The 72089-nt window shown below is 38.6% G+C and overlaps 3 protein-coding genes across 5 annotated transcripts in view; 1 reads left to right on the top strand and 2 right to left on the bottom strand.

The window, feature by feature from the left end:
- Nucleotides 1-326: 326 nt before the first annotated feature.
- On the bottom strand, nt 327-7792 carry msantd4 (Myb/SANT-like DNA-binding domain containing 4 with coiled-coils; the record flags this gene model as incomplete). Its single annotated transcript, XM_079245937.1, has 5 exons — nt 327-1554; nt 2571-2861; nt 2992-3087; nt 6273-6395; nt 7760-7792. 5 exons carry the CDS (start codon nt 7790-7792, stop codon nt 802-804), a joined length of 1296 nt encoding a protein of 431 aa, XP_079102063.1. The 3' UTR covers nt 327-801.
- A 564-nt stretch (nt 7793-8356) lies between these two features.
- aasdhppt (aminoadipate-semialdehyde dehydrogenase-phosphopantetheinyl transferase) lies at nt 8357-14851 on the top strand. 3 transcript variants are annotated; one of them, XM_079245889.1, is made up of 7 exons: nt 8357-8723; nt 8835-8948; nt 9286-9406; nt 9908-10029; nt 10907-11068; nt 12486-12554; nt 13819-14851. In XM_079245889.1, exons 1-7 carry the CDS (start codon nt 8580-8582, stop codon nt 13978-13980), a joined length of 894 nt encoding a protein of 297 aa, XP_079102015.1. In that variant the 5' UTR covers nt 8357-8579; the 3' UTR covers nt 13981-14851. The 3 variants fall into 3 exon arrangements, with proteins under 3 accessions (XP_079102015.1, XP_079102017.1, XP_079102016.1); XM_079245891.1 differs by having other exon boundaries at nt 12486-12546; nt 13819-13964; XM_079245890.1 differs by lacking the exon at nt 12486-12554.
- Nucleotides 14852-38791: 23940 nt separating this feature from the next.
- The window catches only part of gucy1a2 (guanylate cyclase 1, soluble, alpha 2), a gene marked incomplete at both ends in the record, with an annotated part of 37480 nt that continues 4182 nt past the window's right edge, over nt 38792-72089 (bottom strand). The window contains 8 exons of the mRNA XM_079245882.1: nt 38792-39011; nt 39403-39557; nt 45119-45262; nt 46913-47185; nt 48297-48509; nt 59306-60210; nt 66774-66898; nt 67751-67812. Coding sequence (XP_079102008.1) covers nt 38792-39011; nt 39403-39557; nt 45119-45262; nt 46913-47185; nt 48297-48509; nt 59306-60210; nt 66774-66898; nt 67751-67812 — 2097 coding nt within the window. The remainder of the gene's footprint in view (nt 39012-39402; nt 39558-45118; nt 45263-46912; nt 47186-48296; nt 48510-59305; nt 60211-66773; nt 66899-67750; nt 67813-72089) is intronic.

Raw genomic sequence — 72089 nt, forward strand, 5'->3', positions numbered from 1 at the left:
ATGCAAGCAAAATAAATATAGTCACAAATATGATTAATAAAATTATGTTTGAATACAAGCACCTAATAAAACTGTAAACAGTATGAAATCTGTACAAGAAAAGTTGTGTGTGTGTGTGTGTGTTTTTTTTTCAGTGTTAGAAAGTTAGGCAAATAGGCATGTTCCCATGCCGTAGATCAAGGGTGTTCAAAGTCTTTAAGATTTTTGCATGTATACCTGCTCCAACACAACTGGCTCACATTAACTGGAACCAACAGCCAATCAAGTTCAGCACAATGGCTGACTGATTTGAGTGAGGCATGTTGAAGCAGGGATGCATGGAAAACGTGCAGGATTGTGGCCCTCAAGGACCGGAGCTGGACAGTTCTGCTGTAGCTACATAAAACCGCACTTTATTTGATGCCTGATTGTTTAACGTTTTATACTCCTTACAAAAATGTTCTACGTCAGTATTAATTTGTTGTATTTCCATTGCAGCATTTAACCTTTAACACTGCATGATTAGTGCAGTAGTTTGTTTGAGCAGGGGACTGAATGACTGTTGTTGCTGAACATTAATTATAAACTAGGATTGCAGCCTGGTGTGCAAAACAAATCCTAGATTGTTAACATTGTTTCATCATTTTTGTCTTGTCATTTATTTTATTTTATGTCAAAAGGCACTGCTTTATCATGATGGTCATAAACATGCCTGTCCTCAAGTTGAGCTTCTCTTTGACCTAAGTTCAGTCTTTACGCATGACACACTACATCTTTAGGTAGGCCTATGAGGAAAATTTGCTGCTGAAATAATACTGATATTTATTGTTGGGCTTTTACTGAATGATGGTCTTTGTGTAGCTGCAACCTCTCTTTCTCCACTTGCAGACGCTCTCGTTCAATCTGCAGTCGGCCAGCTTCAAATTTAAAGAACTGCAGTCGTTCCTTCTCCAGCTGTAGTCTCTCCTTCTCTAGATTCATCTTTTCGGTCTCCAGATCCACCACTGGCTTCCAACCTCTGCCTCTCTTCTCGCCCTGTCCATCGTGATTCGAGGATAAAGAAGTGGAGGAGGACGGCGGGCCTTGTTGCTGTGGCAGATTAAAAGAGAAGTCAGCGTGCTCTTGTTGACTGACCAGCAGGAGCCTCAGCCTCTCTCTCTCAACCTGTAAGCGCTCCCTCTCCAGGTGTAGTCGTTCTCTTTCCACTTCCATCTGGCAAAGACGCTCCTTCTCCATTGCCAACCGCTCTTTCTCCACAGCCAGGCGTTCGGTCTCCACGGCGAGCCTCTGCTTTTCCAGTTCCAGTCGCTGTTTCTCAACAGCAACAAGAAATCCTGCTCCTACGCTCTCATGATCATTAAGTCCACCCAGGCTGTGAGCTGGTATTCCCATCAGCCCACCAGCCAACAGCAGATCTCTGTTCGTAGTAGAGGTCAGATCCTTGGAGGAGTTGAGCAAGCCCAGATCATTGTGGGGGTAAATGTCACCAGTGCCCTCACCACGAGACTCAATTTCACTGAGGATAGAGGGGATATCATCCTCATCTACTTCTCCATCTGCAGCTTCACCATCCAACTGGAGGGACAGAGAAAGATCCTTAATGAGGTGCTATAAAAGCTGAATTTTAATGTATTCATTATAAGAAGAACCATAATCCTACTTTCCTCTTCATCCTGTTCAAGCTCGCGCAGCTCCTATGCTAACATCGATAAGTGTGTCTATATTTCATTCAGCTCTGTCATGCATATCAGACTGGCTATTACAGAAGTTTGTTTCCCAAATGATTTGCAGCCCAAAACATTGTGACTCCAGTTGATGGTTTCTTGTAGCAAGCTGATCATGTCATGGTCTGACAAACAAACCTATCATCTCTATTATTTTTACAGATATATTTCAGAAGGCATTCAACTAGACTGGCTCCAGTTTAATAAGAAAAACATTGCTTATTTCTTAGACAGTAATTGGAAAAAAAATATTTGGTCCAAAAGAAGCACAAGAAAGTTAAAAACTTGTGTAGCTCCTGTAATATGTACATTCTCCCTTTAGGGAGATCCCAGAAAAATAAAATAAAATAAAATAAAATAAAATAAAATAAAATAAAATAAAATAAAATAAAATAAAATTCAATTCAATTCAATTGAAATAAAGGTATTAACAAAAAACAAACCCAAATTAGTTATCAGTTAAGCAATAATTTAGAAATAATTTGGTAGTTGGAACCTTGTGAATATACAAGAAATCAATCAACTGGGTAACAGCCACTTAATCTACATTAACATGTTGCATAATCACCCTTCATCAGGCAAAGCAGTTTGGATAATGAATGAATGAAGGAATGAATGAATGAATAATCACTACACCAATTGAAACAGGGACATTAATCAACTAATTACCACATTAGCAAAACGTGTCTGTTTATCTTCACCTAACATAAGAAGTGTGAGCATGAGCTGTGTCTTTAAAAGCCCACCTTTAGACATTATTATGATGCTGCAGACATGCAGGAATCAGTCAAAACAACGTCTCTACGGGGAAACCAATCATTTCAGATATCAGCTTAGGTTTATTTTAAATGTGTTTTTGTTACATACTCTGTATTCACTGATGTCATCCTCCATCTTTACACTCTGATGTGCCTGATTGGCGTTCAGCTCGTTGAGAGCTGACAGCTCCGGCCAGTCACACTGACAGTCCTTTGGGAAGCCGGTGAGGTCAAGCAGCTGGTCACACCCAGACCCAAGAGAGACTGCCTCATGCTCAGAGGAGGACTGGTCATACTCCATCTTCATGGCCATAGAGGAGGATGAAGAAGACAGAGCAAGCTCAGCCTTTAGCTGTTTTTTCTTGGTCAGGGCTCGCCAGTCTAAGTACCGACGCTTCACCTGCAGAGTAGAGCAGGAGGGAAAGGAATGAGGCTTTATAAGATTTCATGGAGAGGGCCAATTGAAAATTGAGACTAAACAGATATTTTTCTTAAAGACTAAAAAAATCATTTTTAACAGACAAACACACCTCAGCAGCAGTGCGCAGCTCCCCCTCCCCCAGCGCATTCACACTTTGTGCCACTTCCTCCCATGCCTGCCTCTTCAGCTCATTAACTGCTGTATTCTGTTCGGACCCACAGAGAAAAGCAAAATAATGAGAACCAACAGTTCGACAGTTCTTCTTCATAAATTTTGTATTGTGATAAATGAAAGAGCTCCTGCTGGGCTGTGGTGCAGCATGAACAGTGCAGATTGTCATCAAAAATGGAGTTGCCTGTTTTGCTGAAATCACACTAAAGCTGCTACATCTCTAAAACAAAACAATCTGTAAGTGTACAGCCTAAGTAATACTAATATCTAGCAAGCATTTACAACTTATTTCTTTGCATTTTTTTAGCTGGAAACAGAATTCTTGGAGGTGTTGAAAAAAATACACCACAAACAAAATACCAAAGGTTACTGAACAAGCACAGCAGAACAAACAACAAACACGTCTCATATACTGAATGAAATATACTGACATTGAATGGATTTACTTTGCAACCCTCTGAAATATTCAAAGAATCCTTTCCAACATATAAACGATACCTTTGACTGCTTTTAAATATTTCTTGTAGCCAAAAAAAGCTTCCTACAGCCGTGTGCTAGTAGTTTCTGTCGCCATACTGCTGCTTTGTGTTCACGTTCTTTTAAGCTTTTTGAAGGTTTCTTTCGGCTTTGTCTGAAGCTTTTTTACTGAGATTTAGGTCAAGAGTCAGTGTAGGTCAGTTTAAAGCAGTTCAACACTGTTTCAAATATGAATATGTGTTGTTGGATGAATAAAACAGACTCTTAGCATGACTGGACCTCTGCCAGGTTTTACTGGGAGGGTGGTCTTTTCTACTTGTTTCGCTAAACCAGTTGTGAATTGTCAAGATTTCCTAGCATCAGTCTTGCATTTTTCAACCTTTATTTGTTAACCTTTTGAGCCCCGTACCTATATGTTAGACCTATGCTCAATAGTTGCATATAGTTCAGCGTATATCTCTCCAACCACAGAAAATCTATTTGAATACTATTTGAGTCACAGTAAAGGGAACAGCTGTGAGATTTTTTAGCTCTGTAAATATTAGTATATGCATTACTGGTGAAGAATGAATGAAAATGACACAGCACATTTGAAAAAGGGTTTCAGACTCTCCTAAAAGGACAACTTTGAAGACTGAATATTATTTTTGAATGATGATGCTGTAGAGCTAAACCTCTATTACAGTATTTCTCAATTATTAAAATACTGAACTCCATTCTCTAAGCTCATTCATTCATTCATTTTCCGAACCGCTTATTCCAATTCAGGGTTGCGGGGAAGCTGGAGCCTATCCCAGCCGGCTTTGGGCGACAGGCAGGGTACACCCTGGACAGCTCGCCAGTCCATTGCAGCATTCTCTAAGCTGAAGTGTCAAAACACTAAACATCAAATCAGAGCCCTGTTTCACCTTGTTAGAGACAAACTATAAACATATTTGCAGTGCAATGCCCCTGTAGTGCAAAACGGCAAGTATGTGCCTTGATCACAGCTAAAGAATAAGTGTCAGTGGCTGAACAAAATGATTCTAAATTGATTTCAATGTTGGCTTTTGATGGGGGAACCACTATTAGCCAGTTCAGGAAACACATGTAGATGAGGATTTTGAATTGGACAGAGGCAATCAGATGAATTTCTGTGGCCTGATCCAGCAAGAAGAGAAGACGAATAATTATTTACACTGTTTGCACATAAATTCTTTACATTTTCATTTGATGTTCTTTTGCAGAATTGAGCAGTTTTTTGTTTCATACTCGATATAAGGCATCAGGCTACTGTAAATCATACATTCATCCATTTTCTGAACCGCTTATCCAATTCAGGGTCACGGGAAGCTTAAGCAATCATTAGGCAGAGGCAGTAGCCAATTAATCTAACATGGATGTCCTTGGACGGTGGGAGGAAGCCAGAGTACCTGGAGAGAGTCCACATATACATGTGGAGTACAAACTTCCCAAAGTTCAAACTTCCCCCCAGCCAAGACTTGAACCAGTGACCTTCTTGCATGGTGCTAACCACTATGCCACCGTACAGCCCCCTACTGGGAACATTAAAGTTTATTCCAACAACTTTATATTCTGAATGTTGTGTTCTGCACTTTTCAGTGTAATGTGTACTGACTGCTCAGTAGCGTTCTATATTTTACCGTAGTTGGGGCATTAATTGACAAGTGTTTGGTTTTGAGAACAAATAAAACTGTTTTGCAGGCATTGTTCACTTTTGCAGCAATGGTCAGACGTTTTGTGAATTATGGGTTTAGTGAGAATGAGAAAGATGTGAGAAAATGAGAAAACAAAATGAGAGAATATTTCAAAGATGGCGCTTTAGATATTGTGAAATACTCTGAGTCATAATGCAACAATGTGACCATCATTTATGCAAAACGCAACTCTTCAGATTTTATTATTTGATGCTGCAGTATTTTCCAGCAGGGACCTTTCTGTAAACCAAGTTTCTCATCAAGGACAATAAATAAATAACTTGATCTTATGACTTGAAAACCTCAGGTTTTAAAAAAACAAGTCATGATGACCGTTTAAATGTTTGCTCATGTACTTAGTTCTGTGTGCAGGATATAATATGGGCCAAAACCACTACTCTGATCATTCTTGATCAGCCTGGCCCTTGACATGTCTTTTATAGTGATTTTTTTCTTTTTTTTTTTTTTTCTTCAAATTTAAAGAATTTTACTCATTGAGTTTTTTTTTCCTTGAAGCAGATACACAATTGTTCAGAGACACTTGTTTTAGAAACAGCTTTGTGAAGAATTTTAAGATATTTAGTCATTTTCCTGCCATTAAACACTGTGTGCATTTTTATAAAAGTGTTTTTTGTTTTCTGAAGCTGACACTGAAGAAGAAACAGGAGATAATTTACCCCTGGACTCATTCATTTGTTAATCTAAATCAGATGAGATATGGGCAGAAAACATTAATAAAGCACAGAGGAATTTTATTCACTTTCACTGGTGCGAAGAGAAAACAAGAAATTCAGGTGGGTTGAAGTAGGAATACAATGCAGCACATTTCCACTGTGTTCCTGCTTCAACACACCTGAATCAGTTTTAATGGATCTAACACCATGTTCAGCACAGTGACCCATTGGTCTGACTCAGGTGTGCTGAAGCAGGGACACATGGAAAGCATGCTGGATTACGGCTCTAGTAGGACTGGAATGAGTAACCCTGATGTAAGGGAAGCAAAGAGGAAGAGAAAAAACAAGAGAAGAGAAGAGAAGATCTGCACCTGCTGTCTGGAAAACAACACGTCTTTCCTCTTGTGGATCTCCCTGATGAGAGTTTGTGTTTCCCTCACACTGTAGTTGCTCTTCCTCTTCCTCTTTAGATGCTTCGCCTGCATGAAATCCAGCTTGGCAGCAAGGATGAGACAAAAAAAAGAAAAGAAAAACAAACAGAAAAACAAGGAGCAAAAAAAGAAGCAATAGAAATCAAGCAAGACAGAAATGTAGGCAGCTATGGAAGAGGATAGGGGAAAAGTAAAGAAGGATGGTAAATACAGATATTGACAGATCACATGTAAAAAAGTAAAGTTGTTTCAGTTCCAAGATGGAGAAAGGTCTGGATGTTTGCCAAAAATGTTAGTGCATATTTAGCACAGAGTTTTCCCTTCAAAAGCACATGCTTCGATTGGTGAGAATTTTATCTGTGACTTCAGTTTTCCTCTTCCTGGGAAACAGATTCTTGTTAGAGGCCGTCGCTGTGTGAAGACAAACGAGCAAAAATCAGCAGGAAAGAGAAGGTAGGCTGGAGGAGTGAACCACCTAATGCTGTCTTTTTCTCCGTATGCATGTATGGTTCACCTGCTCCCCTTTTTAAGACTGACTGGTGGACTACAGCCACAAAGTTATTATGATGAGACTTGCAGACAACTTGTTCCACCTTTAATGTCCTGATCAAGTTGCTCTCGGGTGGCCTGAGAAGCATCACAGGCCGAAAAGATTCTGTGGTCCTCCTATAAGTCAAAAGGCAAGAGGATCATAATACTTTGTCAAGAACATGTGGATTTGCACCACTGGTTTAAGAACACAATTTTATTCAGTCAATCAATTTGGATTTCAGTAGTGATGGACTGGACTCACAGTGTTACACAATAAAGAAAGAGATTAAGCGAAGCATAAAATGCAAATAATATAATTTTCTGAACTTGAAATCCGTTTGTGAGTGTTTGTTTTATGTAGAGTAAATGTGGTCAATTTTACCTGAAGATATTTCATCATGTGAGGCTCATTGTTAAACATGCCGTCATTAGCATCAGTTAAGTCAAATAAATAAAGTTGTAATTGACTATTGAGAATTATGCTGAGAATAGCCCCCACTGAAATATTGTAAATATTCACTGTTAAGCAAAGTCGTCGTGGTCCATTTGTCTAAAATAAAAAGCTAATACATTCGACTCTCATTTATATTGTGAAATAATTATAAAAATGTTTATAATATAAGAAAAGTTAATTGTTAGTCTGTTCAGCATGTACGTTTAGAAGAACACTCCATGTTTAGAAACTCAATTTCATGGTAAATGTAGATTTTGTCCTGCACTATCCCTCAAACATTTCTACTGAGCATAACAAATTATGCAAGGATATTAGGCTTACAGTGTTTTTACCTGACCAAGGAAGCAAAACACAATCTCATAATCACAGTCGGTTGTGTGGTGTTATCTCTCTACCACCCCCAAAAAGGCATTATCTGGAGCATATAGTGAAAATTACTCACCTTACCCACACAGATGAACCGCAATCTCAACATCGTTGAAATACAATTTTAATGTTGCTTTCATGATCCATCAGATACTAAGAATACTGATGCACAAATTGTAAAAAAAAAAAAAAAAAAAAAAAAAAAAAAAAAAAAAACATAAAAACCTAGGATTTAGTCTCGTGTTGTCACGCCAAATATAAAATTCTGCCTCGTCATGAAAGCGTTTTACTTGTGTTTGTTCATATTAACGTTTTCTTTCTTTATTTTTAGGGGGTAGAATTTTCTCCGCGATGGGAACATTTAACTCTGTTTTAGTGATGCAGCTTACTCAAAAGATATTGTTAGTAGGAATATTAACATAAACCATATGTTTGTCTTGCTAGATTAGTCGCATTTTCCAGAAAACTATCAGCCAATTTGATTTTCTAAAAAGAAAATAAACGTCTATAGTTAAAGGCCAGCACTGGTTGTCAATAATTACGGCATTTCTGAAAATACTTGAAGGCATCACTAGTGGCGCACCATTCCAACTGATTCTATTGGTCAATCCTCCACCGCGCCCACTTATGACGACATTGAGTTTCGCCAGACTTTTCCGGGTGTAATGCTGTCATTACCCACATGTAAACAGAAAGTCTGCTTTGTGGCACATTGTACATTTATTAACAATCTACGCAGCACTTGTGTTTGTTTCCTGCGATCTGAAGATATCGAATAAAACATTTTCTAAATCGTCCGCCAAAGTCCGCATGCTAAGTAGCGATGCTAACAGTAGCGCAATAACAACTTGGCAGCTTGAAGTTGTTCAGATGACACGGCCGAAAGAAGTGAGCTGATGGGGTCTGTCCGCTGGGCTTTTCGCTGCGGGTCGTGGACACCGAGCAGGTCTGACTGGCTGTTCGCTGCTCGCTGCGTTCAGCGGGAGGAGAAGGACAGGATCGGACAGTTTGTTTTCGCCAAGGATGCAAAGTCAGCAATGGTTAGTCTGACTCTAAGCTATTTTCTACAACATTGCACAGTGCAGCTCATCACACTCTTGTCAAACTTCTGATATTTTTGTTATCTGTGAATGCGTCTTTGCTCCCATCAGGCTGGCCGTTTGCTGCTCAGGAAGTTTGTGTGTGAGAGGATGGGGATCCCCTGGTCTGAGATCAAGCTGGAGAGGACTCCAAGGGGGAAGCCTTATTTGGCTGCCCCACTAAGGGTTGAGTTGATTATTTTATTTTATTTTATTTTATTGCTTCTTTTCTGTTTCAATGTCAGCACAACGTAAAAAGAAAAATCAATAGAAGAAACCTGTAACAGACTTTAGTTACTTCACAAGTTCAATAAAAGGAAAATGTTCTAGATCTTGTTGGAACAAGGTTTGGCTGCATATCATCAGCTGTGTTGTACAGTCCTATACCTGCCATGACTTGGTGCCCATATTTATCCCAGCATGCAATTCTTAGTTTCCATCTTGATTGAATGCTGAAGTTCCAGCTGTCTGAAGAAACCAGCCCAGTTACCTAAAACCTATTCATATGATTTAATTCATGTAGATCAATTCAGATTCAGTTCGGTTCTGGAGTTTCAACCTCTCCCACCAAGGGGATTTTGCCGTGCTGGCAGCAGAGCTGGGGATGCAGGTTGGTGTGGATGTGATGAAGATCACCATGCCAGGTATAAACAAAAACATTTTTTTCTAGCCATGATTTTGAGTGATCCATTTTTCTATGAAGCTGAAACAAATGTTTTTAACTTCTTGTTCTGTATTTACTTATAATAATGTTTGTTGTTTGCATTAAAGTGTCTACAGAAGTCTGTCTAAATCTAAATCTAAAAGTTGGATTTCAATCCTACTCTAAAAAGTGACAACTAGCAAAATATACTTTTCTTTCATATTTTCAGTAGCCATGATTGTTATGCTCTTGTAGTTCCTAAACTTGTCCACAAGGGGTCGCTGTTGCCTCATCTAAAATAAAAAGTCTTGAATGGAGCGTGTGTGAATTTGGGTGTGTGCATGTGCGCTACTATAATCACAATTGCTTTGCTGCAGTGATAATTGATTGGGGTATGCTAGTCACTTTGCATTTTATTGTAAGTTTTCTCAATGCTTTCCTTCCTTTCTCCATCCTTCTCTCTCTTTCCTTCCTCCCTGCCTCCCTCCATCCTCCCCTCCAGGTAGCAGTTCTGTGCCTGAGTTTTTCCGCATCATGACTCGCCAGTTTACAGAGTATGAGTGGAGCATCATCCAATCACCCAGCTCAGAGGACCAGCAGCTTGCTGCTTTCTACCGCCACTGGGTAACCGTGGCAACCATACTACCCTGTCATCCCTTTGCATAGCTGCTGGACACCACATTGTGTTTATGTGAATGTGTGTGTGTGTGTGTGTGTGTGTGTGTGTGTGTGTGTGTGTGTGTGTGTGTGTGTGTGTGTGTGTGTGTGTGTGCATGTGCATGTGAAGGAGGGACAGAAAAAAGCAAACAGAGAAAATAACATTGCCAGGATTCTCTAAGACAAAAACACATTTGTACACTCTGCTCATAAACGTGTGATTTCTCAGGTCATGCTTTTCCCAATTTCCACCCTTATTTATGTTCAGTCCCCATCATCTCAGGATACCCTTGTCTCAAGCAGGCAACTATCCCCTTTGTTTTTTCACATGTTCTCCCTTTTTTTTTAATCTTGTTCTCTCATAATCTTCTTGCAGACACATACATGTGCGCACACACACACACACACACACACACACACAGATGGCCAGCGAAAGCAACAGAAGAGCTAAGTAAAGATGTTGTGAGATTGAGAGGGTGGCATAGAGACGTCAAGCTCTGATATCACCACCACACTGTTGACTAATGGCAGAGCTCAGCAGTTGCCATAGCAATTAGCCCTGTAATAGTGTTATTGTAGCTTACTGGCTGTCGAGCAGAGCTGGTTTAGGCTGGTCACACACTACACGTAAAGTCTGCATCTTTTGTATACACACTCTTTAACATGTGTGCATAGTTTCCCATCTGTTTAGTTATATTGTGCAACTGAGCCGAAACACTCAATCAACGCATACACCGGTTTTCCTTCTCACTTTGTTAAGCAAATAAACTTCTTTGATTTTGTCTTATGTGCCCGCAATCATTGCTTGCATGTAACTGATCATGTTTCCTCCTTTGCCACCAAGGCCCTGAAGGAGAGTTTCATCAAGGCCATTGGTTCTGGGCTGGGGTTCAATCTACAGAGGGTGGAGTTTCACCTGTCGTCTGAGCCACTCACACAGGGCCAAGTGCTACGCCAGACCAAGATGCATCTTGATGAGGAAGAAGAAGAGGACTGGATGTTTGAAGTGAGTCTGGTTTACAATAAAAGCCAAAGGGCTGATTCCTAAAACTTTAGAAATGCTTTTCCTTGTGCTTTTTATAATTCATGTTGCATCAAGATGAGCAAAACAGATCAAAGAGAGATTTTAGGTCAGGTTACTGCCAACTGCATTCTTAATTATGCTTTGGCATGTAACAAACCGAAAAGCTATGCATAACTTCCCATGCATTCTGAAATGGGGAATGAAGTACATGACATTTTAACATAGTGATATGCAAAACTGTCTAACAAAGGGGGGAAAATATGTGTTTTAATTATCAAATCTGTTGCCAAACGTATCAAGAAATCTGTGATCTTAGCACCGTAGTTCAGAGGATGTGGGTTGCTCCATTACCCACTGGATTATATGGAGGACAGATGGTTTGTCTTATCAAGAAATATTTACATGGAGTTGCTCCTGCAAGGCCCTCAAGAGCTCCTTAGCCCTCCCAGCACCACATCATGAGATTAATGGACTTCTTCTTTCCCTCAGTAGGGAGCAGAAGAATCTGTTATTGCTCTGCAATAATGTTGCAGAACACTTTCAATCTTATTGCCCACTCTTTTCTTTTGCCTCCTTTTCTGCTCTGCATTGCCCCCCCACCCTTCATCCCTCTCCCCTTTCCAATTTTTCTTTTCAGTAAGAGACAGAAAGATGAACAGGTGTCTTTTAAAAAGCTATTATTTTGACAAGCCTGATGTCACATCTCCTGTATCCTCCTCGAGTTGGCAGAGGCCTAATGCTGTTTTAATATCTCTGTTTTTGCACCAGAGAAAAATGGTGCTCATTACCATCACTGCTGCATAGCTTTAAATATGATGTCTTTGTACAATTTTCAATTAATTATTATTATTTAAAAGACTTGTAAGTTATAGCATTTTGCAGCCATACATCCAGTACAAGGATGTTTATACTTTCATGCAAAGGAAAACAAGAATAAAATAAAGTCAAAGTTAATTAGTTCAAGTATTGATGAGACAAAATTTTAACAATTATCCATTTGTTGAAGTAACTCTTCAAGGAGAACAGCTGACACTTGCTGGTTGTACCTCTGTAATGGGAGGTTTTCTGTTTTACATTGACATTTGAGGGATGCGACCTCCGGCTCTGGAAGAGTATGATGAAAATTTTCTCTGACACTTTCTAGACAGAAGCACCCATATATCTCTCAGCTAGTCCTGCTTATCCTTTTGATGGTCAGGGAAGAAAGGCAGAGGACACTGTGTACAGTCAATCACACAGCTAACAGCGAGAGACACTACCTGACACTTACAGGCCATTCAAAATCTGGCTATACTTTTCAGGTGCAGATACATGTGTGTGTGTGTGTGTGTGTGTGTGTGTGTGTGTGTGTGTGTGTGTGTGTGTGTGTGTGTGTGTGTGTGTGTGTGTGACCATATAGGAGAGCCTTCTGGATGCTGACCATCACATTGCAGTAGCACTTGGACCAGCAGACAAACCAGGTTGTACGGTAGGGATACATGACATTTCTATATTTATATTGATTCACAAAAACAGATAAAGTACTTTCTCGTATCTGTCACTAAAAGAAAACAAGATCTAAGTGTGTCTAACAGAGAATAGAACATTAATTTGAGAGTTTATGGCAAACCAGCATCATCCACTCAGCTAAACATGACGACAGCCAGAAAAGTCAACTTCTAGCTGGATTAAGGAACTGCAACTACACTACGTCTAACTTTGTGCCCGTCATTAAAACAACCATAAAATGTCGTCGCCATTGTGAACTTAACCCTCCAATACGAAGAACACACAATGCACTGCTTTCATTAAAACCATTACTGGTCAGCATGAGTCACAGTCTGTAATTTCAGTTAAAGTGCCTTGAAAAAGTATTATGAGTGGTTTTCCTTTTCTTTTTTTTGTCATTATAAACTGAAAGAATAACATTGTTTTTTGCAATGGAAAAAAAATTGGCACCACATCAAACCTGCCAAGAAACATTCAACCAACCAAAACTATCTGGGATTAGTCAGAGAGCGAACAGAGGGGCCAAAGGTTATTGCATGAGTGTCACTCTACAGCAGAGGTGTCCAGCTCCGGTCCTCGAGGGCCAGAATCCTGCAGGTTTTCTATGTATCCCTGCTCAGACACACCTGATTCAAATTAATTAGTAGTAGAGCTTAATCAGTTGTGCACGTCATTGGCTGTTTGATCCATTTAGTGGAAGCTAGATGTGTTGGAACAGGAATACATGGGAAACCTGCAGGACCGCGGCCCTCGAGGACCGACTTTGGACACCCCTGCTCTACAGGATCATGTTAAGCTCAGCCCTACTCGAAGCTGAACTTTATGAAAAGACGGCTGCCATACAACATTGAAAGCATGTTTTCATTTGTTTGAATCTCCAGCAAATACGTATTAGAAGATACTGTGATCAGATGAGACCAGATATATTTGATCACTAGGGGTCACTGCAAGAAGCCAACATTCATTTCTGTAGTCCCTGCTTGCAGCCACACTTCTGACATGATTTGTTGCCATGGCAACTGCCTCCTGGGGGGTAGCATGGCTTTTTTTTTTTTAAAATAGTAGCCTTTTTTTAAGATTTGAAAGACCATATTAAATGAGGATAATCAAAATTTTATTTACATTTAATATTCCTTTTTTGCTGGTTGGATATTACTTATATTGAAAAGGAATTATACGATGTAGCTCTATAAAGGACCGTGCTGTCACTGTGTGACCACCTCTTTCTTCTGTCTTCCTCTCAGCCTCCATCCCTTCCTCCTCCCACAACATTTACACTGCTGTCATTCAGTGAACTCATCGCCTCAGCGTCTCCTCTGACAGAGGAAGATCCTTCCTACTGGGAGAGCTTCCAAATGAAGGCCGAAGCTCCGCAGAGACAGAGAGATACACGCACATCCGTGTAACAAACTGTCTCATCCTGACATTCACCTGCCATACATGCACACACACATGCACACTTACCTTTCAAAAGTGCTGAAGAGAAACAAAAGTTCACTGACATTGAAGCTGCTTTTTTATTCAGAACAAGTCCAGTCAAGTGCTGTCAGGTTTCTTTACAGAGCTAAAAATAACAACGTTGTCCCTGAAGAATCAGGTCCTTCTAACTTTAGCTCCTCTGTTCTGCTACGGGAAGGGTCCAGAAGAACACCTGCTACACACACACACACAAATACTAAATTCATTCAACTTATAATACTGATCATCTGTAAGTATTCTGTATTAATAATAGCCTGTAAGAATACTTTTTGCTTCCTGTCAGCTTATCAACTTTGTCTATAAAACTTATGAAGATGCTTTTTCCAGAGTAAAAACTGTTTAACTGCAGTAAACATTGTGTAGTTTTATTTTGGATCACTGATCTTTATCTTCCCAGACTTACTTTGAACGCAACTCCATTCTTTCTGTCTTCTCTGAGGTTTTGTAACTTGCACAGAGCCCTGCTTTTACCAAATGTTTTAGAATTTTATTTGTTTATTTCACATCCCCCCTCACACCCCCTGCGTGCCCTCAGCCCCACGCCAATTGCACTATACAGCATTTGCATTTATGCATGCAGCATTGATCCATGATCAATGATAATGATTTTGAGCAGATTTCCTGAAGCCTTGCAGCGATTTCCACCACAGAATGGGTTTTTAATGTGTTCGCACAGGAGGGCCAGGAGACTTTAATCATTCAGTCTTGTTTTCTCATACTGTTTGTCTTTTCAGTATATAACAGTTCTAACATCATGTTTACTTATATTAGAGTCTGCTTTTGTAAAGGTTAAAGTTGTTTCTTGTGTCAAATTTAAAATGGACAGATTTTAACAAGTTTGTGTTTCAAATATTTTCTGCTATTTTTTATTAAATACCAGGTTTAACATATGTGTTAACAGTTGTTTGCATCCATTCATCCATGTTCTATATTTAGGAAATGGATTAATTTGTTGCTTTGTTTCTGAAACAAGCTGGGAGAAGAATTGCCTAAATCTGTGTCCTCACACATAACCATGCTACTGCGACTACACCATGGACAGAATGTCAGAGAAAAAAGTGCACTGCTCCAAGTATGTGAAGCACATGCAGGGAAATATGTATGCTGTGACAGAAAGATACAGAGCTCGAAAAACTGTACAAACATGCAGACATTCTTTCCAGCTGCAGAGTTAGTATGCCTCCTCGTCATCTTAAATCTTTCTCCGAAGCAGAAGAGTAGTGGAGGAGGAGAGAGGTGGCAACAAGGTCAGACTTGAGTCAGACTGGCTTTCCTCAGAGAAAGACCATTTTTAGTTGCCTCAGGTTTATCATCAAGCTACATATATATACACACACACACACACACACACTGCTCAAAAGAATAAAGGGAACACTAAAGTAACACGTTGTAGATCTGAATGAATGAAATATTTTTATTAAATACTTTGTTCTTTCCAATCGCTGAATTTGCTGACAACAAAAATCACACAAAAATTATCAATGAAAATCAAATGTATCAACCCATGGAGGTCTGGATTTGAATTCTGCTCAAAATTAAAGTGGAAAAACACACTACAGGCTGATCCAACTTTGATGTAATGTCCTTTAAACAAGTCAAAATGAGGCTCAGTAGTGTATGTGGCCTCCACGTGTCTGTATGACCTCCCTGTTCTCCTGAGGGATCCCCTCACAGACCTGGACTAAAGCATCTGCCAACTCCTGGACAGTCTGTGGTACAACTTGGCGTTGGTGGATGGAACAAGACATGATGTCCCAGATGTGCTGATTTGGATTCAGGTCTGAGGAACGAGCGAGCCAGTCCATAACACAACATGAACCTGCTTTCATCTATGAAGAGCACAGGGCGCCAGTGGTGAATTTGCCAATCTTGGTGTTCTCTGGCAAATGCCAAACGTCCTGCACGGTGTTGGGCTGTAAGCCCAACCCTCACCTGTGGATGTCGGGCCCTCATACCACCCTCATGGAGTCTGTTTCTGACTGTTTGAGCAGACACATGCACATTTTGTGGCCTGCTGGAGCTCATTTTGCAGGGCTCTGGCAGTGCTCCTCCTGTTCCTCCTTGCACAAAGAAGGGGGTAGCGGTCCTGCTGCTGGGTTGCTGCCCTCCTACGGCCTTCTTCACGTCTCCTGATGTACTGGCCTGTCTCCTGGTAGCGCCTCCATGCTCTGGACACTACGCTGACAGACACAGCAAACCTTCTTACCACAGCTCACACTGATGTGCCATCCTGGATGAGTTGCACTACCTGAGCTACTTGTGTGGGTTGTAGACTCCGTCTCATGCTACCACTAGAGTGAAAGCACTGCCAGCATTCAAAAGTGACCAAAATGTCAGCCAGAAAGCATCGGAACTGAGAAGTGGTCTGTGGTCACCACCTGCAGAACCACTCCTTTATTGGGCGTGTCTTGCCAATTGCCTATAATTTCCACCTGTTGTCTGTTCCATTTGCACAACAGCATGTGAAACTGATCATCAATCAGTGTTGCTTCCTAAGTGGACAGTTTGGTTTCACAGAAGTGTGGTGCCCTTGGAGTTACATTGTGTTGTTTCAGTGTTTTATTTTTTTTAGCAGTGTGTGTGTGCATATATATATATATATATATATATATATAATTCATTCATTCATTCATTCTCCAAACCGCTTATTCCAATTCAGGGTCATGGGGAAGCTGGAGCCTATCCCAGCCGGCTTTGGGCAACAGGCAGGGTACACCCTGGACAGCTTGCCAGTCCATCGCAGGGCCACACAGAGAGACAAACAACCACACTCACACTCACTCCTAGGGGCAATTTAGGGTGACCAATTAACCTATCATGCATGTCTTTGGATGGTGGGAGGAAGCCGGAGTACCCGGAGAGAACCCACGCATACACAGGGAGAACATGCAAACTCCACACAGAAAGGCCACTGACCAAACCAGCCAAGGATCGAACCAGCAACCTTCTTGCTGTGAGGCCACAGTGCTAACCACTGCGCCACCGTGCAGCCACATATATATATAATATTTAATATAAATAATAAGAGTGTGCGTGTAAACGATACCATAACATTTTAGCTGTATTTCTGACTTGGTTTGGGAAGTTTACCACATCTGAAGATTGATGTGAAACATATTCATGATACTCTCAAGATGAATTCAGATGCAGACTCCAACATTATCAGTTCAAGCACGTCTACAGAAGGGGGTGTAATCATTTTGTCAAGACCTGGAGAACATGCAGTCGTGCCACTGCAGGTGACACCATGTATGGGTTTTTTCCTAAATTGAATGGTTTTATCTTTCTCTGGGGCTTCTTTCCAGACCTTCAGCTGTTACACTGCCAACCAGAAATCCTACTGTCAGTCAACTGGAAATATTCAGACCGTGCAGGGCAACTGAAGATGTTAGCTTGTCTTTTTTAGCCTTTAAATCCCTGTTTTCTGTTGCTCAACTGGAAGCGAGACCTTAAATGTTTGGTTTCAGTTGGCACTACTCTGAGAAGGATGGGTACTATATTATCCATGTGTCAACAGAAGGCTCATAATAATCTGATTCCCTGTTAAAAGAAGCTCACCCTGTGAAAGGTGAGCTGGCTGAAGATTGTGTTGCTTTGATTGTTCAGTTGCATCAATTTATAATCATCCCTCAACAACATTAGAATGCATTTTTAGCTCAAGACAGAATTTATTTGATGTGATGTCAAAGGCTTTTTTTATATATATATATTTTCTGTATGTGTGTGTGTCTAATTGGCTGAAGAACAAATCTCAAGATATGGGATGCTATTTGCTGAGATGTTGTTAACCGCTTGGAAAGGGAACTTTTCCTGCTTCTGCTTAAACCTCATGCTTGTTTATATTCATATGAAACATGTTCCCTGCAGTGGATGAGAAGACTGGACTCCAAACACAACTGTATTTAGTTATAATTGCCAATTACTCAGGCTTGTTTACATTTCAGTCCTGATTTCAGACTCCGATTATTTCAGGAGTCTGCAATGTGTAATTGTTTACTCCTTGTAAATTAATAAATTAAACACAAGGCTTGTCAGAAAAAAGCACAAGAAATAGAAAGTATAAGATATTCTATCGATAAAAAAGACTGGAAAAAAGAAATTTAATTTTAAATGTGAATGTCATAAATGAGGAACAACAGATGAGGAAACAACAGCAAGAACAAAACACTCCATACCATCATAAATCCTCATCATTACTTTTTCTTCTTCTTCAGACCAGTTACAGCTAAACCAAATACCAGTGGTGTAACATCAGCTTGGAGTGTTTTTTTAATGTTTGCATGTTGTCTTGATGTCTTTTCTCTCCTCTCTTCGTAACATTCTTCACGCAGCTCTACGTGTGAGTAGAAAGTCACGGCGCATTTGATACAATTAAAGTGCATCATAGGTTGTTGCACCACGCACAGTGTCAAACTTGTACAATCCAATCAGAAATATTGAGACATGTTTACACTTGTTGGCTTGTTCTGATTGCAGAGTCATTTAGTGTCTGCTTCAACGTTTGCATCTGTACATGTTGCTCTGCTGGCTAAAAACGTGGAACACTTATGTAACTAAAATGCACTTTACAGAATAAACCTGTTCAATCAGAATGTATAATTTGTGGACAATCTGAATTTTTTTTTTTTTTCCCTTCACGAAGCTAATATCTTCTATTTTTTGGTTTGTTTGTTTTTTTCTTTGGTGCTAATGCCTTGACGCTGTGGAATGGTGAAACAAGAAGCTACAGTGACACTGTCTTTTCCAAGTCGGCACAGTCCTGCAAATATTCAGTGCGTTCATGTTCCAGCACACCTAACAAATGAAATGTATCCAACAGCCTATGAAGTTCAGCATAATGACTCATTTAATTTGAGTCAGTAGTTTTATTGGCACCAATAAAACCTGCAGGACTGCAACCTTTTTGACTGAACTGAGTAGCCCTTGTGCATACTGGTTTTTGTAATGGCAGCCTCAGACTTTCACCCATTCTTCATAAATGATTAAATAGAACAGTCTAGTTTCACATGCACACAATCAGTGAGAATTTAGTAAACTTTCTAAATGCAGGCAATGCAGATTGCATTCCTGGACACGTGCACAAGCAAACATGGCAGCTTCTGGGTAATGACATTTTCTAACACATCTCTTACGGATGCAGAAAAAAGTGGCTCGAAGATATTCACATTTCTACAACTTACCACAGTCACTGCCCTATTTTCTATATATAACTGCAGCACCTACAGTGCATCCAGCCAGCTGTATTAATGCAAACCTGTGTGTGAGTTTGTTTGTGAGTATGTTCCCAGCCATCTGTACAAATGTAATCTGGTGCTGCAGGCAGAATTCTTGCATCAGTCACAAGGTCATGATGGGAGAGGAGGGGGCGGGAGAGGGCAACAGGAGAGTCACTGCAGTTTCCTCAAAGAGAATTATGGTGGGAGAAAGACAAGAGACAGAAGCAGTGGGAGGAGAGAAGGAGGCTGTGAAGCAAAGGATACAAAAAGAGATAAGAAGAAGATAAGAGAGTCTGATGCCTTAAAGGCCAGAAAATGTGAGCATAAAATTAATTCTGAAGAAAACATGATCCAAACCTGAACAAATATAGAGTTTAGGGATGTAACACAAAGCTGACAGAATGGGTGACCCAGAGAGTTTCATCCTCTGCAGCGTTACAGCTACAAAACCCTGCTCTGCAATGGCAGAAGTTGATTTCATAAAAAACCTGGCTAAAGCTGCATGAAATTACTCCCATGCCAGTATTTCAAAGGGATCCTCTGAGACTTAAATATTTTCACTCTACTGTGACGAGAATTTAGACTTTCAGACCAAAGAATTCACTCTTATAGGTAAAGCAAAGAAAATCATTTCTGAAACAACTTCATTGCATCAGAACCTTATCTTTAAGGCGTAAGGCTCTGTACAGGAACATGGAATACATGAGAGACAACAGACAAAGGAGATAGGATGAAGAGAATTTAAAGAGTGTGGGTGAAATTGAGGAATGACTAAATTTTAATTAATAAAAAGGGGGCTGAAAAAGAAAATAAGCACACACTCTCCTAACAGCACTGGCCAATAACAGCAGCAATAATTGATTGTTTCCAGGCTTTAGAATGACTCATTAGCACACAAACAGACACGTAGATCCATGTAACTACTCTCTGATCAGGGTCATGAGTGCACAAAATCAATTCACCTTTAGGCACTGACACACATTCATTCAGCGTTCACGTCAGAGCAAAGTCAAAGCTGATTATTTGGATTTGGACCACAGTCTTGGTCTAAATTCTGTTCTGCTAAGAATTCGCTGCTGTTTTGTCTCGCTGAACCACCTCCAAACTACAGGGGCATGATTGAGATGTCAGAACATGGTTTCAAGGACAATTGAAGTTCATAAAATGTCCCTGCTTGTTGCAGCTGCCTGCCACTTTACCTAGTTGCTCTCTTATCTTGCACGCAAATCTCTGTGTGGCAACACCTCCCGAGGATTGGCTCTGCTCACCACACCCTTGTTTCCTGCTAGTTGAGTGGATAATGGCCTGGCCTATTGACAACGTTGCAGCCACAGTGGGGGGAATTTAAACCAGCAACTGTTTGGCTCAAACAGTATGCCCTTGACTTGTCATCACTGGAGCGTGTGCGTGTGTGTGTGAGCGTATGCGTTTGGCAGTGGTCATATGTGTAGACCTTGTTAAGTTAGCAGTGTTTTGTTTCTGACAGTGTTAAAATAGTTTGGTTTTGTGTTCTCTGTTTCTTTTCGGTAAATAGTCTTGTTATTTTCATGATGAAATTAAAGTCCTTTTGGCTTCTCTTTCTGTTGCATTTATAGTGTTTTAGTTAAAGTTAGAATGCGTTTGGCTAGTTAGGGATTTCTGCTGTATGTGTAAATAGTACTTTGTTTGTAAGTATTGCTTTTACCTGACTTTATGGTGGAAATAGTTTTTTAAGCCTGATACTCATCCTTTTGTTCTCCACTTGTCCAGTTTCCAGTCACAGCAAAAGTATTATCTCATGTCTGGTAAACTGTTATCTTTGAATTTCAGAAACAGTGAGGAATAAAGGAACAAACGATGCTTCTTTAGGACAGGCTACTAATGAGAAGGACAAAAAGACACAAGTCATAGTTTTCTTCTTCTTCTTTTGGTTCATCTTTTTCTTAAATTCCTTTGGAAATAGCACAGTATGATTCTATTTATACTGAGGGACCATTAAAAATGTTTGAACAATGCAACGTGCCTGCAAACTAAAAAGCAGCTGGAGTTGGAATCTGCAGTAGAGCTGCAGAGTAAGGTGATGTCTTTCTAAGAGCTCAACTCTTCTGGGAGTTTGATCTATTTCAGCCTTGGTGGAAAACATACTACACATCTGGAGACTGCTAATTTGGATGTGGTTGTGACCAAATCATCATTGATTGGACACCCCTGCAAGGACACTAAAGTCGGTCCTCGAGGGCCGATGTCCTGCAGGTTTTCCATGTATCCCTGTTCCAACATAATTGACTCAAATTAAGCAGTCACTGTGCAGAACTGCATTGGCTCCGATTAATGTGAGCCAGGTGTGTTAGGACAGGAATACATCAAAATCCTGCAGGACATCAGCCCTTGACTGACTTTGGACACCCCTGGTCCTTTGTCTATGCACCAGTTTGTTTATCAAAAATATTATTATTATTTCCATGACACACAAAACTGATGAAAACTTGTTTCAGACCTTTGTTGCACTTGAAGTATTAGTATCTACAGTAGAAATGTATGACAATATGGATTTCTTCTTTCCTGTACTGCATGTTTTTGCTGTTCAGTCTACTGTAAACAAGGTTACAGCTGGAGTTTTAAACCTTTAAAATATTTCAGCATTGTTTCCATACAAAGTCAGTAAGAAGAATATTGGACAGCTTTGCTTTGCCACACACTTTAAACACTGCTGACACAAGCACTTCATCTGCTTTAACTGTTAACATAAACATCTGCATAGAAATACAGATGAAGCAGCCCAACATACCCCCCCCCCCCCCCCCCCCCCCCCCCCCCCACACACACACACACACACACACACACACACACACAGTGAATTGCTTTGACAGTGTGAGTGTCCTGTGGGAAAGAACCGTCATGCATCACCCCAAAAATAAACGCTACTCCAGGGTAGGAGACAGAGGGCACACCAACTCAGAGTGGTTCACAAACCAACACACTCAAAAGGCCAAAGAATTTAAAACATGCACCTGTCTGTGTGTGTGTGTGTGTCCATGCACTGTAATATTGTTGTTTATATTGTATATATTCTTGTTGTTGTTTCAGTGCCACACTGAGTGTGAGCTTCTTTGTGTGCCTTTAACATCAGTTACAGAAAACAGTATTTGTGGATGTAACTGTGATGTGTGTGACATGTTGGCACTGAAAGATTTTACTCTTACACTTCTACTGGAACTCTTGAAACCTAGAGAAGAAGGAAGGTTTCTGATGAGGCCGTGCATTCAACCCTTCAACTGATTCAAATGGACAGAGTGGAAACAGATAAGTGGCCCTGTGGCTTTACAGGTAATTAATGGTTATTTCATTTACATTTGCTGCCAGCGAGATAAAATTGCAGTCTTTTATGTACACAAATACTTTCAGGGGCAGTAGGGATCAATATGTTGTGTTTATGTGGCAGACTCATGTTTCAGTCACAATTTTTGTGGTTCTGTTGATTTGGATTGTGTTTGTCATTCTGCAGGGAGTCACACCAGGCTTTAGCAAGCGAATGCAGACATATACATTTACAAGCACGGTAGCTTGCAGATATAAAATATACTGTCTGTTTCTGTTTCTGTTTCTGTTTCTGCGTGTGTTTATTTTCATTTTAAAAAGGACAAAAAACTCAGCCATGAATATAATGTGAAAATGTGCAACAGAGTTAGCCAAGCAGCTAATTTACCTTTGATTGTTTCTTAGTTGGTCACAGTATAACAAGGCTGTTGTGATCTGAGGGTTTTTGCTCTTGTTGTCCTGTTGCTGTCTATTTAGTTTATCCGCTTTTAGTTTTGTCTTGTTTCCTGTTTTATTTTGTAGAGTGGTTTCTCCTTGTATATTCTGTTTACTTTACTTTGTGTTCATTGCTTGCAGTCATTAATTGTGGCGCCTGCTTCTTGTCTCGTAATCAGCCCCTCTAAATATATGCTCCAGTTCATTGCCAGTTCATTGTGTGTGTCAGTTGTCAGTTCGTCCAGTTTGTTCTGGAGTCTTTGTTCTTTCAGTCTTGGTGTTCCAGTTTGTTCCCAGTGTTCCAACTCCAGCAGTGTTTTCTTTTTAATTAAACCTTCGTCTGTCTGCGTAAGCCTTGCATTTGACGTAAGTTTCAAACACTTGCACAATAATAAAGCATACAAACAAGCATACAAACAAAGAATACAGCACATGTATATGCATATACGTAAATGTAAATATTCAACACAAAAGCAAGGCTGTAAGCTGGGCCTTTATCAAATAATAAGGGGGATCAATGTCTTTAAAAACATCAGTCGTATTAGTAACATTGCATAGTTGCTGCTCAAAGGTGACTCCCTACAAACATATTTTCTCATTCGTTTAACCACCAAAGGTCAAAGAATTATCAAAACATGAATTATATCCCATCTGTTTCTCTGTCGGTATGTGGATACATGCACGTTCACAAGACACGCTCGTACTTCCACATAGACACTATTTGGATTGTTGTTTCAGCTGAGGACGAGAAGATAAATAGAATAGATTCGGAAAGGTCAGATGTCAAACAGGCAGGGGGGATGTTTACAATAAAAACTGTTCAAACTATGTTGATGCTTTACAGCACACAAGCATGAAGAGCTACAGTCTTGTACAGTTATATGTGCATGTGCACAAGCAGCTGAGTGTAAAGCCTGAGCTTTCTGAATTTGACAAGAAGCAGAAGAGAAAACAGGTTGAGGATGAAGATGGTGTAGAGAAGCGGAAAAAGTCTAATCCGCCGCTGTCACTTTAATCTGCTAAAGATTTATGAATCATTAACATTTTTTTTTTGGCAAAGTTCTGTTGCACTCAGTGAAATTAATGCCTTGTACTATCATATTACAGTGCTTTCTCTGAAAGAAGCGAGAGGAGATTTGAATTCTCAAGACATGAATCATTTTGGCACAATGTCGTACTTTTTTACGCTTTACAAGGCAACCGGCTGCGAGAAATACACTCAAATCTTCACAATGAATTTTCTTCCACATTAGGATCTTCAGGTATGCAGTGTAAAACTAGAGCTGCAACTGATTATTAGCAGCCTTTTTTTTTTTTTTACAACCTTTACAGATAACCATGAGTTTTACATGTGTGGATTTCCATAACATGTTTTGTACATTGGAAATTTGTGATTTTGGTATATTTTTTATTATAACGTGGAAGTTGAAACCTTTGTGTGATTTAATATGGTAGTGTGTTTCAAATGCAACCATCCAAACTTTACATGTTATTCATATGTTGTCACATAAGTTTTACATGTGCTGGGTTTCATATGTTATGATTATGAAAATGTTTCCCCCTTGCAAAACATGTGCTTTACATGTGTTCTCACATGTCTTTTACCTGTGCAAAACCATACGCAGTCACATCTGATTGGAGTTCAGACTTGAGCCTCACCTCTACTGGGAGATGTATTTGTACTTGAAGGAGAATGAATCTTAAATGTGTTGAGCTGTCTGAATCGCAGGTAATGTAAAATATATCAAAGCATCTTGGAGTTCAGCTTTTACTGTAGAAGAGTCAAGAAAAAAAACATATTGACTTTCCACCCCACCCCAACCAATCAAGGCAGATGGCTGCCCTGCCTGAGCCGGGTTCTGGAGGGTTTGCCTTTCTGAGGTTTTCCTTTCCACTGCATATGCACCTGAAGTCTGTTGGTTTCTCTCTTATCCAGGCTATTTATTATAAATTGGTTTGAATTGAGGTTTCTGTAAAGCGCCCTGAGATGACATTGTTGTGAAGTGGCGCTATAAAAATAAAGCGGAACTGAATTAAACTGACTTTTTTCTATCTTGACATTATAAAAAAATGCAAAAGCAATGAAAGCTCCTTGATCTACACCTTCTGAAATTCCTTAAAGACTGTTTGAATGTATTGCATGTCCATTTGCAGCTGCTGTCTGCATAAAATAGCTTCCACACTGCAATTCTTTAGCCTCATAGCATTATTGCCCAATTATCTTTTAAAAGTTTTTTAGAAAGGATGATCTATGTTGAATGAGCAGCGTTGAAGAGTAGAATTAGACAGATATACCCACAATTTTCACTTCACAGAAGTTTCCTATTCACAAGGAGGTGTGTAAAGCATGAAAATGATCTCATACTGTATGTAAAAACTCTTGTTTGAGCACACACCAAAATTGTAACCCAAAACCAGTGTGAAGAGGGGGATGTCTCAAATATCCACGTTTGTACAAATATAGAAGTGAATCCCCAACGATGTGCAAGCACATAAGCAGACAGCAAGTGGTACATCCCAGCTGTAATTAGGTAGATGTTTGCAGTAATCACAGACTTCTTTCATAATTTATGCGAGGTGATTCAATTAGAGATATTTGATTGGTCTAAATGAGTATCTAATGACAGCGCTGTAATAAGGTTACAGGATGTTCCAGGAAGTAGTCCTGGGAGCATATCCTTAAATCACTGCAACACACACACAGTTCTGTACAGTTTGTTTCATCAGCTGTGTATCTTTGTCCTTCTAGTTGCTTTGAACATCCCTGGACTGACTTCAAAGCCACAATTAGGTACAGTTGGTCTCTGGAGAGTCAAAGGAGGGCATTGTGTTTTATCTTCTTTGTCAATTTTATCAAAGCTTCAATTTTTAAAACCTTGAGTAACAATAACTGACCAGAAGGATGGAAATGCCTTTCATTTTAGAGAATTATTTGAATATGTTTGGAAATATCTGTATCTGCTTTCTTTCAGCAGGTTGACATTGTACCTGCTTGCACCAAACAGGCTTCTAAAATATATTCTTCCTCCATGCTAGCAAAAGCCGAACTTCACCTTCCCTGATTTAAAGCAAACATCAAGACCCCTTGGTCATCTTCAGAAGCAATTTTATGATTCTTCTGATTGCTTTTAATGCACATTCAGGTCTGGCCCTGAGTTTTAGTTATGTTGTTTCCACACAACTCTGGAGCATCGGAAAACTCAAAGTTAAGGGTTGAATCTACACATAAAACCATTTTTGCTTTTAGGGCCCCTATTTGAAGATTGTATGAAATATTTTAATTAATTTCTTATACATCTATTTACTATTTTATTTGTTTTTATAATTTTCTCATGCCAAATTTTATATTTTGTATTTCTGGTGTTTAACTTCATCTCATTTCCACTTTAATTCACCATGGTTTTATTTACCTCATTTTCTTTTGATGTTTACTTTAGTATCATGCTTTTTCTTTATCTTTTAAATTATAGTAAACCTTTTAACAGTGTTTTCAAGCTATATTTTAATTTCTAATCTGCATTCAGCTAAACCCAGAACAGATGCTGACTAAAATATAATGACATATAAATATTTAATTCCCAATAAAACAGAAATAACAGATCAGATGCTGAAAATTAGACTTTTTGCCACAACATGGAAAACATAGCTCATTTTGAATTTGACAGACTGAGGTTTCCCCATCTGTAAATCTTTGTGAGTTGAGGAGACCGGTTGGTGGAATTTGGGAAGAGAAATGTCCCGTTCTTGTCTGATGCAGGTGTTTTGCTGCTCAAGCGTCCTGGACCTTTGTTGCTGATTTTTTTATTTTATTTTATTTATTTTACAGCATGCTAAATGTTGGTGAAGGCAGTCATGTCAAGACAGTTCAGCACCTGGATTTTTCCAGTGCAAAGCCATGCTGTATGTGGTTTATTGTCTTGCAGAAATAGGCAAATAAATTTATCACTATATATTATTATCACTGATAAATTTATCACTATGAACAAGCAAGATCGGGGTGTTTCAAACTCCAATCAAACTGAATCAAATCAAATGGATCAATTAACTACTTGTCAACTTCTTCACAATGACCCATTCATTTCCGTCAGGTATGTTGGACAAGGGAGGTTGAGACTACTGAACTAGATAGTTTCTCTTTTCTTTAGTACACAAGACACAAAGTCCATCATGTTCATGAAAAATTGCAAATATTTATTCATGTGACAACAGACAAGTTTTATCACTTTGCCTCAAACTATTTTTATTTAGCTTTTGTCCTGAGACGACGGTTGGGTATCTGAATCATTTTCAAATACATCCTCTTTGCATTTGTGTAAAACTATGTTTACAGGCAGGGATTTTTCGATGCATTCCTGACTACATGCAGTGATTTTTATGTAAGACTCATGTCTGGTTTTGAATTAGAGCCACATGAGAGCTCGGAGATCATCAGCATCCAGTTTGGACGTTCAGCTATGTGCCTCTGTGCACAAAGATTCTTCACGCTTTTCTGAATCTTTGGAGGATATCATACACTGTAGATGGTGGGATCTTCAAAGTCAGATTCACAGACAATTTATTAATAGACAAACAATCCGCTGTCACATGCTCCTCCAGTTTTTGTTTCGTCCCAATTACTTTTTCAGTCTTCTGTTGCAGCTTTTTTTGAGATGTTTTGCTGGTGAAAGAAAGCTAATATTTTCTATGTTATGGTAAAAAGTGTGATTTTTATTAGGAGTAAAATACATGTTTATTAGATCTGTAAATCACTGCATTCTTTGTGTTTAGTTTTTTTTTTAAATTACAGTTAAACAACATCTCTTTTCATAAAAAGTGTGCATATCTAAGTGCATATCATATCATTTCAAAGTTTACTGTTTGTGCAAACATCAAAATGAACCTAAATTATTTTACTCGTTCAGTTTGCACCTGAAGTTGTTAGATTTACAGTGTGATTTGATAATCAACCAGCAGCCCAATGAATAGCCAGAAATTATACCTGATATCTGCTTTTTTGTGTGCTCATAACAGAAAGTTAAAGCTTTCAGGGCAGTAAACATTTGGTTTTCTGCAACTTCAGCTGTCCAAAGGCGTTTTCTGATAATCCTGCTGTCTGAAATACATTACAGTTTATACTGATCTCTGCGATGACATTATGTTGTTGACTGCCAAGGGTTATTAAAAAAAAAAACATACATTTATGTTCCAGTCAATAAGATGCACATCACTTACTCATCCCATGAAGATTAAGGGAAGCATAATCTCTGTGAATGTGCCCAAATGCACACAGCAAAGTGAAAAGGCACATAATCATGACAGGGGGATGTGTGGGGGGCTGAATACAAGCACTCACAGACAGACATGTAATAGACACACACACAAAACCATGTAGATTGATGCAAAGGGCATCCTACTCACACGGCCTTGCGAGGTTGCCTCTATGGTCTTTTAATTTGCATGGATCAACACTAATCCCCAATCCTGTTCATCTGTTTTCCACTCTGGTGACCCTAGCAGAACAAAACAGGATATGTGAGGTTTAGTCAAGGTTTTTGTTTATGTAATCTCTTTTTTCTCTCTCTCACTCACTTTAGCTCAGAGCGAGCTTATGTATTTCAGATTTATTTATAAAGGTTTGACTGCAACATGCTTTGCAGTAACTGTCAGATTTTTTTTTATGCCACTCGGCTTCATTACATACAACTTATCCTCAGCTTCTCTTTCCTGATTATTGTCGAGCTAATTCAAAAATAAACTGATGGCGGAGAGCTTTGGAAAAGAAAAAAAAGAACAAATAAATTCATCAATAAAATGTGGTCTTGTCTGAATGTGTTTGCTTATGTTCAAATGAGGATGTGACCAACAATAAAAACAAGAACCACTCTGAAAATGTAGAAGGAGAGAGTGAGTTATGGATGAGGGAAAGATGAGAGCTGATGAAAAAGAAAACAAGGGCCCCTTTGGCCGAACCTCAGATAGAAAATATACAATGATATATAGACACACGTTTGTCAAGGTGGAGCAGTGGGTGTGTGTGTGGATCCGCCCAAAGTATCAAACAGTTTATTAGCTTTCAAGGGCTGAAGAAAGATGAAGGTCATTCCTTTTTTTCATCTTTACTACCTACAAATGAATTTTCATTTTATGAAGGTCGCAAAAGTTTTCAGTTCTCTTTAGCAAGAAAGAAAATGTTCCACACTTTTTGTAACAGACCAGTGAATTGAAGTGAAGGCTCACTCCTGATTTGACTTTTCAGTCTTTTTCTGCAAAATTTTCAGAAACTATGTGCTCATCCTCAGAATCAAACCCTGACCTAGGCTGGATAATATCTACTAGAAGCTTTTTCATTGCTTTCTGCAAAAAATTTTTTTTTAAAAAAGTCTCATCTTTTGCAATTTTTGTCTTTTAAGATTTCTGTGCCATGTCAGGATCTGTAAGCTGCAATGTACGGCATTATTATATTTGCCTCATTCCTGAGCGACCAGAGGGACATTCTGAGGGACAATCAAGTCTCAAATACATCCTTATTTAGAAACCAGATGTGGGCTTGTAAATTTCTTTGTAATGTGTTGAATCACATCATGAATTGTATAAAATCGAATCGCATTATGCTAAAGTCACGCTGTTGTCAAATAGTTAATTAAATAAAATGCTTTGTGCACAGGCGTGATATGTATCATATCATATGGGTAGGGGGCTTCACTGTATCATTAATGTATCCCATCACTGGTGGAGTATCTAGATGTGTATTGAATCAGCTACAGTGATGGGGATTCACATCCTTACTATGTAAATAAGAATATCGTCATGCACACCAGGTAAACAGACAGAGCTGGAAGTCAGATTAAAATTATAAGTCTGTCAGGAAAAATGTTAAAAATGAGTAAATTTAAAATGTTCAGACTTTGACCTATGGTTCTTCGTTCAGTTATTTGTTTCAAGGTTTGATTAGAATATTAAACATAACAATATTTTCTAATGAAACATGCATAAAAAGTAAGGCTTATAATAATAGTAAAAAAAAGTCATTTCTTACCAATGAACAATACATTTGCTGAATTTGACTAAAAAAGAAGCTCAGACTGATACTAAGCAGAAAGAGTTAATTCTTCTAAAAGAACTGAATCTTTAAAAAGAGACTAATTTCTCATCACTAAAGAGTACTCATTCACATCAGTTTGGGGTAAATGTGATTTGACAGTGGCTGCTAAAATTTATATTTACTTTAGATATATGTAAGCCTCATTCTAACAGAAAATTTAATGTAATGAAGTTAAAAGCAAATAGCTCATATTGACTCAAAAACCACCTTTTCCAGGGTTCTAGGGTGAGAGTTAGGGTTAGGGTTTCCAGGGTTTTTTTTAAAGCAAAGCAGCCAATCAAAATTATTTTGTCTGATCCTGTGATTGGTTGTATTAGACTTTGATACAACACCAGTCAAAAGTTTGGACACACTTTTTAATTAAAGTGGAACTATTATGTGCATTTCAGGCTAATTTATTTATATTTCTGAGACCAGAAGGGCTGGGATTGATCGAGTTATTGTCACAAATCGCTTTATTTACTTCAGACCGACCCTCTCCGTAGGCTGTCAGAGCAGCCTGCGGGCAAAACGAGTGGATTGAGACTCTTCTGCATTAAGCCCCGCCTCCCGCCACTGCACTACATCGGGAGCGCGCACCGCAACTGTTTTTTCAAGTGGAAAACAGCAACCCACAGCAACGAATGCAGCAGGATGTCTCTCTTTGGTAAACTCACCAGCCATCATTGGAAATAACTTTATCTGACGTTTTCCACCTGCCTGATGTATTTGTACATGCCCTTGTTAACCAGTAGAAGGTAACCAATCACCGAACCTTATCCCCCCGGGACGTCACAAGGATTTCCAAGTAGAAAAAACTCTCTAAAACGACGCGTTTTTTGTCGGCATGGAAACCGAACGGAGAGCGTGCTGGAACTCAAACTCAAACTCAAACATGCGTTTAGGTGATAAAAACAGTGCCGTTCACATGTCTGATGAGGATTCAACACTGGAACACTGTAGAAAGCTCGGAAAACTTGAAATACCATAATAGCACCCCTTTAAATGAAATGGATAAGTGTAAAGTGACTGTAGTGTGTGTGTGTAGAATGGGTCCAAAAGAGACTGTTGGTATGTTATTTCACCCCTTCTTCAAGCTAAAAACTCACTGACCACCACTGTGTTATTCAATACAGATGAAGCATTCAGATCTCACATCTCCTTTACAGATGCCCCGTTGAATAATGACCACGTAAGTCATTCAGATCAGTGCACACCCTCACCACACACTGCCCTCCTAACTCTTTGTTGAACTGTGAATACTGTCAGCAGCCCCATAACTCAGTCCTGCTTCATTTGGCTAATATGACAAGCACAGTGTGTAAATTACATGACCTTTGTCCACCTGTAGTGTGTGTGTTTGTGTGTAATTTCCATTTGCACATTTGCCTGCACGATGTTGTGTCAAAGCGTGCGCTCACTTGCCTGTGCAGTGATGACAGTCCATGTTAAATATTCAAACTTTGCTCTGCCAATTAGTGTAATGGGGCTGTTTTTGCATACAAGGTGGGTGTGAGGGACTAAGAGATGAAGGGAGGGAGGGAGGACTGATATATACGGCTGGAGGGTGTAAGAAGAGAAGATCGATCCCAACAGTGGATGAGCTGTGAGAATATTCAGAGAAAATGTCACTGAAAGAGCAGCAGAGTATTTTTGCAGGCTTTTGGTTGTGTCATTAGATGATCAATGTGGCGACAAGCTTTAACCTCTTAAATCATGGCTTAATTGTTTTTGACATTTATCTATTAAATGCCTGTGATTTGAATTGTTCTTGAGCTTTTAGCTGATATTTCTTCTGCATACATGAATACACAGTATAATGTCAATATTGATACTTTGGTTCTTTAGAAGGTTTAAAAAAAAAGATGTATAATGTGAATTAAAAGATAAAGGGGGAAAAAACAAAAAACCAGTGGTGATTCGTTCACATGGCAACCAACTTCTTGACCATTGTGTGTAGAGTGAAATGTACTGACACAGTGTGAAATCAACCTTGAGATGCCACATTGGTTTGCATGTGGGTCACTTTGTTCAGAGGTTTACTTAACATGTCTTTTAAAAGTAACTTAAGTAACATCCATAAAAGCAACCACATTTAACAAGATCCATCTCAGCTAATGGTCTTCCTAAAATTACAGAGCACTGGTTGTGCTGAATGGAGCAACGAGAAGGCTCTGCTGTTTTTCATTTAACTCACTTGGCTTCCTGTTTCAGTTGACTTTTTGGTTTAGTGTTAGTGTTTGTGTGTGTGTTTGGTGTTTTAAAAAAAAGGTCCTGCTCTGTCCTCAGCTGTAATAACCAACCCTTCTTTTATTCTTTTAGTAATTCTTATTTAAAGTGAACCATAATAGCGTATTTATGAAAGAAAATGAAAGGTTGCTTAGGCTCTGTTCAGATATTCACACTACTCAAATCTGTACTTGACACTCTTAGGGCAAAGGAAAATCGGCTTTATAATGTACTACTATATAAGTGTGGACTGTAGAGTTCAGAGTAAGATCACTTCTGATCAGTTATGCTGGTAGGAAGCAGGCTCTTATGTCCTCCTGAGTGATAAAAAAATAACCTGAAACAGGTTTTCTGCTAGCACTGATAACCATCCTTGAAAAAGACTGCACACACTGTATTTAGAATGCCACGTATCAGTTTGCTATATGCTGCGTACTTTGATGTCAGTTTCAGTGTCCTAAAATCATTCACACCATCGATCCACCACACACACACACACACACACACACACACACACACACACACACACACACACACACACACACACACACACACAGTAAGAGCCACAGGCTTTCTTCCTTATTAAAGATACTTGGTGTCTCTTTATTTACATTATATAAGATGGAGGATGCGCCCTTAATGTTAGTTAGAAACCAACAGTTATCTTTAAGCCCCCTTCAATCAATAATAGCTGCAGCCACAGGGTCAAACAGAATTCATGTCCAGGATAGACACAAAACTAGAAAAAAAATTCAATTTAACTGAAAAAATACAAAATAATAATAATAATAATAAAAAGATTGCTGATACAAGAACAAAAAACAAGTCTAACAAATATGCTATGTATAATGAACGCTACTATTTTCCAGACTAGTGTTGAGTGAAATAATATCTATGGTTTCAGCAGATCTAGATTTCATTTTTAACCTTGACTTCCTGAAAGTACAAGATGAAGCAACGTCTATTTGACAAAATAGAAGACAGACTTAGTAATTTAATTAAAAAGTTTCATGAATTGACGAAATATATCATTTTAAATAAAACACTGACAGGTAAAATAGCAATAGTTTAGTTTTGTTAATAAAAGAATTTTTAAAAAAAAGATATAACTTGGGTGTGCGGCTTCATGGCCTTTGTGGGTATTTTAGGAGATTCATGCCTGAAGTATCTGGTCGGCAAAACAAGAAAACATTTTCCTCACTTTATAAAATATGAGGAATATCTGTTGTGTATTTTGAATTAATTTCTATTATCCAGTTTGAATACATCAGAGTCTGACTTTCAGTCTTTATTCATGAAATTATGTTGCACAGTTTCAGGATTTATGCATTATGCTTTGGGGCATATATTGTACAAATAGTACACAGAACTGCCCTGTATGCTAGAAAAGAAAAACATACACCATACACATCTATCAGAAATAATAAAGTCTGCACAGTGGATAAAACTTTTACCGCACCTCAAGGTAGTACTCTAATAAATACCACAGGGAGCAGACTTTATGTTTCCAGATGGTTATGTATTATGGTTTGCCTCACAGGACACTGAACCCACCAACAATTACAATCAGTCTTATGACATTTATTCATGGTCATTGTTTGACATAACGTCTTGTGGCTCACCTGTATTGCCACCAGTTGCATCTGTGATGTATGTCCTTGTATGAGTCACCTGCGCCATGCACTGCAGTTCATAATGACTGTAGAGAATCAATACCTGTAACACCTCAGCATTAAATCAACAGGACTGGTTATTGGGAAACGTCTAATGTTATGAAAGAATAAAAACTTGGAAACTTGAGCACTGGACACACGTTGTGTGGGTGGAACACTGTCCTTTATTTAGCCTAGAAGCAGAGTTTAGGCACTGCTAAAGCCGAGTGTAAACAACACCTGCACTACATTTATGCTACACAAGCTTTATCTGGTAAACATTAATGCATGTACGCATTGTTGCCAGAGTGACAGTCAGACAGATCTATTTATGAGAGCTGCCGCTTTACAAATCCAACCCCCGGCTCAATAACACAACTGTCAAATACGTTTAAGTGTGGCTCACCCTGCAAAGTCCCCAAGGATATTCTTTTTAACTCATGAATACTGTTTGATAGATGGTCTCTATGCAGTGATTCAGTTTTTGTTTTTTGTTTTTTGTTTTTTTTAATATCTTTATGATATTGGAATCACATTGTATTGTCTGGATTTGCTTTAAATTTCTTCTTCTTTTTTTTTTTAAATGAATTAATAAAGGAGTTTGTACCCTATGGAAAGGTTCAATAACTGACAAACCACATTATGACCTTAAGTATCCTTGTAAACTTATAGTATCTTTCTGAAGACTTTCTCTTTTTATTTTTATTTTTTTAAATTGCTTTGTGTCCTCTAAAATATTTGCACTAATCTTCTGAATCACTAATGAACCACATACACACCGTATAATGGATGATTGCTGCAGTGTTTCTCTACATGACTGCTGTAATTAACCCAGATGTTGTTGACTTTAAGGTATCAAGAACAGTCTTTGCTTTGTTGCCACAGAGCAAAAGAAATCATTTGTAATAACTGTATGCTCTGTAAGTGTTGCAAGCCCCCCTTACACAAAACAACCTAATGACTTAGGATTTGAACTGCGTCTTTAGATAAATTCATTCAGTATATAAAAACTCTATGCTTAATATTACGGGACTGGTCCACTGAGACGTTTCACCTAGTTTTGCGTTAATGTGTATAACTTCTATGTTTACTATTGCTAAGTTTTATTTGGCTAAAACTTATACTGTGATGTGATTAACAGACTAGGTGGTTTGTTCTAAAATGAATTCATTACAAAACTTCAGTATTAGACAACACAAAACAATTTTTGAAATAAGTAATCACACTTTTTTGTTGCTGTTTACAACAACTTTGGACAACACTAATGAGACATATGGAAAAATATCTTTTAAAAAATATACTAAGATTTTATTCAATAGCAAAATGGTTTTCATTGCCAAAATTTACTAGACCCTTTTTTTTTAGAAGAAGCTGTAAATGTGCTAGCTTTTCAAGCTTCCTCATGCTACTGCCATTAGATGGTTAATTATGCTAATGTGGTAATAGAAAAATGGATTGATCACTTGGCAACTCACCTCTGTCAGACACTGTATTAGGGTCATTGTGGAAAGTAACAATGATGAGAAAAAGAATAACACTGAGCAGTTGCAAAGAACAGACTGGATGCATGCATCAACATCATCTCACGGAGTCAGGGTTGAATGACTGAGACATTTCCATGCATCTTCACTTTTTCAACTTCAGATTAAATCATTTATTCATTTTCTGTACCGCTCAGTCCAATGAAGGGGTGCAGGGAATCTGGAGCTCATCCCGGCAGGGCACATTCTGGACAGGTCGCCAGTCCGTCACAGCCAAATTTCAGATGTTATGATATAACAGGGATGTTAGGATTATGTCAGGAGTATTTAAAATCCACTATTTATTCACATTTTTCATAGCTTTACCACATTTACCACATTATGCTTCATCTGTATTGAATATATATGTATATATATATATATATATATATATATATATATATATATATATATATATATATAGTCCTGTGAATTTACCATCTATTTCAGCTTCCTTCGACTGACCAAAGACATGCATGTTGGGTTGAATTGGTTACTCTAAATTAGGGGTGGGCAACTCTGAGGGCTGCAGTCCTGCAAGTGTTCGGAATTTTTCTGCTGCAACACACTTAACACACATCAGACTGGTACAGAGCTTGACATTAAACTCTGCTTTAGTCTGCTATTTAGCCATTGATTTGAGTAAAGTGTGTTGCAGCAGGGAAACTGTGTGTGTGAGCGTGAAGGGCTGTTTGTCATTCTGTGTTGGCCCTGCAATGAACTGGCAACCTGTCCAGGATGTACCCCGCCTCTCGCCCGATGATTGCTGGGATAGCCTCCAGCTTCCCACAACCCTTAATTGAAAAAAGCAGTTTACCACACTTTCCTGGCTTAGTTATATTTTATTTACTCACACAATGATCCTAATACAACATATTAATGCTTCAAACTTGCACATCAAAAAAGAATTCTCTTTTACTTTGTTATTCTTTTCCTCCTTTCCCTTCTTCCAGCACAGATTACATTGCTATGCTGGTGTCAGTGTCACTCACCCAACAGTGAATAAAACTTTTGGCAAACTTTTGGTGAAAATCTGGCAAAAATAGTTGAAGTATCCCGAGAAAATAGTTCATGCGATGATTTTTTTGACAGTCTGCCTTTCAGATATTAAGTCTCACAATGAACAGCAGGAAACTTTCAATCAGAAAGCACAGCAAGCCTGCACTAGTAGTGTCTGAATTAAATTGGCACATTTTATTCAATATTTTATGTTCTGCTACAAGGTTTTCATTTGGCAAGATGTAAAACTGCAACAGTAAAATTTCTGTCTATTTATGATTAACCTTGGTGTTATAAACAGAGATTTAAGCATGTGATGGTCAAAAATATATTTGGCCTTTTATAAGCAGATAAGTTTAGCTGATAAGTTGCTTTCTCAGTTGTTTGAAAGAAAGAAAAATATCATTTTTAACATGAACATATGAGCACACACAGGTAGTACCACTTATGTGAATAACCCTGATTATTTCTGAAAATGATTTTGCATCAGTAATGGGTTATAATTAGGATGTGACATTAAAAATGTGTTGACTTCTCATCATAATAAAACCATCTCTACTGACATGTAATATTTCATAGAAATTCATGCCCTCTTCAATTATTTTTTCTCCTTGTCCATTATCCAAGTCTGATCTGTACTTCACTGATGAAGAACAATGGCAGCAATATAAAAGGTTTTACACATGATGGAAGCTAAATATGCCAACAGTCTAAAATATTTCTGGGCTATTATCCAAACATTCCCCTCTCGGTTTATGATATTTTATGCAGATTTGAGTAGACAAATCTTTATGTTACCACAACTGTATTATTGAGCAACACTGATGTTTTTGACACAGCCTGAGATTATTAGAGTTGGTCACTCAGTCTCCTTGCAAACAAACAGACCTGAATTTGAATGTTAACACTTACATTTGAATGGGACTAAGTGTGTATTTTTATACAAGTGACAAGAAACTTTGCAGTTAAGTTACAAAACAATCAGGTTTGTTCATTTGTAACATGACAGATGTACAAACAGTGACTATGTTAGTAAGTCTGTGCATTACTCGATCTGGGCATAATTAAAAGGTTAAAAGGTAATATTTTCAGTCTTTGAGGAGTGCTTCATTTATGTAGCAAGCGTTTGATGGTGTTAGAATAAGCCACATAAATAGTTGATACTTTTTGGCCTAAAATTCTAAAGTCCTGGCCATGCCTTGCAACATCATTGGTGTAAATGTGGCTTATAACCACTGGCACATATAATTCCTTCTTTCATGCCATTCTCTCCCATGAAGTTAAAGTCATTAAAAAAACATTTTTTTAAAAATGGAAACAAAGGGGAAATGAAGCACTCCTTGTGTATATTTTTCATTTCTCTATGTATTAAAATTGAATTTATCTAATCTATATTTGAGCAGTGAAAAGGCACTGAGTTGACAGTAATTTTCAGTCCTACACAAAGTACCTGCAATAACGTAACTAGATAACTGTTGGCTATAGTTTGCTGTGAGTTAAAAGCAGGCAAGCCTGTAAAATTCTATTAGTATGACTGCTGGCTTTAGTCTTTTGTTGAGCTTTCTCAAAGTAAAACTGCTTGTTTGTTCCTCTCATTTGTCTCTCATCCTCAGCCAACGGGTCCTAGCTTGATGGGTTTTATGTAACATATAGCAGACATTTGGTTAAGCGCAGCATGACATAAGGATGGTTGCACAAGGAGGCAGGGTAGCTGTATTGTTCTTCATTAGTGGTCTTTCTTGCACAAGTGGACATAATGCACAGCAAAAATTAGTGGTCACCTTCTAAAAACTCACAAAAATTCATTTCCCAGCACCCACTTTAAGTGGATTTGTTCTGTTTGCACAATTCTATGGCTAATGAGAGGAACACTGGTCATGACAGTTGTCTCTCCAGGTATGTCTCCCTGCATTTTTTTTTTTTTTTTTTAGTCTGAACCCAGCTTGGGGTATTGTGTGGGACCACTGGAGAGACACAGATACCAGGTCTGCAGCTCAGACACCCAGCTAGATCATTAAGTTTTATATTAAGGTTTCTCTGCAAATTAATTCAATCAGTCCAGCTCCTTGGGGAAGGATGAGGGACTAGCACAGTTGCTGTTCCTCAAGTCTTTTGAAGCACATCTCCTTTGCTCATGGTAGATAAGGGCATGTTGTTCTTTTTCACCTACGATGAAAGCATTATTCACCCAAAAGGTCTGAATTGAAGCTTTTACAGGATGCATTTGCATATCCAAAGATCTGTTTTGTGGTTTCCTGTGTGTTCCAGGGGTTCCTGTGTGTTCCAGGGGTTCCAGGGGTCACTTACATTATGAAAACCTGTATATTGACCTACAAACTTGTTTCTCTTAGAAACATAGTCCCAATGCTGTAGGAGACTTTCCTCATAGAGGCTGGAGGAGCCGAACGAGAGCTGGTAAGTGAGGCATGGCTGTGAGAAGTCCCAGCCTCCAGGAAGTAGCATGTCCCTGGGATCTCTTTGGGAAAATTCTCTGGGAGCTCCAGCCGTGAACGAGGGACAAATGAAAAGGACCGATCATCTTTCAACAATCTGTTGATGAGATAAAAGCACAAAGACATGTTTTCTTTTTTTTTTTTACGAGAGAGTGCTATTCAGAAAGGAAGATGAAAGAGAGGTGAATTAAACAGAGGCATAACATAAATGAATATAATCTCTTTATTATAACATCAGCCTATAAACTCGCAGTATGCTCATAGCTTAATCCTAGAAATGACCCAGTTTTCTATAGATCAGCAAAATTCCACAAGTTACATATACACACGGAGTAAGTGAAATGAGATGGAAGAGCCTTATGTTAAAGGATGAGCACAGACAGAAAATATATTTAAAAATGATCTAAACCCAAATGAAAAGGCAAGTTAAACCACAAGAAATCAGGGCTTGTGTGTTACATGGGTTTAAGTATAGAGCAGGTACTTACTGGTAAGTTGTGGGGCTAACGTTTATACACCTCGGATGACTCCCCGATTCAAACTTGCTGGCTAGAGTCACATTGTTCCCAAAGAGGCAATAACGAGGCATTTTGACCCCAACCACACCTGCCAGCACTGAACCAGTGTGGATGCCTATCCTTAGCTAAAACAGAGGAAGGATGGAGATAGAAGGTGGTTGGGGAAGGTTGCAGAGGAAGATAAGAGGCAGACTGTTAGAGATTTTAGAGTGTTTTAACAGTGTCTGTCCTCATTTCCCAAATGCATAAGTGTTGGTAAAAGGAAAGGTGATGTAACACAGTGGTAAACAAGCCCCTGTCCCAGTTTTTTTTTCTTTATTAATGTGCTGCAGGTTAAATTGGGAATTGTAAAACATTAGCATTCTGGAAATCGGCCAAAACTCTAACATCAGGATTATTATTTGTGATAATCACAATCAGTATTGAGCCTCACGAAAAGCATGACTGACAACTGGCTGCTGAACTGAACTGCACGATGCATTGTCTATACCGTAGAACAAAAGGGGTCTTGCTTTTGAATCAGATGTGCCACATGTGGAGTTGGTATATTTGTAAAAATAGTTGTAGTTGTATCAATTATACTTCCATAATAGTGCAAGTGTTACATCCTGTGGCAGCAGAGTTTCAATTACCTGAGAATGAATGTGCAATTAATCGAATTAATGGATAATTTATTTTTGTTTTTTAGGGTTAGGTGTATTATGCTCACTTCACGATCTGGTAAAAGGATTCTCAAACCTACAAATGACTGAAAAACTCGCATTACCTCACCAGTTATTGATTAAGATCCACTGGTCACAAGTTATTATCCAAACACAAGCATGTAAATCTGAGTAGTCCCGTAGCTTTTTCATGATATATTCAAGCATTTTATCACCCTTTTGTTCCAAAGTGCATTCCAGCACACTGCAGGTAGCCATGGCAACAATGGTTGAGGGTTGTAGTGAGATAGAAAGAGCACAGACATACAGAAAGACAAAGGAGAGAGAGGCCAAGTGAACCTATAATTAGATGGTAGGACCTTGACAGCACAGGAGAAGAGATAAAGAAAATGAAACAGACAGCGATGGAGACAGGGCTGGCAGGTGCACCGGTGTGACCTATTTTTGTAGCTAAACTGCATACAGATGGTCATATACTAGTCTGTCTCCACAACAGACAACTGCTCACAGACACACAAAATACAAAATCTGCATCTGCGCCCACTCTCCTCTTTAATTCTGAGTCTCAAAATACAGGCACAGTAACAGTCATACACCCTTTGCCTCTGTTTTGCTGTGAGTCAGCATTCGCAGTACATGGCCTTCATTGAGCCAAAGAGCAAATGGCGCAGTGGCACAAACAACCAATCACAGTCCAGCCTGTGGCCATGCTGACAGAAAGATAAAGAGATTAAAATAGTCTGTGACAGAGAGAGGACAGAGTTGTTAAAGACTGAATCTCATTCTCCTCCAACGAAATGTTGATATATGTTTATGAGAAACCAATGATGCAAACATAATGCAATAAATAAACGTTTTACAGAAAGTTTGGTGAAAATGCTTTGCAAAAAGGTTGATGCATCATTATGATTATTTTGGTTTTCGAAGTTATGCTATTGTTTAACAGTTTTATGATACAAAGAGGTGGCTTTTATTCTACCCTAATCAATATGATGAATTCTTCTAAATATTAGAAAAACCTCCTCGTACAACACAGTAGAAGCACACCCTTTCAGATCATCCATTAAATCAGAACATCACTAACAGTTTCAACACAAATTATTATTTTTCTTTATCAAAAGAAACTGTTTAATAGTCGCTTAAATCAGATAGGACAACATAACTTCTACCTAACTTCAGCATTTCTATTTGCAGTAACTACTAGGGCTGTGACGATATGCTTTTGTCTCGATTCAATTCGATTCCAATTTTTTTGGGTCCCAATTCGATTTAAATTGCAATTCTCATGATTCTTTGATATCGCTGCTTTTTGTAGGGAAAAAAAACAAAATAAAATGTACAAAACTTTTTTTGCGTGTCATTTTTCTTGATTTCACTTAGGAAACAACAACACAGTAGCCAGATCATCATTCTACTGCTAGAAAGCCAAAGAAGACAAGTAAAAAGATCAATAAAATTGATAATGATAATTGTGGATTATTCTTATTTATGTGAAAAAATAGACTTTTTTAACAAAAAAAAAAAAAAAAAAATCAATTTTTTAAAATTGTGAAGCAAAAAATCCCGATTTTCGATTTTTTTGATTCGATTTTCCCACCCCTAGTAACAACTGGAGCTAAACGCTGTATTTGCCAGAATATCCAGAGTGTATCTAATCAAAAGGCCGACTGAAAATGATTCCCCACAGCTGACATGCCTTTGCACTTTGCCACAGCTGATGGTGCACTGCCAGGTTCCCTGCAGCAGTGTAAAAGCAGTTGCTGTAGAGATGCTACACACATTGTGATGGGTCCCTTTTCCTCTTTTTTTTCTCATTTTTTACTAGGATGGGCTTGTGTTGTCAGCACCCAACACCTAATTTCCACTTTGCGCAACCCAGTTTGGCTGCAGAGCTCAACTGTGAGGACAACTCTGGTTTTTTATTGGCAGTTCACAAACCCTTTTTATCTTATCACCACCCAGGTGGCATTGGGTGGGTGAGGAGAAGGTTGTTTCTTCCTGCCCTTTGGTAGAAGTGGCCTGAGAGTGGAGCCTGCACCTGAACTGTCCGCACAGTGGAGCCCAATGCTCCATCTCCCTCGTCTCTGATACATTCTGTTCTTTTAAGTTGAAGCCTTTATATCAGTATACAAAGATAATTGTGATCCCTGACCCGTAACTGGGGAGAGGATATGAAAATTTGTGTAAACTGTGTGCTGCAGACATAATGCAGTTGCTTGCAGCTGCAGTAAGAAGACGTCAGCAAAAAGCTGCTTTTAGTCAGCATGATCAGGTCCAGACTATTTCTGAATGCAAATGCTGCAGATACTGCTGAAGTTTGTTTAAAATATGCTCACTGGAAGAATTAAGTTTACACACACACTGTACATAACTATCACACACTGAAGCAGTAATATAGAAGAAAACAGTTAAGGTGTTTTCCTCGTGACATTTCTCTCCTCTTTATTTGCTGCATCTGCATCCCAGAATCCCTCTTTTCTCTCAGTACTCTTATACAGCTCTCATGCTCGTTTGCGTAACAGAGTAACACTGGCCGGGTCAGAGTGCACTCACTGAACAGGTTTCATCATGTTTAAGTGTTGAGTTTCTCTTTGCTGCACATAAAAATGAACAAAAATAAAAAGGAGACAACAATATAATAATAATATATGTAATATAAAAAAATTTAAAAAAAAAGACTGGAGGGACAGCAAGGAAGAAACTGCAGAAGAAAATAAGAAAAAGGAGTTACAGAAATACTCCAGAAGAAAGAATAGGGGACAGAGACAAGGGGGAGGAGACAGATAAAGAGAGGAGGAGAAAAAAACAGAGAGCAAAGAGAATAGGAAAGTGAGAGAGCGGGCCAAAAATGCTTGGCAAGTTCTTTCTATTTTGAGACAAATGGACAATGTTATGAGCACAGCAGTGCACAGAGCTGTCCTTTCTGTTATTTAGCAGCTCTGTCTTAGCTTCACACACACACACACACACACACACACATTTTGTCCTTAACTATGCATAGTCAGTTTCAAAGAGTAAAAACCAAATGTGCTTAAGAACAAACTACAATACAGTTATGTTTTTATACTATTTTTTTCTTTTGTTTTTTATGAGTCACTTGTTTCCTGAATCATTACACTACTTTTAGCATATCTTGCTCTCCAGTTAACTTCTTATAATGACAGTAAAATACTATTCACTGTCTTATCCAGACTAGAGTGTGATTGTCATACATGTAATCCTCCATTGTTTTACTTCATTTGCAGACTCTGTTTTAATGATAGGTAAGCCAGTGGAAATATTTTACTGCAGATCGAGACAGCTTTTTACATCAAAGCAGGTAAGCAACCAAAGCTATTCAGGCTCCCTATGAGTGTGAGGTGACCTTCACATAGAGTGGACTAAATATAGGTATAAATAAATCATAACCTGTGTTCACCATTTGATTCAATTTAATCATAAAATGAGATGTTTAAATCAAATTCCCATGGCTGTGATCATTTCTTTCCTTCCAGCCATAGTTCCCCTCCCTCTCTAAAGCCACACACCGTTCATATGGCATCAGTAAATAAAGGGGCATCCACTGAAGTTCTGATATCAGTGTTGAATGCAGTTCTGTAGGTGTTTCTGATATAACTGTAATTTTACCGAAACTGATAAATGGGGAAAACCTCTATGTTGTGGCTTCTTGTTTTAAGTTTTTACTAATAATATAAAAAAAATAGTTTTTTAGATGAGTAAAATATAACCAATTAAAAAACCAAACAAATTCAGCAAAAGTAGCTCTTTAAAAAATGTCTGAAGAAACCTGGTAAATGTTTTTTGTAAATGTAAAGAGAAAAAAGAATGATGAAAAGAAAAAGAATCAGTTAACATGTATATATACACTTACACAGGAACACACATACACACACACAGAGAGAGCACTCTGATGCTAGTTCACTACACTTTGTGTAGTCTTAAAGTTGATTCATGCTAGTTGAAAGAAACTAAATCAGATTCATTCTTTCAAGGCGCACCAATTCTCTTGCCTCATTTCATAAATCACGCTCCACTGAACCAGCAGCTAAAACAGCTACGCACTTTAACACAGCCTTGTGCCTTTTACTTGTCAGCTACAGTACCCGGCCCATTTGAACTGCTGGACTTTTTATCTTTTTGCATTCAGAAATTAAATGAATAATTACTGAAATAGATGTTTATTTTCTGTTTTGTGTCCAAGCACTCGCTTAAAAAAACAAAACAAAAAAAAACTAATGGAACTAATGGAACTTTCACGGGAACAAAATCAAGATTACTGAGCTGTAGGTGGAGGTTTTGTCACTACAGAAGCCAAATGCTGATCTCAGTTTATCTCAGCTTTATTTATGTGGACAGACTTGTGAAAACACAAGGAGTAAGACAGAAGTGAAAAAGAATTATGATATTAAAATGCGCAGAGAGGCAATATTTTAAGCACTGCTTTGACGTTAGATACATGTACTGAATTCAATATGAAGAAATAGAACCAAAACATTAGAAGCTCTGCCTCTTATTCTGGCAGCTACAATCAGAACAGCTTTATTCTGAGAATGAGGCGTTCATGTTGAGTGATGTGGAATGATGAACTCTTACTGGCCAAGTTGAGCTGGTTGTGAATAAAACGGTTACAACTTTTTAGATCTGTGTGTGTTAACTAGTAATCAGCAATGTTGCTCAGTGGTCGATGTATTGTCTTGGCTGGGCACGAGTCTTTCAACTAGCAAGCTGAGGCTAACCACTTGCTTCACTTACAAGCTTAGTAATGCTAATTATATTATTTTCTAATTTAGTGCATCACAGTACACAGCTGGAAGCTTCTGTAGGCTTTTCTGTTTCTGCACCTGCAATGCTACCACCAAGCCGAAATCACTTGCACAGCCTCTTCAGTAAAATGTAAATGTGAAAAGAACTTCACATGACAATCCTCAATAACAACACATCCGTTTTAAAATACAAAATGAACAAAACAAAGGAACATCCCAATGTATCTGATTATGTAACAGTGAACAAGAACGAAAACTCACCTTAATCGGTTTCCCATCTGGTGTTAGCACTTCCTCTGAAAGTTCCATCATCTTTAGCGCCATGTGTGCGATGGGTTTTGCATGGCTGTCAACTTTCTTATGAAGTCCTCCAGCCACACAGTAGGCATCACCTATTGTCTCAATCTGTGAAAGCAACGGGAGAAAACAAGCAGGAGCTGAAATGAATTCATTGTTTTACGTGAACATTTGCCAAAACTTGACAGTGAGTTCTGAAAAGCAGAACGTTGAAAGCAATCATCGGCTCCCTGTTCCATGTAGGGGCTGTAGTATCTTTCTGTTCTCATCCTTGGCCTACATAATGCCACTCACAGCAACCTGGACTTCTTTTGACCCTTTCTGAAAAACTGAAAATCCTAAGTATATACTGCACAAGTTTTTTCACAAATTCTTTAGAATAATTTGCTGACACACACACACACACACACACACACACCTCAAAGCTCACCAAGATGCCATATTTGTCTATGGCTTATAATTACAAAAGCTTCAATGTTACACAAATTCTTACAGTCTGTTTAATCTTTAAATATCTTATAGCAAGTAATAATTACATTCATTGCATGTCGTGCTTAAAATGATTCAGAACCATGATTGAATATAAATGCTTAATATTTCATAAAATCAGCGTAAGCTCAAAGCGTCCAACTTAGCGTGTAACTTGTTTTTTTAGCAAGAGTAAGAACTACAAAAGACACTAAAACACTTGACAGAAAATGGACTCCTACCAAAGATTTTAGAGAAAAAATAAATCATCCAATCATCTCCCAGCTATATACCCTCTTATATCTGCATGCAGTCTTCATTTATAATAAAGTTTGCCAAACTGGAAATCCTGCAGGTGGGAGAATTTACCACACACAACTAAGCACCTGAGTTTACAATATTTTTGTCTTTTAGATTATCACATGCAAATAAAGCAAATAATAACAATAAAGCCACTTTTATAGCTGTGTTAGCATGTGTGAAGATGAAGGAGTGAGTTGGGAGTCACCTCACATAATGCATGTAAAAAAAAGGGGGCCCAAGAAGAGAAAGAAAAAAAAGTAGAAAGATAAACTGCTCTCATTAAGACCCGTCATTGGCTAAATAATTTCAACAGTAACCATGACAATGGCGACATATGGGTGATTCAATGTCCTCCTGTTCCTGCTTTCTGTTTGCCACACAAATGAAATCCTCTGCTGCTTCACACATAAAGCCTCACATAAAACCCTTAAAAACAGCCACTCTTTCCCCTCATCTCGTCTTTACGTCCATGTATCTGATATCTGACATTTTTGATGGATTATATGGGGAAAGTGCAGTGTGGAAAGGGTTATGTAAATGTAGAGAAGTGATAATATTCAGTGGGGAAATATGTAAAAAGAGGAAAAAAAAGAGTATAAAGAGCATATTTGTTTAAAAAAGGACTGAATAAATAAGTGGTACAAAAGAGGAGAAGATGGCAGACCACAGGGATGACTGTAACTAACCTCAAAGCTACACTGTCAGATGGACAATATTGACACATCTTTGTTAAGCTCTCCCAGACTGGCCATTAATCAGTTACATTTTCCACAACAAGTGCGCTCACACCACAGCTCGCGCATACACATGCACACATATAAATCCAGCACACATAGACAGTGACACACCCCAGAAAGGTTTTAGCTGAGTCACATTTTATAGAAAGACTTTCAGGGAAAACTGGCCCCTCTGTCTTCCTGTACAACATAAAATCCCTGCCCCAGCATCTATTGTCAACAAAAGTTGCACACGTGTCTTCCCACTGACCTTATAAACATCCAGAATGCCACACTGGTAGTCAAAGCGTGTGTACAGTTCGTTCAGCATTGAGATGACCTGCATAGGTGTGCACTGGGCACACACAGCAGTAAAGCCCACGATGTCCGAGAACAGCATGGTGACATCATCGAATTTGCGAGCAGGCACCGGCTGACCCTGCCACAGTTTCTGTGCCACATCACCCGGAAATATGGAGTACAGGAGATCCACGGTTCTCCTTTTTTCCTCCTCCAGCGCCTGATGAGTCCGCTCTAAAGTGGCCTGAGAGAAGAGGAAAGGAGATTATGAGGCTTGCTGCCCTGTGTGCTTTGCTTTGATAAAGGTTCTGAAGACAGAACTGCTTCAAGGTGAGAGCACTGCAGCAAATTAAAATCAAGCTGCATTCAGATGTTTTGTTTTTAATTGTGTGTATTTGTTTATGTTTGTTTCTATGTATGAATAAAGCTTCATAAAATCTCCACAGAAGGATGCCGTGCCATACAACTGTTCAAACAGGTTGAGCTGTCGCTATTTATAACAGGGACCTGGAGGTGTGGTTGTAGAAAGATACTGATGTAACTGGCAGATGAATAGGACTGATTAAAAACCCAATTAATTGCTCAGGGGTACTAATTCTAACCAAAACATAAGACCAAGTCTCAGGGGCCCCATTCTTCCAGGCATCATGACTTAATACAGACACTCGGTATATCTTCTAAAAGGTGCATAACATATTATTAGACCTGCAAGGCATCTTGTTTGATTGCCATGGTTCCTGATTGCTATTTTACTTGATTTTGTTGCCAAAGTACAAGAAATTGGGTCTCACCTCAGTCAGTGGACTAGCTCCACAAATGAGAGGTGTTATCCTGAGAGCTAACTCGTTTTGCTAAAACTGTAATGGACAGGGAGTGACAGCCATCATGCATAGCTGACATCACAAGAGTATTTCTGTGAAAACGTATGTGCATATTTTGAATTTGGTGACAGAAGGACAAAAATTGGGACATAGCAACAAAAGGCTGGAAAGTTTAACTAATTGGGTTAAATGCTAACTCGTCTGTGAGGCCTAAATTCTTTATTGTTGTTGACAACTAATCACAATTTGTATCTGCTGGGGTTCTTTGGTAGCTGGTGGGGCTTAGTTCTAATGACATCCAGCAGACATAATTTAGCCAATATCATCTGTGCAGTGACAGAGAAAGGGATTATGGTATGTGGTCAGCTTAGTTTAAACGCTGCTAAAACTGTTCCAGCAAATTAAATATATTCCTTTGACAACATGAGGACACATGAAGACAAATTTATTAAAATTCTTACAAGAATGAAGTGATCAACACAGAAGGTACTTTGGCTGTAATGATGCAGAGCTTTGTAATAGCAAGCGTTTTACCTTCAGTTTGTCCATTCGTTTCTTAAGGCCATCCTGGGCCTTGGCTTGCTCCCCAACTAAGATTACATCCCGTGTGGCATCATGGATGGGGATATCAGACAAATGGAGACCCCTGCCCATCAGTTCCTCTAACTTATCAACACGTGGAGAGCCCAGAAACATCAGGGAGCAGGACTCAGGCACGTGGATCATCTGGCCCTTTAACTCCATTACCTGTTGGAAAAGAAAAGTCAAACAGAGAAAAAACTTTCAGTTTGTTTTGTAATAGGACTGATTCACAGAGACTTGTAGAGTGTGGCAGTTTCTGCTCAGTATTGGTTTCTCATTATCATAAATGTTATGTCTTCTGTGTCTTTGCTTTCAGTATCACATAACTAATGAGCCTCTGTATTTGTACTACAAGCATTTGTAACTGCATCATGTAAGGTTTCTCTCTACACAAATAAATGAGTGAATTACTAAGTAAGTTATTATTGTATTTACTAATAATTAATAAGTTATAATTAATGTACAAATATGTATGTACACAAACCCACACACTTCTTAAATGAAACCATCTAAACATATTATGATTACACAGCAAATTACTGTGATTTGCACAAACTTTATTAAACAGACCAATCTAAAAGATAATTCATACTTTGCTCAATGACAAACTTTATTTCAAGTAAAAAATACAAAAAGAAAAAAAAAACTATAATACGGTGATAGCAAGAAACAAGCAAAAAAAGCTGAGACAGAGACATGTTCATCATTGTTTTAGATCACCTTTAAGTTAAGTTTAGTTGGGAACTGAGGCTACAAACTGTTGAAATTTCTGACAGAAAAATACAAGACCATCAATGCTACAAAGATTTGGGCTGCATGCCTTCAAGTTGTGCACGCATACCCTGCGTCTATGAAGCCAAACTGTTGTAAGTCATGCACAATGAGGTCTGGCCATTTTCCTGCTGAACGAACTACTTTCCCCCTGGGAAAAAAAAGTTACCTTGACTGCAGAGTATGTCTTATACAAAATTCTAAATTTCTCTGCATCACTGGTTATTTCACATATAATGTAAGTTACCTATCGCAGAGGTAGCTTGCATAATGAGTGAAGTTACCATTCTCCCTGTGTTTGTGTGGGCTCTCTGCGTACTCAGCTTTCTCCCAGAGTCCAAACACATCCATGTTAGGCTAATTGGCCACTTTAAATTCTCCCTTGGAGTGAGTGTGAGTGTGAGTGGTTGTTTGTCTTTCTATGTTGGGCCTGTGTTAGCCTGTTGACCTATCCAGGGTCTACCCTGCTAATTGCTGGGATAGGCTCCAGTTCCCCTATAAACCTGAAGTGGAATAAATGGTGTTAAAAAACTGATATTTATTTTTACTTGATCAATGATTTCCTAATCAACATTGGTGGATGCTGTACACCCAACCCTTTCATCATTACCTACCATCAAATAATCTGTTTATCATGGCATCCTTCAGAATGCTTTTATTTTAATATCTTATAAAACTAGGTAAACTCTTATACTAGTGCATGATGCATAAAAAAAGTCATGGTTAGCCCAGTTTTTATGAGCAGAAGAAGATGATTACATGTCCAATGTCCAACCTAGTGCTGCTGGTAACTGTGCAATGACTTTTCTGTCAAAGCATAAGCAGTGGATACAACAAAAACCTTGTCTTTCATGACTGCACTCTGTCCAACAGTGTGGCAGTATTTCAGTGTCAGCGAGTTTCAGCAGTGAACATTCAGGGCTGATAACAAAATTCAACACTAATCATGATATAATCGAATTATACAATAATCACACGGGAGCAAGACAAGTTCAATGTCAGCCAAATTTTTGTAATGATACTGCATGTACCTAGTTCATTGTGTTAACTGCACTGCGGTAACACTGAATTTGCATCTAAATTGTGTGGCAGTGCACCCAAGAGAAAAAATAAGGCACACCAGTGCAACCAATGCAAAAACTTGTACATAAGAGTCTTGATACATAAAGCTAAGTTGAGTGTTTTTCTGAGCTTACTCAGCACTATGCAGCTGCCTTGAGAAAAATAATGCCCCAGGCATCTTTATCAAAACATGTTACTTGTTTTGTGCAGCCTATCTGAGGGTATCCTGCTTAAAAACTACTAAAACAAGATCTGAGATCATCAATATTACTGCCACTCATTATTACACAACTAATAAGATGAACTGAACCCATCAACACAGGAAACCTGAAAACAACAAAAAAAAAAAAAAAAAAGAAAAAACAGTTTGTGCTGTGCTTTAATCAATGTAAATGTATGTTGTAAGCTTGCTGTTAGCAGTATAGTTAAAACTGGCACATTATTTTTCTTTTGTTCTTTTTATTTTTGTTGCCCTTTTTGTTTGTTTTGTAAGAGGTATCCTTCCCACATTCCCACAAGAAAAGCATGATACAGTCATGAACTTAAGAAAAAGCTCGGCAGTAAAGTAAAGACCCCCGTATCACCATCTGTGGTAAGATAGTAAGGAATATCCACAAACAACTGCAGGATTATTGCCAATGGTATCTGGAAAATTTCAGTGTCTCAGGATTACTTGCTGCTTGACATTTTGCTCACAAGCACTTAAATGAAAAATATGTGCAGGACCTGTTAAATGTCCTGAGCACAGGTGTGAGGAGGACAAACAAAACAGAGTTCCTGTTACTCCAAACAAAAAGAAGAAGAAGAACTCAAACAATAGCAGTTTACATAAGGACATGTTGAGGAAAGCCATTACTGGTCTTTAAACATAATGACAACCACACCTATTGGGCTTTGTGGATAAGCCATTCAGCTTGATTTCCATTCCTCCTGCTCAGTCCCTTTTCTCTCTCCTGCATCACCTGTTTCTAATTCTGCTTGTCTCTCTCTTCATCTATACTCCTCTCTGTCTCCTCATCCCTTCTTACTCTCTTTCTCCATAGTGTCAGATAGATTATTCCGCTAGTGAGCACACTGCAGCCCTGTTTTATTTATAGCACAAGGCTCTCCTATGTCTGCATAATACATACAGTCTACATCCACACACTCACAGTATTTCCCCACACACATCCAAAGGGAGACACATGAACTACCGCTGTCTGTTTTACACAAATACAAAAGGCATGCATATATGCACATATGCTGCTTTCAAAAACAGGGTCTGAGTTCTATACACACCCATACTCAGAATCTCAACTTGCCATTTTATTTTATCAGGAACTGCTCATCTGCATAGTTCTTTTAGTATTTTAATGAGCTCAGTCATTCTTCGCCATCAGCGTCTGTGCATGCTGATGATATAATGCATACAATTCTGTGTTTTATTGGAAGTTTGAGGAATCATGTAAGTGTAACCACTCCTGTGTGCACTCTCAAATGCAAGCATGCAAAAAGCACATGCCACCATGAACAAATGGCAGCAAGAGCCGCTGTTTCCTGACGTTGCTTCTGGCCGAGTGGGAGGGCCTACGCGCCTGACATACTAACAGCCATCTCCATGGAGACTGTGAATTTAGGGAGAGCTAAATACAAAATGAAAAACATGCTGTAGAGCTGCTTGTACAAATATCATATCCTGTCGTTAAATGCTTTCCTAAATTTGTCGCTTGCAAATGTGTATGAACCAGCTAAACAACTAAGGCAAGGGGGTTTAAATGAGACATTTCTGTGCTACATTGAAGAAAACCTTTACAAGATTTGGTTAACAAGGATGAGTTCTGAAAGCATGGCTAAACTTTTATTAAAGTCTAATCTCAGACCGTAGCTGTTGTGCATGTAAGAGGTATCATTATACTTTCCAAAATTTGACCATGTTTCTAAATTTTTGTGGGCGTACATCTGATGGAAAAATATATTGCATCTTTTTGGGAAGTAGCTTACACTCACAGGATATGTACATTTAATTAGGGATGCATGATATACTACTGGTCGATACATTATTGTCTGATAAGCAAGAAAATGAAATTGTTATTGTGCTGATAATGGAATTTCAGCCAATAATGGAGTGGAGCACGCTGACAGACAAGATATGCCTCTTGAAAACTAAGTTATGAGTAATGAGTGGTGTTTTTTTTTTCTCTTCAGTCTATATGCACAAGAACAAAGCAGTACTCTGAAAAGAATGTGAGTAATTACTTGAATCAAAGGTAAGGATATTGCTCCTGTCCCCAGCCATTCAAATACAAGTTCAAAAATTTAAAATGCAAACTTAAAGAAATGCAGTGTCTCAAGTGGTTCACTCCTGTACATTAATAGTAAAACATAATACATAATATTAATCAGCAGGTAACATGTTCATCAATAAGAGCATCAAGCATGCCAATACAATAAAAATGAAAAATTAGTGTGACAAAAATCTACTTTAAATCTAATTCAATGAACTCTAAGTGTTTATTTACATCAGCAACTGTTTAACAGCAGTATGAGCAGCAATAACAACTAAATGTTGCTATTCTTAGGAAAACCTGCTCAATGCCAAACTAAAGTCAAGGTTACAGCTTAATGTCAATTTCCTGCAGACACTATACAGCACAGAGATACAGACCCTGTTGGTCTCCAGCAACTTCTTCAACCCGTCCTGTTAGAAAGGCATAACGTTCCTCCAGGACTCCAAGACAACTGCTGTGAGCATCCACTGCTGTTTTTCCCTTTTACAGATGTGCCATGGTGATTTTGTCTTACTGTTACACAACATGGGCTCCACTTACCATCCAACAACTGTTTTTGTTGCTGTTTTATTCATGTACAGTAGGTATAATTATGCCAGTGTCTCCCCACCTTACTCTCAGTGTCGGCCTCTGTTTCTCTCTCACTTCCATTTTCTGGCTTACTGTGTAGCAAACTCACATACTCATGGACACACACACATGCACACCTCCCTGGAGGCAGTTGTGTTGGCCTAGTTGTGCGTCTCTGTCTAACTCTGCACTCTCTTCTGCTTCTGCCTGCATCTCTGTCACCACAGCACAGAGAATGAGGAGGTAAGTGAACTGAGGATAGAAAATAAAAGAAACAGAGGTGAAAAAACAAAATAACAAATATGAAAAGGAGAGGAGACTAGATAAAACATGTGTGTAGATCAGTATGTTGTGACCACGTTGATCTATAATCCTTCATGTACCACTCAAACTAGACTACACGTTGTGAAAATAGCTTGTATTGGTTGTTGGTCTCACAAGAGATTTAATTTAAACATTGATAATATATATTGATTAAATATACACACACACACACATACATATATATATATATATATATATATATATATATATATATATATATATATATATATATATATATATATGTATGTATATATATATATATATATATATATATATATATATATATATATATATATATATATATATATATATATATATATGTATGTATATATATATATATATATATATATATATATATATATATATATATATATATACATATATATATATACATATATATATATACATATACATATATACATATACATATACATATATACATATACATATATATATATATATATATATATATATATATATATATATATATATATATATATATATATATATATATATGATGTGTGAAAAGTAGAAAATTTTGACCTGGATACTATGTTAGCAAGTTCGTGTATAACTTCTGGTTAACTTTTTTTTTTTTTTTTTTTTTTTTTTTTTAAATAAAGTACAGTGCTTTTTACTAAGTAGATTTTCTCCAGTTTACCAACATGTGTCTGAGAAGGTCAATTCAAAATTTCTCAAATAAAGATTAAAAGGTTTTTTTTCATACCTCTCATACTACAGTACTGCAATACTGAAAGAATTTCCATGTATAACGGGCAAAGTTGAGATCTAGAGTTTGACAACTAAAGGTATTCAAAATGATTGCATATCAGCTCAAATAAAATGCAATTTCACGGCGTGTTGTACAATGCACACATTCATCCATGGAAAAGTACATTGCAATGCAATACAGAGGCAAATGCAACATTTTCTTCTTCTGATCTCTGCAACAGAGAAACCATCATACTGCTGATGACGAAAATGGTCATCCACATTGTTGTAAGTAACAAGTTCATCAGACTATCTGTGATAGTCTGAGATTGTGACAGTCGTTTTTAGAGAAGTTCATTTACACTGCTGTGATAGCAACATGCAGAATGTTGAATCAAGATTTGGTTAGAATAAGCTGCCGTCAAATTAAAACCTTTACTAGGGGATGTCTGTTCATGTCGTCCTACTAAAGACAATGAAAAACTGCATTCTTCAGACTTCACAAAAGCATGAGGCAGATGAGGGTACAAGAGGGTACAGGGTGTCTGATGTCCAAAAATGTCTCCCAATATTTTCCCTATCTTCTCCTTCCAATTGTATGCCCTTTAGCACACTCAGCAATGCTCAGTTTTATATATATAACGATTACTGAAATGTACAGATTCAGGTTGCCATTGCCAATGGCAACAAGGAGCTCCAAGGAGATTAAAACGAGAGGTGGGAGGAGAAAGGAGGGAAAAAAAACTATCGGGCCAGAAATGGAAAAATAGAATGAGAATGAAGAGTAAGAACGCAGGAGGGACAGAGACAGGCAAAGAAGATGCACTGTATTTGAAACACAGAAGGGTGGGACAAGTGGGGAGACAGATAGAGGAGAAGGATAGCAGGCAGTAGAGCAGACCACTAATGGATTGTCTTTTGTGAGCAGACTATGCCATGTCAATAGACCTTCATTTGCATAAACAGCCATTGAGCAGCAAAGAGTCAATGAGTCATTTTCTCTCACACGCATACAAACAAAATGCTGCAATGCTCTTATCTTGTCAAACTTTTAACGTGCAATACTCTCACATCCCACTCCCACAGTAAAACTTGAACACAATTAGACTATGTAAGCTTCATGGAGGAAATCTGGCACAACTGAATGTACAAAAAAAGACAGTGTTTCAACAAAAAATTGCTCTTCTAAGATAATTTTATTTTATTTTATATTTAAATAAGGACCAGGATTAACTTTATTCTCCCAAAAGGGAAGTTGTTGTCATGGACAACAACTGCAGCATAATTGCAGTCACAGTACAAACACACATCGTTAATGAGAAGTATCCACAGTAAGCCATACATGTATCTACATTAATAATCAAAATATAAAAATTAAAGCAATAGGAACATAATTCCAGAGTATTAGAATAAAATAAAAACTAAATAAAATCAGAAGTTGATGAGTATTTATATAACAGATAATTGACCTGCATAAGAAATTACTTATAAATAACTGGGAAAACATCATCAAATGCAAATAAAACCATTTTTCAAGTACATTAACCTCTATGCATGAATTATATCCAAAAATTCCGAGTTAACTAGGCTTAGATTTGGTACAATCAAGAAAACTTATAACAAGGAAAATACATTCAGTTTGCCTCTGTATTCTTATAAAACCGATTAGTAACCCCATGTAGGCAGGACTCAGATATATGCCGTAGTTTACCACTCAGCAGATCTGACACAGTCAGTAGCATTACCTGGTTGGTGTCTTTGCTGCTGTTTGACAAAGTTGAACTTTTACACAGCAAAGCAGAACAAAACAATCAATTCAGCAATACCAGACATCACAACAGTAAAAATGAATGTGGTGCGAGATAATTTAGTATAGAGTCAAAGTTCTATCCTAATTGTTCTCAGTGATCACAGACTGATTATGTTTTTGACATGTTCAATAACTGTTATATTTCTTTCTGATCAACCCGCTTGTTCTCTCCCGCCACCACGCTTTGTAGACCCATCAATGGACAAAGACAGAGAGGACAGTGATTTTCAAAGCACCCTGCTCTAAACAAACAAACCGTAACAGCAGCGATTTATCTGCCTCAGATCAAAGGTGGTGCTGTCAAGATTTTCTTTGTACTCAGAGATGCAGGTGCACATATAATGCTCACACAAACAAACCTCATTGAAAGATCTCTAGAAATACAGTACAGTTGCATTTGTTACATAACAGCAACTGCAGATCCAAATGTCATGGAGCTAGAGCTAAATTTGTATTTTCTTGTAAATAACTGCTAAAAGTGAGCTGAGGCCAAAACAACTGCTGTCTGGGCTCCAGCTTACATCAAATGCTGCACACACTGCTCACTTACAGCTGCACTGACTCATCTGAAGCACAGTTTTGACTCTTTGACCCAAAGAGTCAGGGAATTTCAGGGTATCTGCAGCAGAAAAACATCAGCTCTGTGAAGGCAGGTGTCAGGATTCTGTCTTATTCATGCTGATATTTAGAAGACAAAAAATATATATCTACTTCAAGTAAATTGATGAGCAGGCCAGTAGGCCAAACTCTTAAAAAAGTGAGGATGTTACCTATCGTATTATGTCTGAAAACCAATAGAAATGCAGTGTTAGGAAAAGCTAGATAAATTTTATGGTGCAAGGTTCTGAGCACAGCTATTGGCAGTACAACCTCTTTACACTCCCTTGTGTGGCAACCACTGTGTTCACACCAAGAAGAGAGCCAGGGAGAGATGCGAATTGCCCTTTTCAGTAAGCCTTTGAATGTCTCCTGCACAGCAAATATCCCTGGGCGAAGAGAGGAAAGGAGTCAAACTGAAAATCCACCACAGGCCATGCAAACACACACCTACAGTGCAGCACAGGGGAGCGTGACCCCTTTGCCACGGCCTGTGGCCTTCTTTCTCTGCCCTTTCTTGGGAAAATGTCAGCCCTTCCTTTTCTGGCTTTTCTTTTTATGCTACTCTGCCCAGGTGATACAAGATTTATTGTGAAAGGAAAAAGAAAAGATATGCTTGCCCTCTTACTCCACAAACACACACTTTCAAATGTCTAGTGGATGGGACTTTGGAGTGAAGAGGCCTTTTTTAGGAGGCAGTGATGTCAACACAGCACAGTAAAGCCACATGTTGCAAAATATCCAGAAAACAGAATACAACCATCTGCAGGCCAATATAAAGGACAACTTGCTTAATCGATTCAATGTATTTTATTTTACTTCTATGCATAAATACACTAATACACGCTAGCCGCGTTTGTTATCTGGTCCACAGCAACAAATTGTTTGCATCAGAGGTAAAATTATGGAGTTCAACCTGACAAATTGAAATGTTGTGAGCATATGTGAAACTCCAGTCAGTGCAGCACTTTGTCTGTGTAATTCAAGAGAGAACAGCTGCAACATAAACTGGAAGTAAAGGCAGCAGAGAAGGAACACAAGCTCTGTATTCTTCTATTTGTTCTGCTGTTTGTCATTCCTGCATTTTTCAACGGTGCTTATTGTGCTGCAGAGAGTGATGTTCAAAAATGGCCTTTGATTGAATTTTCAAACAATATTTGCAACTTTATTTGCAAACATTTTTGATGTTTTGATATCAGTAATACAACTTGATAAAACGTAATTAAAAATCAGTGAAAACTGTTCTTTGGAAAGCTGCAAGTGCAAACAGTATAACTATTTAAGAAAGGCATCTCTCAGTGTAAAATTGTCAAGAATTTGGGAATTTTTTCGTTGATATTTCCACAGATTCCAAAGCCTCAAGTAGCATCACTTGTGATTTATAATGTGTCTGTAACATGAGACAAAAGTATTTCTCTTTTCAGCATCCAACTGACTTATGTCTTCCCAGAAGCTGCAACTTTCATCACGCTTAAACTGCTACTGATTCATCACCTGCATTTTTACAAACTAGCTTCAAATTTCTGTGACAGATTAAAGAACGCTAATCTGCGCTTATGCCCTGTGAAAAGGGTTATATATTCATAGTCAACAGCCAAAAATTGGTTTGCTTTCAAAGAATCGCTCGTAAGTTCTGGCCAATAAATACAAAGACTGAGACCGGTAAAGGGAGCGAACTTGCACAGTGTGGTAAGGATACCAGTACACTGCTATATCTTCACACAGCTAGTAGATGTTTGCTGCTGTATTAAGGTTTAAAATGTTGTATTTTGGAACTTACAGACTCAAACATACAGTTGTTCAGCATTGCACCCTGGCCTGACCCATCTATCTCGGCTCTGGCAGTTCTGTTTTGTATCAGGGTGTTTGGTCTGTCACTGACATCCTGCATTCAATCAATAAAAAGCAGGATATAGCACGCACAGTGCCAAGTGATTAATAATGTTTCTGGAAAATATGAACCAATTCAAACCTCACTCTTCCTGAGAGAAACTATCACAAGCTTGCAGGTGTTGCGGTAGAAAGACATTCAGAACACACACAGTGCTACACATCGACCTTTCTTATCCTTGAATTTCCTAATTTATTACAAGAAACAAGATCCAATATTTAATTGGACCGCGATCCTCCCTTCAAAGGTGAGAAGACCAGCAGTTTATTAACATATATCCTGCTACAATAAACTCACTAAATTTTGTGACAGGGTACACAGTGTATCCAAAGGGCAGATTTGTAACAAACTGTTAATTGTGTCCAACTGTGTACTTACACAGGCCTACTGAAAAAAAAAAACAGTGGACACTCTTGTAAGATAACAGCAGAGAACAGGATTTACTTTTTTTTTTTTTTTTTTTTTTTTTTTTAACATTTTTTGATAGTACAGAAAGTCCTGTGCTTGACCAAGATAATGCTGAACAATGCACAGTGTTTTAGCCAAACTCTTCCCAATAATGGGACTTATGCCCATTCCAACACTTTGAGTGTTTCAGAATCTCTGGATGGCTGTGAAACACAATGATGTGAAAGCTTGAATCTTACCTGTATGTGCCAACAAAGACAAAACTTGTTTCTGGGATGAATTCATTACTAGTGTTCAAAATTTGCGGACTTCGGGAACTATAAAAGCAGCCATGTCATCTAAATTTTGAAACTGGATTATAGTCATTTATTCAAAGAGTGATTTAAATATCCGTGACCTCACCAACGGTCAAAGCTTACATGCATTTGTTAAAGCTCTATCTAGTACGGAAAATATATAAATAAAAAAAGAAATATATATATAAAAATATATAAACTATAAATTATTATTTTTTTAAAAGTAGGATTTGTGAACGTAGTATTAGCTTTACCTTTTCCTTGGTGCCAGTCTGTGTGGTGTCAGGCCTAGTACGGATGGTGAATGGGGATGCCAGCCTCAGCAGAATGCCCTGGAAGGAGGGCTCCATCTTAGGTGAGACTATCTCAAAACAGTCCCTAAATGAGAGGCTCCGGTGTGGCTCAATACGAGCCTGTCTTCTCAGTCCTTCCCCAAGCTGCAGTAGCTCCATGCGAGGCCCCAGGACAAGATGAAATGGAAAGGCACGGCAAAACGTGGCCAGGCCAATGCGCAGATCACTGGGATTGGTGGAGAGTAAGAGGGGGGGCCGTTTAGTGCTTACTGAGACTGAATTTGGGTGGGAAGAAAGGGAGGATGGACATGTCTCCTGGATTTGAAAGGAAAGGCATACTGTTGGAACAGAGGTTGGAAAAAGAGAGGGAGGAGATGGGGAGGAAGAGGGCGATGCAGTGGGGGATGCAGTGGGAGTGGGGGTTGTGGAGTCACAGTCTGTATGCTCTGTATCTTCATTCGGCAACAGGGGAGTCAAAGGTGGCACCTCTTCCACCTCAACTTCTAAGTGAAAGATCCGCCTGGCAACAGCTCTTATCAAACCCGGCATGACCAATCCGACAACAGGTGCAGGGTTGAAACAGTGAAGAAGCAACACCTTCCCCCTTCCATCGCTTTCATTTCCAACTTTGTCCAATTTTCTTCTCCCTTTCTCCTGCTCAAGGGGATCCTTGCACTGGAAGGAGGGACTCTCAGATGAGGCACGGCGACCTGTGGAGGTGCGAATGTGTTCCAAAATAGCATCAAAACCATTGAAGAAATCCTGAAGGTTGCCACCCACAGCCCGAAGCACTCGCTCATTTTCTTCAAAACAGAGGCCAAAGAACTCCTCTCCAAAATGCTCCCGCAGCTCACAGAAGGGTACTCCTGTGAAATTAAGAATGCAAAATACAAATTAAACACAAAATATTGACATGATGCACTAATAAAAATGTTTACTTTCCACATGGACAGTATTATGTAAAGACTTGAAATGTCAAAAATAGCAATGTGCCATAAGATATACACTTTGCCCAAGTCACAACTTAGGGCTTGCATATTGATCCACGTTTTAGCTGAACATCATTTTTCAATAACTAAAAAGCATATTAAAGGTTACAATCAAAAGTGATCATATATTTCTGTTTTCCAATTACACATGAGAAAAAGCCGTCTGTTAGTGCTGCACCATGAACTTGTTTAGTCAAAATTTAAATCCAGTTGAAATTATTTTAAATCAGCTACGGAAAATCGGGATTCACGGTAATCAAACCTCAAAGCCTTGCCACAGAATAATGAATATTGATAGGGATAGGATAAATTAATCATGTCATAAGGTTGCCAACTAAATAATAAGGAAAAAAAACAGGATTTGCAAATTATTTTTTTTAAAAAGTCATTTATATTTAACAACAAACACTTTGAAGACTGACAACACTTAACAAAAACAAAGTAAAATCAGTTCTTCAAACCTCCAGTTTGGCGTCTCAAATTTCTTTTTGTGACAATTTCTGATCATTTCCAACTGGGAGTAGGTCTCAGGGCTAGTACGTAAAAAGGATCTAGGGATTATAACTATGGATCCTACAAGAAGAGCTTGATGAAATTTCCAACTGACCAACTTACTTACTGCCACTACCATCTGGACTAAATGAATAACATAACATGCACTGATGACTGAAGGAACCACAATTCATTGGTTCATATAGAGGTTTGTTCCAGGTACTATTTCTGCATTTCTTAATTAATTGCACATACAATTGCATTTCAACCTGTTTATTTCTTTTGACATTCTACTGATTTCTGATTATTTAGAGTTTGGAAACAACTCTAAAAATGTGGTTGAAGCACATATAAATCCAACTTTAGATGTAGTTAAAGCTAAGTAATACATAAAGCAAAACTAAAGGAGCTTTCTGCAAATCTAAGATGTTAAGTGATTAATTATTTGGAAACCTTATATAAAAAAAAGTTCAAAATTTGATTTCTGAGACCATTTCTTAAGAACATGATCAACATTAATCTCACAGAATAAACCTAAACTGCATAAAAAAAGAGCATATTTACAAAAACTGTCATCATATTGTTGAATAAAAAGCTAAAAGATTCCTTGACTCAAATGAAAAGAGTGCATGGTTTAACAGAGTTCTGAGTCTGTATAATGGAATAACTGGAACTGTGTTGATCCAGGAGTGAATCAGAAATTCAGAAGAAGGCTTAGATGTTGCAGAGGGTGGATGAAGCTCTGCTGAATGACTCATTATTCAATTCAATTCAATTCAACTTTATTTATATAGCGTCAAATCACGGCAATGCCATCTCAAGACGCTTTACAGACAGAGGGGAAAACATAATGAAGGCCAATTCATAACAGCCTATATAAGGAAACCAACAGATTGAGTTGAGTCCAACTCAATCTCCCATCCTGAGCAAGCACACTGGCAACAGTGGGAAGGGAAAAAACTCCCTTTTAACAGGAAGGAAACCCGGCTCAGGACAGGCAGCCATCTGCCTCTGCTGTGTGGGGGGAAGAGGACAGAAAGACAACAGACAACAGGAACTGCTACTCCCGGCCAGGGAGACCTGCTGAGACAGGAGACATACATGTTAATGATGCAACACTGTTATGGGGGGGGGGGGGGGTAAAAGAAAGAGATAAAGAGAAAAAGAAAGAAGCTCAGTGTATCAGGAAATGTCCCTCAGCAGTCTAAACCTATAGCAGCATAACTAAGGGATGCTAACCATCCCTAGCTATAGGACTTATCAAAAAGATAAGTCTTCAGCCTAGTCTTAAAGGTGGGGAGGGTGTCTGCTTCCCTAACACTAACTGGGAGCTTATTCCATAAGAGAGGGGCCTGATAACCAAAGGCTCTGCCTCCTGCTCGGCTCTTTGAGACTCTAGGAACCACAAGTAAGCCTGCAGTCTGCGAACGAAGTACTCTACTTGGTATATAAGGAACAATGAGGTCTTTGATATATAGTGGTGTCTGGTTGTGGAGGGCTTTATATGTAAGGAGAAGGATTTTAAATTCTATTCTAGATTCAACAGGCAGCCAATGAAGAGAGGCTAAAACTGGAGAAATATGATCTCTCATGCTGGTTCTGGTCAGGACTCAGGCTGCAGAATTCTGGATCAGCTGAAGGCTTTTCAGGGCATATTTAGGACAGCCCAGTAATAGAGAGTTACAGTAATCTAGTCTCGAAGTAACAAAAGCGTGAATCAGTTTTTCTGCATCACTCCGAGACAGAATGTCCCTAATTTTGGCTATATTACGTAAATGAAAGAAGGCTGTTTTAGTAACCTGCTTAATATGTGGGCCAAAGGACAGGTCAGGGTCAAATATTACTCCAAGGTTTCTCACTGTAGCACTGGAAGCTAAAGTAATGCCATCCAGGTTCATTACAAAACCGGAAAATTTAGCTCTGAGTTTTTCAGATCCAACGAGAATTACTTCAGTCTTATCTGAGTTTAAGAGGAGAAAATTTCTAGACATCCAAGTCTTTATGTCTATGAGACAATTTTGTAGCCTATTGGGCTGATTTGTTTCATCTGGTTTAAAGGATAAGTATAGTTGAGTATCATCTGCATAACAATGAAAGTTTATTCCATGCTGTCTAATAATTTTGCCTAAAGGGAGCATATATAGCGTGAAGAGTATTGGTCCAAGTACAGAACCTTGAGGAACTCCATGACTTACTGTAGTTTGGGAGGAGGACTTGTCATTTACATGAACAAACTGAAGTCTATCAGATAAATATGATTTAAACCAGCTTAATGCTGTACCTGTAATTCCAATCACCTGTTCTAGTCTTTGTAACAGAATGTTATGATCGACTGTATCAAATGCAGCACTAAGATCAAGCAAGATAAGTACGGACACAAGTCCTTTGTCTGAGGCCATAAGAAGGTCATTAGTAACTTTCACCAATGCTGTCTCAGTACTATGATGAGCTCTAAATCCTGACTGAAACTCCTCGCATAAATTATTTCTGCTCAGGTGGGCATGTAGCTGAGCTGAAACTATTTTCTCCAGAATTTTGGACATAAACGGGAGGTTAGATATAGGTCTATAATTTGCTATCACCTCTGGATCCAGAGATTGCTTTTTAAGTAAAGGCTTGATTACAACAGTTTTAAATGATTGTGGTACATATCCTGTCACTAAAGACATATTGATAAGATTTAGTAGTGATGTATTAATTAAAGGGAAAATGTCCTTAAAGAGGCTCGTTGGGAGAGGGTCTAAGATACAGGTGGATGGTTTAGATGAAGCTATTATTTTAGTTAATTCAGAGGGTTGGACAGGACAGAAACTATTTAGACACAAGTCAGATCCTGGTTCTAAGGATGCTTCGGAGACCACAACAGGCTCAACATTATAGGTAGAAGGAAGAGTATTGTGAATTTGATCTCTAATAGTGTCAATTTTATTCCTGAAAAAATACATGAAATCATCACAGCTAAGTGAGAAAGGAATACATGGCTCCACAGCGCTCCGGCTCCTAGTAAGCCTAGCTACAGTGCTGAAAAGAAACCGAGGGTTGTTTTTGTTTTCCTCTATCAATGATGAATAATAAGCTGTTCTTGCCATACGTAAGGCTTTTTTGTATATGATTAAACTTTCTTTCCAGGTTAAGTGAGACTCCTCTAGTCCTGATGAACGCCATCTGTTTTCCAAACGCCTTGATGCCTGTTTTAGAGCTCGAAGCTGGGAATTAAACCAGGGAGCCTTCATAATCTTACCTAATTTCTTCTTCTTTAGGGGAGCAACATTATCCAAGGTTGTATGCATTGAAGCTGTTATAGTATCAGCATGTTGATCAATCTGAGCAGGAGTAAGGCTTAAAGGGGGACTCTCAGTCATGCTAACACATGGTAGATGTGAAAAAATTGATTCAATTGATTGTTTAAATTTTGTAATATTATTGTCTGATAAACATCTACTATAGTAGAATTTATTTTTGGTCAGTGAGTAATCAAATAAAGTGAATTCAAAGGTTAACAAGAAGTGATCGGACAAGACAGGGTTTTGAGGAAATACTTTGAGCTTATCAGTCTCAATACCATATGTTAGAACAAGATCAAGAGTGTGACCATGAGAGTGAGTGGCTCCATTGACATTTTGTGAAAACCCAATTGAGTTTAGAATAGAGCTAAAGGAAATGTTTAAACTATCATTTTCAACGTCAACATGAATATTAAAATCACCTAGTACAATGACCTTATCAATAGTCAGCACTAACTCAGACAAGAGATCAGAGAATTCGGTCAGAAACTCGGAGTAAGGTCCAGGTGGGCGATACACTAATGCTAAAAGGAGCGGTTTCTCTGAATTCCATTTTGGATGAGATAAATTTAATGTCAGGAATTCAAAGGATTTATAGTTAGTTTTGTGCTTAGGATTAATTAAAAATTCTGACTTAAAAATAGCTGCAACACCTCCTCCTCTGCCTGTAGTTCTAGGAATGTGAAAGTTTAAATAGTTAGCTGGCGTAGCTTCATTAATACTAACATAATCCTCTTGCTGTAACCAGGTTTCCGTAAAACAGAATAAATCAATGTGGTGATCACCTATCAAGTCATTGACTAATAAAGACTTATTTGGGAGGGATCTAATATTCAGTAGGCCACACTTTATTGTCTTATTTTCAGATTTTATTAGATCCATTGTTTTTATTTTTATGAGGTTTTCACGATTAACCCCAGAAGTGTTTTTGTGTTGTTTAATTCTTACTGCTGGGAAGTTGTATAAGGTCGGAGTGGGGTTTTGGGTGGGCGCCGGCAGGTGGGAAGCTGCAGAAAAGTGTGTAGGACTACAATTCTGCCTCCTGGTCCCAACCCTGAGTTGTCAATTTAGCTGACTAATAAAAGAGTCCATATTGCTAGATAAGAGAGCGGCTCCATCCAACGTGGGATGGATGCCATCTCTCCTAATAAGACCAGGCTTTCCCCAAAAAGCGCTCCAATTATCTATAAAACCCACGTTGTTATCGGGACACCACCTAGACAACCAGCGGTTGAAGGATGACATGCGGCTAAACATGTCATCGCTGATTAAATTTGGCAAGGGACCAGAGAAAACTACGGAGTCCGACATGCTCTTGGCAAAGTTACACACCGAAGCAACATTAATTTTAGTGACCTCCGATTGGCGTAACCGGGTGTCGTTACCGCCGACGTGAATTACAATCTTACGGTATTTACGTTTAGCCTTAGCCAGCAGTTTCAAATACGATTCGACGTCGCCCGCTCTGGCCCCAGGAATGCATTTGACTATGGTCCCCGGTGTCTCTAGAGCCACGTTTCTGACTATGGAACTACCTATAATCAGGGTTTCTGCCTCAGCGGGTGTGTCACCGAGCGGGGAAAATCTGTTAGAAACGTGAACAGGTCGGTGGTGGCCAGTGGGTTATGGTTTGGGGCTACGCTTCCGCCTGACCGTCGTCCAGCCCGCCTCGGCTCCCGGCTGCGCGGGAACTGCTGAGGGACGGCTCGGGATGGCTGCCCTGGCTGGTAGCTCCGCACTGGCTAATGGGGGCTTGCTGACTAACTGCTTCCCTAACTGAGTGCGGAGCTGGGCTTCTAACTCACAGAGCCTCGCCTCCAAGGCTGCCAAGCTGCTACACTTAATACACCTACCGTTATCACTAAAGGAGGCGGAGGAGTAGCTAAACATCAGACACACCGAGCAAGAAAAGGCAGGGGACCGGGGTGTGGCAAGAGAGCTAGCAGCCATGCTAAAACCGAGTGCTTGAGCTGTTTAAGTCAGTAAACAGAAAGCCAAAGATCCCAAAAATAAATGCAATATATAGAACAGTGGTTTGGGAAGATATTGTGCGCTAAAGTGAGTGGTTGGTTAACAATAGATAGAAGTTAGAAAGAAGTTAAAGGAGCCAACGGCTCGTAGCAATCCGCAGTGACACACGCTAGGGAAACAGGAAATGATACAATACGTTACCGCAACGTCAGCGCCAATATGTATGCCAACGTTATGACAATATGTATGCATTTGCAGACAGTAGAAACCACCATGGTGAGTCATACAGTGCGTGTGTGTTTTTGCATGGGTAAAATAGTTGTATAGTTTTGCACTACTTGGATCAACACATTGTGTCTCTTTTTCATTAAAAAAAAGTCATAAAAGTCAAGAAGTCTTAAAAATCTGATCTCTGAGGAAACTTTCTGACTGTGTTTAAAGACACACACAAACAATTCTGACAAAAAAACACAAAGATATACATTTATATGAATATATTTTCACCCAATTAACCTTGGGCAGAAATATCAAAGGTAGTTAAATAGAAGCAAATGGGTAGAAGCCACATATATAACTACTTTTAGATAAAACACATAAAAGATCACATATTAAGCCTCTTCCTTCGTGCTTTTCCTATCTCCATGGCTCGCACAAAGCACAACATTCAGGTTTTCCTTCTCCTCACATACTTACCTAATATTGTGGCCATGTACTGAAGGATTTGTAGGACATCTTCCTCTGACCCAGAATTTTCTAGAAATGGGCACTTCTCCTCTTTCCTCTCTTTTTGTCTCTCCCCACTTCCAACTTCCTGGCACCTGCCAAATAACATACACTCATGATCAACTGTGATATCAATAATAAGAAGACCTAATAAGTTGCTCAATGTCCCATGAAATTGATTGGAGTAGAATATGAGTATAGCACACAGGAAGAAAAACATCTGCTGTGAGGATGACTGTTTTAGTCAGAGATATCTGGATTGGCAGACAAAGCTCCTTGATGACATGCTCCAGTGTGTTTCTTAGCAGGTATTCTAGAGTACTATCGTAACATGGTAACATAGCAGGTAATATCTGCAGAAAGTCTGGAAGAGATTTGTGACTTCACACGCAGTCATTTGTGAACATTTCTTGAAAATAATAAAAACCTCTCAAAAGCAGGATCATGAACTTTTTGTTATCTAAATTGTTTCAATATATTCCTTTTCTAGAACAGATCGGGGAGTGAAGTGCGAAGCAGAGCGAGCCCGAGTTTTTTGTCAACGTCTGTATGCAGTATGCACTTTGTGAGCAAGTGTTTTGCCTGGCTGAACACACTCTACTGAGTTCTACTGTTTTGACAGGGTGTAGACGAAAGGTGAAGGAGTGTGTCTGTATGTGCATGTTTGTCTATTTATTCATGTGTCTGTGTGACCAAAACAAGGAGGGAGAAGACAGGGTGGCAGGAAGAGGGAGCAGTGGGAGAGACAGTAAAAAAAAAAAAAAAAAAAACAGCACAGACTGAGGACAGGTGTATGACGTGTTGCAGACAAGTGAGAAAAATAAAGGAAAACCAGAGGGAAATGAATGACAGGGCTCCCCAGACATGACGGCAGGTATGCAGACAAGGAAGAAGATGAGAGTAGGAGAAAGAACCAGCAAGAGCTACCAACATTAAGGCGACCATACCTGATCTCTTGTTGTCTGTAGAAGTGAAGAGTTCGTTGCAGAGCTTCCTGAACAGTCTGTGTCTGCAAAGAGAAGTGGAAACGTAAGGGAAAGTTTAAATGGATGATTAACCGAAGTACTGAGATTTGCTCCATTTTTAATCTACCAGCTGCAAAATAATTCTTTTTTATTCACAAGTGATGGGCTCTGTCAGCATTTCATTTGCCTTGTCATACAAATATGGAATTCCTTTAAAAAGTACAAATACCGTTTAGCACGTTTCTTTTCTTTTTTTTTCTTTTTTTTTTCATTATGCTGGAATTAAAATAGATTTTTTATTCTTTTGAGAGGTTTGGGGGTGTTTTTAATTTGATCAACACCTATTTAAAGGTGCAAAACAATAAGGCAAAAAGTGTATATTTGAGTGTAAGTATAGATTTTCAAAGTCAAGACTCTTGCCAGCTGTCCGTACAAGCTTAGCACATATATCTTCTGCAATTCCGCTTGACAAATCTAGATCCTCAGCTTGAATGTGATATCAACTGTAACAAGACCGTTCCAGGACATTTAAATTTCCAGTAAAAACCAGTCGGGTGTTGGGTTAGCAATATGGGAAGAATTACTTCAACCTCCGGTCTCTGCTTTCTAGAAGGCAGAAACTGGATTGTTAGAAAATTTTACTTGAATTTAAAGTTATCATCAGTCATCCAATTCTGACCCATTTCACAGATCCTGCTCATGAAAACATCCTACCACCACCACTGATGTGCTTCTACTGTGTTTTGGTGACCTCTAAACATGCTACGTTTTTGCCTTTCCATCAGGAAGCAAAGTTATTCTTCCATAAAGACCATCTTTGTGAAGCATAAACCTTCATCTAGTTCTCTCTTGGGAGACAAAAAACATGTTCCTTGCATTTTGTATTTAAAGTCAATAGGCATGACAGTTTTTACACATCTATGCAGAACAAGAAAAAGAACATATGACCCAAATAGTTCATATGCAATGGGCGCAGGGGAAACACCCATTACGAATGACTATCACAGTTATCTGGGAGTATTAAACAATGGCTGAATCACTTTCACTTTACCTGAAGTCAAAATAGTTTATGTAAAACATTGTATAGCAAAAATAAAACACACCCATTTATACATAAGCAAATCAAGACAATGAAAAAATGTATAAGTATTCATCAAAAGAAATCAGGTTTTATATAGTATTTAGCATTTACTCTTTTTAAAGGTTTGTAACAAATAAACAAATAAAATTAAATAACAACACAAAAATTTCCACATGACTACAATATACACACAGCTTGATTGTCCGTCCATGCAGCTGGCGTGTTTTGCGTTACTGTCAGCCTAAGCTTAAGAGGGTGGGTCCAATGTGATTATCTGCTATAGGGCTGAAACGCACAGCTCTTGTGACAATACTGGAACACAGTGTGCCATCTGGAGAGGTCATTCTGAGGCCTTCAACCACTCCGGACAGACACACAAGCGATACTGTTTGTTTTTGTGTGCCTTTGTGTGTGTGCAGCTGATAGAGGTGGAAATTACAAAGACAGAGACTAATGAATTGTGGGGTTATTAGGCAAAAACATGAGACAGTAAATGATGAAAGTCAGTGTGTGTGAGCAGAGAGCAGGTGTGTATGTGTTTCAGCAAGAGGTTTACAAGGTATATGCTGTTCTTTCAGTGTTTTGTTAAACAAAAGTTGTGCAACATTTTGTATCTTCCTAACTGGACAAAGTATTACTTGTATTTACAGCTTCTCCTATCTGTGACAAACCTGTTTTTTAATGCTTCATTTTGTCCACGGCCACTTGAAACAACACTTGATTAGAAAAAATTTGACATTTCGCACCGACTAGCCACACATCAGCTTAGCAACATGCAACCAAGTAGGCCTGATAGCCCTTATTCATAGATTATTTGTCAGGAGAAACCTCTACTCCCTACTTATGCATGTGTACAACATACCTGTGTGTGCAATTGTGTGACAGAATTTGTGTGTTTCTTAATGCAGCTATTCATTTTCTACAGTACATGCACATTTTCAAGTGTGCACACAAGGCTACACAGCATAGCCTAATACATTGGAAGAAAACTGTTATCAGCCACTAGCACACACGTGCAAACATACTGTACACATTTATCATCATTAGTCTGCGTTGTCACATCTCCGGCATGTTTACTGCACGCACAACTCGATATCCCCTCACACAGTAGCCTTACTGAGTCACACACAGAAATGTTTAGATGGCAGGATTTGGTGAGTAGCTCCTTGAAAGAAACAACATGATAGAGGCAAAAAAAAAAAAGTCAGTGTTGAACTAAATCAAGATTTGAAGAATATTATGTGATCATAGAAATGATAATGAAGAATGATGAAATTTAGTAGAGTCAGAAAAATGTGAGCTTAATCAGGAAAAGGGGGAGTATGAACTCTTTTCTCCCATTTTGCCATTCTTTATCTCTCCAGCTTTCATCTGCTTTATTGGAATCTCTTCTCTCTCCTGTTTGTTCTGTGTCTTTACCTTGGGAGGGAACAGAAGAATATTTCCTCCTTGTCTGTTGCTCTGCATTACTTTCATCCCTTGTGGGATTCAGTCATGCTCTCCTCCACTGTATGAGAAACTGTCTGTCATACCTGTCTGAGTGAATTCTGTTAATGTAAATGCATGAGCACACAACACAGTGAACCTGCTCTTTCTTCCTTTTTCTGCAGAATCCTCTTTAAAATGTCCCGTAACATGAACTGGTGCGGTCTTTGGTTCTTTGGTTGCCAAGCAGTGACTGCTGGTACTTCAGCACAGCTGGAAAACTGACAGTGCCTCTAAAGAAAACAGAAACTCATTTAACATGGGACAAAACTAAATATATCCCAGTTAAAAAAAAACAAAAAAACAATAGGTGCTGAGAAACAAAGCAGGTAAAATTAGCTTTATGTTGGCTGTAAACACACTTTAACTATTAATATGACCATGCAGCACATCAGCATTACTACATAAACGTGATTTAAAGCAAAGGAACATGTAGGCTAAATAAGCAGATAATTCATGATATTTTGTTTGTAACATACTTTGCATTATGTGCTATGTATTTCTATTATTATTTCACCAGAATCATTAACTAAACATCTATTTTTTCCCACAATTAACATCACCCATTGCTTAATGCCAGCCATGTGGCTAATTTACCATAACCTTAAAGGGAAACTTCAGTGAGACAACATCGAAACAAAAAACTATAAGGTTTTCGCCTCATTTCCACCTGTGACTCCTTTCTTGTTTACCAAGTTCCTTTTTGTGCAAATGCATTTGCTGATTTGGAATAACAACATGGTGCTGCATTGGTTAGAAATTTCAACCTGACAGTAAGGGGATTCCAGAGAAGAAAAGAATGGATGGATGGATGGATGGATGGATGGATGGATGGATGGATGGATGGATGGATGGATGGATGGATGGATGGATGGATATGACCAAAATCTAATATCACAATATCGCTCATATCTCCATAACGATATACACAATAAAGAATTGTTTTAGTAATTTTGTGTCAGTCATCAGTTATGTGTCAGATGTGCTTGGCAACGGCAGCAGTGATGTCCTTCCATCTGCAGGAACTGTGGCTGTATGATGTTTCACAGGTAAATGCTTGTTGCAGTGTTTGCATCTGGAGTTTATTACGAGCGCTTTCGGCACCACTTGAATCTGTTTTTGCGGCTTTTGCTTGTTGACTCTATTCTTTATTCTGTATTCTTTATCCTAATTCTTGCACAGGTGATAAACTGAGTTACTGGTAGTTGCGTCGGAGTCCGTTGTTGGGACTGTGTGCTAGTCTGTTGTCAGTTCCACAATGGTCTATTGATATTCAAAAAAGATATAAAAAGACCATTTCTGTCGATGCTACAGAAATTTCCACTCTTTTATGAACAAGCTAATCAGTTTTGGTAGGCAAGTCATCTTTTAGTGAATTATCCTACTCTGAAACGGGTCTTCTTCCGTCTACGGAGTACATGCCGTAAAGCATCTTGACGTAAAATACTGCATGAAGTACCTTATCATGGCATAAACAGTAGAGCCTCATATGCGACGATAGACATTTTCTATCGTCCAAACGATATATATCGTCATATCGCCCAGCCCTAGATGGATAGATGGATGGATGGATGGACGGACGGACGGACGGATGGATGGATAGATGTTTTTGCCCTTGTTATTCTGCCTGTCTGTTTGGACTAACTTAGATTCAGTTCAATTCTGGGAGTGATCTGGAAGGAATGATGGACAGTTTTTTAAAGGATTTTTCACACTGTGAGTAAAAAATAAGCAGCTTGACGGAGGTCTGCGCAT

This window comes from Telmatherina bonti, assembly GCF_933228915.1.
Source record: "Telmatherina bonti genome assembly, chromosome: 9".
NCBI lineage: Eukaryota > Metazoa > Chordata > Actinopteri > Atheriniformes > Telmatherinidae > Telmatherina > Telmatherina bonti.

Excerpts from the sequence above, each read along its gene's own strand:
- aasdhppt (XM_079245889.1), top strand. The coding sequence starts at position 8,580 with ATGGGGTCTGTCCGCTGGGCTTTTCGCTGCGGGTCGTGGACACCGAGC. Across the intron at positions 9,407-9,907 it reads GATGAAGATCACCATGCCAG|GTAGCAGTTCTGTGCCTGAG; the intron begins GTATAAACAAAA and ends CCTCCCCTCCAG. Across the intron at positions 12,555-13,818 it reads CAGACAAACCAGGTTGTACG|CCTCCATCCCTTCCTCCTCC; the intron begins GTAGGGATACAT and ends TCTTCCTCTCAG.